This window comes from Leopardus geoffroyi, chromosome B4 (assembly GCF_018350155.1).
Source record: "Leopardus geoffroyi isolate Oge1 chromosome B4, O.geoffroyi_Oge1_pat1.0, whole genome shotgun sequence".
Classification (NCBI taxonomy): Eukaryota; Metazoa; Chordata; class Mammalia; order Carnivora; family Felidae; genus Leopardus; species Leopardus geoffroyi.
This window is the reverse complement of record NC_059341.1, coordinates 119,408,348-119,480,436: the sequence shown is the minus strand read 5'-3', so window position 1 is coordinate 119,480,436 and position 72,089 is coordinate 119,408,348. Positions and strand designations below refer to the sequence as shown.

The 72,089-nt window shown below is 41.2% G+C and overlaps 1 long non-coding RNA gene across 2 annotated transcripts; it reads left to right on the top strand.

Annotated features, from left to right (window-relative positions):
* The first annotated feature begins 16,043 nt into the window (after positions 1-16,043).
* Positions 16,044-58,316, top strand: LOC123590965. Of its 2 annotated transcripts, none has more exons than XR_006709058.1 (3): positions 16,044-16,347; positions 18,949-18,992; positions 20,805-20,863. It is a non-coding gene; the product is annotated as an uncharacterized LOC123590965 (long non-coding RNA). The 2 variants fall into 2 exon arrangements; XR_006709057.1 differs by lacking the exon at positions 20,805-20,863 and adding an exon at positions 58,056-58,316 and having other exon boundaries at positions 16,047-16,347.
* Positions 58,317-72,089: the final 13,773 nt, after the last annotated feature.

Here is a 72,089-nt window from a genome sequence, read left to right as displayed (position 1 = left end):
CTCAAAGGATGATGGGAAGTGAAGAGAAGGCATTTCTCCGCCCCTAGGAGGCAGGGGGGTGGAACTAGCTGTTGGCTAGACAATTAAACAATCTCTACTCCAGAGATCACCTGACTAAAGGAATGTTTGGAGCAGATATTTCCATTCATCTTCAACATGTAGTACTGATCAGGTAACAGACAATCCTAGGAGAATATCTTTATGTAAATCTGAACAGTAAATTCTTAATGAGAGTTACCACTTCCTACTATGTACCAGACACTTTACAAACATAAACTTCTTTAAAGTTTTCCTGCAACATCTGATAAAGTAGGTGATGTTATTTCTCTATTACAGAGATCTGGAAATGTATAGCAGGTTGCCTAAGACCCATTTACTAGTAAGTGGCTGAGCTAGGAGTTGAAGATAGATTTTTCCGACTCCTGTATTTATTTACTCCTTTGTCTCTACCAAACTCTTCCCCAAATGCCCACCTTCTCCAGTCTTTCACAGGTAATAAGATGGCTAAATTACTGCCTCTGAGGCCCTTTCTAACATAGTCATCTATGAAGTGAGCCTTTTTTTTTTTTTTTTTTGGATGGTTTTTAAGAGATCTTTCAGTTATTTTTATTTTTCTCCTATTGACCTAACACCATTTTTTTTTTTTTAAGTGTGCTTAGGTATGATTCAGTGATTCTGAATACTTTTTTTTCTTCCATGTTTAGTTTTTCTTTCTGACCGCTCCACTCTTGTTTGCAGCTCCCGTGGCTGGATCAAGCCAGGGCAACTCTTTGGATGTCAATCATTTTGAAAGGCGACTTTCTTGCATGACTTGGTAAGATCTGAAAGGAGGATAACCACAATGGAGAGGCTATGGTGAGGCGTCCCCAGGCAGCTGGCAGTCTTGAGCATCCAAATGTAATTGCTCTATTTTATTCACCACAGCCTGCCCGCTGTGTTCATCAGACTGCCCAGTGGAACAGAAGGCAATCAGGGCTGAGATGGCCTCAGAAAGTCAGGCACACACGACCGAAGTTAAAAATATGTAAAAAATTACTTGAATGTGATTCGCCCTCATAGAACTCAATTCCTGGATACGAACAAGAGGAAACAGTGCAAAACTGGGGCACTAAAATTCATCTTCACTGAAGAAAATGTAGGGAGAGCTGTGAACATTTAATAACTTCAGTATCCAACGGCCCATAGTAAGTGCTTGCTTAATGCATAGACAAGACAGGGAGATTCAGAAAGCAGGCAACTCAAGGCATTTCCAATTTATTTAAGGAACTCTTTGATCTGTTTTGAAATTTAGGATTCTGCCTTTGACTTTGTTAGATAAAGTTGGAGTAGAAATGAATTATTCATATGAAATATTGCCTCAATAACACTGCATCAAATAAACATAATGAAAAGCTGCCCATGTTATATAAGGGAAGCTAAGTCACAACTCTTTTGAATTGCAAAGTTAAACACTCGGGGCTAGACTCTTCTCCAACATTACTCTATGGAAGACTACGCTTAGGAGGATGTAACGTTCAGATCCTTTTTATTTCCGGTCAGACATGCATTTGTGGTTTATGGGTTTAAACTACAGTTGTAACCATGCTGTTATTAAATCTCACAGTCCTTGTCCCGATTCCATCCAAGTCATTGGAGGCCAGAGAGCAATTTCCATGACAATATATCCCACACCATGCCAGCATTTTAAGTTCGCCATAGAAATATGGTAACCAGGATTTAGCCCCCACACTCCACAAATTGTGCATAGTATATTTCCAGCAACCGCTGAAAGCATACCTATATCCATGCCTTGAAGGGAAAATTTTAAGGCAAATAGAACCCTCAGTTATCAGTGATGTTTCTTTTTGGCTAAAAATTAAAAGAGAGAGAAGGATAAAGTAAGCCTAAATAAACAGTGCACGTCTGGGGAATTGAGCTTTGCTGAAATTCAATAGATAACACTTGAATTCTTGCTGACAAGCCAACTTTAAAGAATGTAGTTCAATAAATGTATGGGAAGTGGCCAGAGTCAGCCGTGGGCAAATGGTGAGGAAGGCAGTTTGTCTTCAGAATTGCTCTTCCCCTTCCCGTCCTCTGTCCTTTGGACACTCCGGACTCCACAGGAGCAGGCCCACCATGTAAGTGGGTGCTCTGTGATTCCTAATTACTGGCTCAGGGCTGTGAAAGGGCTTTGTGAAAGTGGGTTCCTGAATTGCACTCTCGGCCTGAACTGGAGCTTCTGAGTTGGGGAGCATCCTGTAAATGGATGTCCCCTCCCTCCACCACCCCCCGCCCCCCACCAGGGCGGGGTGTTGCCCTTACCTTCAGGGCTGAGAGCACAAGCTCTACTGTTGGCCTGCAGGTGAGCCTTGGGCAAGGTCATGAGCTGCTCTGCCTTAATTCCTACATCTGTGAAGTGGTGATGGCCCTGCCATATCTTGGGGTGTTTACGAGAATTCAGTGAGAGATTTTCACACCCACGTGAGTCCAGGGTCTTGAGGGGGTATCACATCTTCAAGTGGAAAGAGGAGAGCATGGATTTGGAGTCACTTATTGGTCAAGCTTGAGTGGAGGTTTCTTCATTCTTAAAATGAGAAAGATAATTGCTGCTGATTCTGTCATAGACAATTGTTCTGAGGAATAAATGAGACAGTAATCATGATTTAACTTATGTTTTACATTAAGTAAGTATATGTAGAAATATAATATTATATTAAAAATAAAGTTAATATAAAATTTGTAATATAAATTATAAGTATATGCACATAGAAAGGAATTTATAAATGTAACACATAAATAAAATAATAATTATGGTAGGTATAATTTATTGAGAACAGGTGCTGTATTTGATATTTTAAGTTGGTGTTACTACTTCTCAAAGGAAAACACTTCTTGTTTACTGAGGACTCTTACTGGCTCAGCCCTGGGTGAGGCGATCTCTAACATTCAAAACAAGCACCTGTAAAACGCTTATCAGGAGCCGGGCATCATTCCAAGTGCTTTACACACGTGCGTCAGTTAAGTCCTCACAACTGCTAGGAAGCCCCTGTTAGCGTTGCCATTTTACAGATGACAAAAGTGAGGCCAGGAAGGTTCAGTAACAGGCCCAATATCACATAGTAAGTGCTGTTACTGTGATTAGAACTAGACATCCTGGCTCTGAAATTGGCTCTAGGCCACAATTCTAAACTGTATTTATGATATGAAATATTTTTTGTAATATAATACCTAACAAATATTTGTCAAATGACTAACCAAATCTTCCTCAGAACTTTGTGTCTTCTATGAAGGGCAACGTGAGACCCTGAGAGAGAACTGCCTAGCCTCCTTTTCTCACTTTTCCTGGAAGATCCCCTCTAGTCAACTGTGCTTAGCTCTGGATGATGAGTTTTTTTTTTTAAATATGAAATGTATTTCAAATTGGTTTCCATACAACACTCAGGGCTCATCCCAACAGGTGCCCTGCTCAATGCCCTGGATGATGTATTTTACACGGCATATGACATGTCCCTCTCCCTTCCTGCCTTCCCTTCTCCCTTCTTCCTTCTCCCTTGAAAAATATTTATGAGGCATGCACTATGCTCCAGGTACCACACTAAGCTCTGAGAGTTCAACAGCAAACAAGATCGCATGGGCTTCGCCCTTAGAGAGGACTAATGTTCTAGTGAGGGAGAAAAGCAACATAATAAGTACTTACCAGCATGTGTGATGAGCATGAGGCCTGGAAAAGTGCAAGAGGCCATGGGAGTGGATGGCTGGGTGTCCGAGGCAGAGAGAGGGTGTCCTTGCGGAAGGTCGCTGGAAGCACACACTGGCCTGGTGATGAGGTTGTTGGTGTAGACCTAGAAGAGAGTGTTTAAGCAACAGAAAATAGCATGGACAAAGGCCTGCACGCGAGATAGAGTGTAGCTTGTTGCAGACACTGAAAGAAGTTTATTTTTTTTTTAATTTTTAAAAAATGTTTATTTATTTATTTTGAGAGAGAAAAAGAAAAAGAGAAAGAGAAAGAGAGAGAACATGAGCAAAGGAGGGGCAGAGAGAGAGAGAGAGAGGGAGAGAGAGAACCCCAAGTGCAGAGCCTGATGTGGTGCTTGAACTCATGAACCATGAAATCATGACCTGAGCCAAAACAAAGAGCCCGATGCTTTACCGACTGAGCCACTCAGGTGCCCCTTTGCTGAAAGAAGTTTTCTATGCCTGGGGCTCATATTTCCAAAGGGAAGATTGGACGGAGATGAGAAGAGAGAAGTCAAGGAGAAATCATATTTGGAAGAGTTTATGTTAGAGAAGACAAAGGCTTTGAACCTCATGTCAGAGCCATTGGTAACTATTGAGGCTTTTCAGCAGGCTGCGGCACGGCGAGAGTAGTGTTTCGGAAGCGTCCCTGACAGGTGTCTAAAGCCAGGACTGGAAGGCAGCAGCAAGGAGGGAAGTCTAGAGATGTGTGAGGAGGCTGCTGCAGTAGCCAGGGGAGGGACTGTGGGCTCAGGAGAGAGCTAGGAGGTACGTACAACTGGTAGGACTTGGCCACTGGTTGTATATGAGAGTGACCAGATACCTCCAGGAAACTCTCTTTTGGAGAAATGAGAATAAATTCATTCCAAGAATTGTGTGTTCGGTCAGGAGAGGTAGACTGAAGAGGAGACATGTGAGGTATTTTCAAATATTTGGTATCGAATCACTTTAAAAATGTTTTGATTAAATTTATTGTCTCCCGAAAGAGCGATCAACTGAGTGCATCTATCAAAATATTATGTTGGCACAACAAAACAAGGCGTTCTATGAACTTACGCATGGCATCCTAGACCTGTGTGAACTGTGAGTAGTTCTCAGCCCTAAGATTCCCCACTATGAACTCACGGATGAGGAAGAAGTGTTGGGGGTGCTGAAGAAAAGGGCAGCTGTGCTCCAGTCCTCTGATGCATCTGTCAGGCACCCATAGGTACAGAGTAAGTCCTTCCTGAACTGAGCTGTGGGGCTTCCGGGGTGGGACTAAAGTGTCAAAGAGGCAGATATCAGCAAGGCTTAAGGAAGAGCTCTCTGGCAATTGTTTCAGAGAGGTGAACTCCTCATTCTCAGATACGTTCAGGCAGATCTGTTATAGATCTCTCAGGCAGGGGCGTCCTACTGAGGGCCACATCACCTGATCTCCAGTATTCCTTATTACCATCTGTAAATAAATACTTGTAAGGAATTACACTTCCCTCCACTGACGGGAAGCCGTCCATCTCTCATTCATGGCTGTACCATCACAAGCCAGTATAAGGAGCAAGATTATTATTACAGGAGCTGTGAGTCTCCAGAGTATCATTGTTCTGTCATCCCAGACATTTGCCATCTTACAGCTTTATTACACTGGCCTCTAGATATCGTCTTTGCTTTTCTAAACAAAATTGGAAAGAGAAGTCACATTTTATCAAGTGAAAGCTACCTCGCCAAGTTCTCTTACAGAGAAGTTTGTCTTGTAATTCAATGCATGCTTTCAATTTGGGGATAAAAATTAAGAAAGATCCAGAGGAAAATGTTGTATCAACTCTATCTCTAGCTTGACCACCTTACAATGAAGATTCAGAGAGTCAATCTGATGTTAGGGCTCAAAGTGAACATGAGTTATATGTGTTGTTTACAATTCCTTTTGAGAGCACTTGCATGCTCTTTATAATATGAACAAATGGCTGCTGAGGACTTCCTAATGCTGTCAAGTTCACTTTACTTATGTCCATGTTTTTTTCACCTGGGTTTGCTAAGTAAATAGAAGCCTATCACCCCATGCCACCTTGCTTCCTCAGGGTTACGCTTTTAAAAGCATTCTCAACAGGAAATAGGTTTCATTAGGGCTTGGAAAACAAATTGGTGAGGTGACAGATTCTGTGGTTTGATGGAAGCTCAATTATAATTGTGTAACATAATATAGCAAGTGCAGATGAAATCCTATTAAGGTCTAGAAAGCCAATATCTCATCTCTATGACTTTTAATTGATCTTTACACATATTGTCATTGCAGTCAAATATCTGAGCTGATTCTGGTACACATAAACAAATGTAAGCACATTAACTCTGTTAATAATTTTAACAAGTAATCTGTATTTCCCATTAGACCATCTCCAGTTTTGCCTTGGCATAATTAAAGATATCATCAGTGATAAGCCTAATTCGTTATTTAAAGTATGCGTGTATTGAAGTCTTGCTTTTATCGTTAACTGTATGGTGAGGCAATCTATGTAGCCATCATTCAAAAATTAGACCTTTTCTTTCTCTGAAGTATATATGGATAGTGGGGGGGGGGGTGAAGGAGACCCTGTGGGGTGGTGTAGAAACCACAGATGAAGAATAGAAAGTCTAAGTTTTAATCTTAACTTTACCACTAAAATATCCAGGTGGTAGGTATCTTTAACCTTTTTGATCCTGTTTCATAACTTTGGTAACAAAGATGCTGTCCTAATTTTTTTCTCTCAGTGCTAACATTCTGGTTTATGTGAAGCAGACCTTGACTCCCTACTTTGCTAATTGGACATATTGGATATTGGATATAAAAACTGTGGGCTTTATGTTTATTTTCGCTCAAGTTTCATAGAGCTGGACAATGTAAGCTCCCGTGTAGAGGAAGGTGCTCCGGGAATGCATCTTTCTTGCTGATTGTTATGTCTGTAACATCAGGTTCAGGCCTGGCACTTGGTCAATGAATACCTGTTGAATGAATGAATAGGTGAATGAGTGAATGAGTAAATGAATGAATGCATTGTAGTCATCCTGCTTTCCCGTGAAGATGGATTGGAGAGATGGGCTGGATATCCTCATTCAGTACCCTTTGTGTTATTATCCTTGGGCTAGATGAAAATATCGTGGTTACCTCTGAAAGTACACCTTCAATGACATGACGTGACATCAAATGCCTTCTCCTGGTCTTAAGGGAATGGAAGAACCAGAACAAACCACTGCCTCCAGGACCGTTCCCCACTCTTGCCCATTAGTCAGAGCACAGTGTGGAGATGCTCTCCTGTTAGTCAAAGGCAGGCAGAGACTCAATTTGTTAGTTTCCAGCTCACTCAAAGTGGGAACTATTTGCATGTGCTACAAATATGACATTTGAGGATGTTCTTTGAGTGCTCAGAGAATGTTAAAGTCTAAATCATGCTGTAAACAAAAACAACTTTTAATACCAGCTATGACTAATCCAGTGCTTTTGTTCATTAGGTAGAACAAACATTCTGATTTGCAATCAAATATCTACAATTACCTTGAAAGCCTGAGAAAAATCCTCCCTGGCATGAGATCTTATCTCAGCACACAGAACAGATAAGATTCATTCCTTGATAAACAATTTCCATGCACAGGTGATTCCAGTAAACAGTCTTTTCAGAGTGATTTTTAGCAAATGAGTAGCTGTATTGTGTGTGTGGGGGGGAGGGTTATCTGTTTAAGTTCACCACTTCCTGAAATCGTCTTTGCATATATTAGCATACATTCATTTCACTGATTCTTTGTTTCTTTTGATGGGGGATACTTCCTCTGTTTCTTATTTCATTTGATTTGCTTTTGAAGTGAAGAACCCTTTTCTTCTTTAGGTGTCCTTTGAAAATAAATAGAATTTCCTGTACCTTAAAAAAAAAAGCAGAGTTCTAATAGCAAGCCTTCATTAAGGCCAAAAGCCCCATGGAAAAATTATTAGCGTACTTCCTCCTGCATTAAAAAGAAACACAACAAACTTCATTCAAGGCAGAAGCTCCACAGAAAAGTTATTAGTGCACTTCCTCCTGTATTAACGACTTCTAGGAAGAAGATGGAGAGAGGCTGTTGGAGAATATTAGGGATTCCTGAAGTGAATGAGATCAACTCCAGGGTGACACCAGCCTCTCTCAGATTAGTGACCTTTTGCTTGGTTTTTCTTGTTTGCACAAGCAAAGACTTTTGACATATTCCCCAAGACCCTTAATTCCCCTCTGCTTGGCACATTACCAGTGACATAAAAAAGAGAGAAAGCAAGAAGCTCTCATTTTATCTTTGAGCTGCTTAAATATTTATGTTCTAATTTGTTATTGACTTCATGTGAAGTTTTATCAAAATATAGATGGAAAAGTTTAAAGATCGCTCCTGGGAGAGCACTTAATCCATTTAAAAATAAATTTCTAATGGCCAGATTTTCTGGGCTTAAAACATGAAGCTATGGAAGAAAGCAAAACCAAAGAGGCCCAGTTTATGTGCTGACATTTGTAGACGAGGATAAAGAAACTTGGTAATGAAAATGCTAATCAAATATCATTGTGAATGCTCATTTTTTTTTCATTTTTTCTAATATTTGATGGAAGCCTTTACTAGATTTCTATTTTAATTACTTTTCATTTGCAAAAATGGAAACCTAATTAAAAAACACCCTAGGGTAAACCCTTGGGGATGAGTCTTTGTTGCATTTCACCTCCCATTTCTATCTCACTTTTAGCCTACTCATGCTTCCTTAGACACTTAATATGTTAATTCTTTCAGAAATAGTTAGATGTTAAATGTGGGGACTGGCAACATCTATGAAAATGGCTGAATTTCTAATAGTGAAATATTGGAGAGTAAAAAACGAGGTAAACTTAAACAGATCATATACACATATATTCTTTCAAATCTAGCCATACAGATCGATGCTTGAAGATGTATCCCCTATCACTGCTACCTTTATGATATAACTAACATTATGTACCTTTCTATTCTGAGACCTTGTTGACTTGTTTTTGACCAAAGTTCTTACAGTAGTGAGTTCCATATTACAAAGAAGAACAGCTTTATCTGAGGAGATTGTTGAATAGCTATTTCAAAATTCTAGCCCACTGAGATTTATTTTACTGGCAAAAGTCGTATATATTTTGATTATTTTATAAAGGCTAAACACTACTTTGTTTATTTTGATGGATCAAAGATTTCCTCATTTGCTGGGATCAGAGTTTCCCATATTTTAGGCCTCAGATTAGGTCTAGTTCACAGAAAACTGTTATGGATTCTCAAAGCAAACTTAAATTTGAAAGGAGAAAGAAGGGAAGGAAGGAAGGAAGGAAGGAAGGAAGGAAGGAAGGAAGGAGAGAGAGAAAGAGAAAGAGAAAGAGAAAGAGAAAGAGAAAGAGAGAAAGAAAGAGAGCTCTGTGTAGCTCTAGATTTTTGTCTGACCTCCCAGAAGTGGGATCCAGCTTCCTGGGGAATGAGCAAGCTCCCTGCTAAAGAGACAGAAGCAGGAAACAAACCCTTATGACATCTCATAGAAGCAATGTTTACTCCTTCCAGATCCAGCAGGCCCAGGCTTAGAGCTTAGAGCTGTTTTCAGTCAAAAAGACAAGCACAGCCCCTGTCCTGAAATTGGCCCACACTCCGACATATATTTTCTACATCTTTTTGAGCTACGCACAAATGGTAGAGTTTTTAACACAGTGCATGAGATGGCTTCCAGCTTGGAAGTTTCTAGATGAGCAGTTGGATGTTGGATGAGCAGTTTCTAGATTTTGCCAATTCCCTTGTGAGAGATTTCATGATGTGGTGGTGATGATTGTTTCCCATCAAGAATGGAAACCACCAATTATTGGAAGCCCTGAGAGGCTTTTATATAATTTGTGTGTCACCCTGATCTAACACCCAAATTCTGGCCTAATTTCTGACTACTGTAACAAGGCTGCTATTCATCAGAAGCATCACATACACACAGTGTATAGTCAGGAAATGGAACCAATAGAAGGTCTAGAGCTATATCTATACATCTACATATCTATATCTATATCTGTATTTATTATAAGGATTGGATCATGTGGTACTGGAGGCCCACAGTCTGCTGTCTGCAAGCTGGAGGCCCAGGAGAGCCGGGGTATTGTTTGGAGCCTGCTTCCTGGAGAGCTGATGTCATCGATTCCGAGTCTGAAGGCCTAAGAACCAAGAGCGTTGAAGGAAGATCTGTCGACAAGCTCATTGATATAGTTGGGCAGAGAGAGAGACTACACAACCTTCTTCAGCTTTCTTGTTCTATTCAGGCCCTCAGCAGATTGGATGATGCCCATTCACCCTGGGGAGAGCCATCTGCTTTACTCAGGTCAGCGCCAATTCAAATGCTCATCTCTTCTGGAAACACCCTCTCAGACACACCTGTACATAATGTTTAATCCGGTGTCTGGATATCCATGGCCTAGTCAAGCTGACATGGAAAAATTAGTGGTCACATGCCCTCACCCTTATTGTGGTTGTGGCTGCCTTGTTGTGGCCCAGGAGAGACTGAGTTAGGTGAGCCTGGCCCAGGCCTCCTGCAGCTCTTGGAGACTTGCAATCTAGAAAGAAGATAGGCTGCCATGTTGCCTGTCTCCAGGAAGTACCAGAGTGAAGGACATCTATGGATGACCCACAGTGCTCAGCTTCCACAGCCATATGTGGTGACAGAGAGCCATGATCAGATTTGTGCCTTAGTGGTGGTGAATTGATACATCAACAAAAAACATCAGAACCAGGTTACTTAGCAATATGGAGGCAGCTACCTAAAGAAATGGCTAAAGGTCTGAAGCAGTTGCTTTTAGGAATTGGGTCTAGAAGTGGGAGGTGTATGGAGGGGGGCAGAGAAGCTTGCTTGTCATTTTATTATTTTTTATTTTTTTATTTTTTTATTTTTTTCAACGTTTATTTATTTTTGGGACAGAGAGAGACAGAGCATGACCAGGGGAGGGGCAGAGAGAGAGGGAGACACAGAATCGGAAACAGGCTCCAGGCTCTGAGCCATCAGCCCAGAGCCCGACGCAGGGCTCGAACTCGCGGACCGCGAGATCGTGACCTGGCTGAAGTCGGACGCTTAACCGACTGCGCCACCCAGGCGCCCCTTGCTTGTCATTTTAAACCTTTGATTTCTGTTTGATTTTTTTTTAATTTCTTAAAATTTATTTACTTATTTTGAGAGAGACAGAGACAGCACAAGTGGGGGAGGGGCAGAGAGAGAGGGAGAGAGAAACCCAAGCAGGCTCCACGCTGTCAGCTGAGAGATCAATGTGGGGCTCAAACTCACGAAACACGAGATCATGACCTGAGCTGAAACTGAGAGTTGGCCACTCAACCGACTGAGCCACCCAGGTGCCCCATGATTTCTGTTTGATTTTTAAAAATCAGGTATGTGTATATATAAAGCAATATCATAGGCACACATATGCATAAATGTATGTGTGTGTGTGTGTGTGTGTGTGTGTGCGTATGTCTGTGTGCAGGTATATATCAATGCACACATACATGCATATGTGTATGTATGTGTGTACATACATCTATATATGTATGTACACATTCTTTGAGATTAAGGAGGGAGATATCCCTGGGGACAGTGTGGATCAAGTATTGGAGCAGGGAGACCAGTTAACAGGTGACTCCTGCACAGACTGGGGCCAGAGAATGCTCAGACCTGAACCCAGGCTGTTCACAGAAATGGAATCAGTTGATCTGGGAGATGCTAAGGAGATGGAAGGAACAGGACCCAGTGCTCATAAACACAGGCTTTCTGCCTCATGTCCTCGTTTCCTCCCCCTGCCTGACCTCCTGCTAGCCTCGCTCACCTTCATTGGGAATTGATGTGTGGAAGCAGGGAGAAAAGGGAGGCAGAGTAGATAGGAGAAGCCATGGGAAGGAAAAAAAGGGACCCATAGACTTCCTGCTGGGACATGGTGTTTCTTTCTCTTCTGTCTATGGATGCAGAGTATCTCCCACATTCAAGAACAGAGAGGTAAATAGATACAATTCATAATGATCTTCCCCATGTCTATTTTGTACCCCATCCCCAAATACACACATGTACAAGGTTTGGGGTACACTGGCTGTCTTTAACGTTCCCACACTTTTCTTTACACTTTCAATGTGCCATATATTTGATGTGTATGTGTATGTTTTGGGGGGTTGGGTGAGTGGGAGAGGATAGCAGTTTAGGGGGCCTGAGCTGGATAACAAAAAAGGTTTTATTTTGTTTAATAAAGAATATATGCTTTTTATTATATATAGGTACACACGTCATCATCCATCCCTCTCATTCCCTCTCACATCTTTTTATCTATTTATCTGATTTTTGTGTCAGGGTATTATCTGTATTACTGACTCTCCCCCAATTATAGTTGTATTTGGGGAACACTAATTTGGATCTGACAAAAATATTTCTAGAAGTTACAAAATTTTGACTCTCCACCAGTTACTGGTGAGGCAGGAATCAGTTCTGATGATCTCATTCATCTACCAAATGTTAATTTAGAGCTTATAAGACAGCTGCTGTGTTAGCTCTCTTAGTACCCATTTCAAACTCTTTTCCCTTGCCTCCTTCCATAGAAGTTGCAAAGCTAAACACTCACATTTTTAGGCAAACTTGAAGCTATGGGTGGCCATGTAACGCTGTTCTGGCCAATGAAACATAAGAAGGAAATGTTGCTTGAGATTTCAGAGAAGGCCTTCATTTTCTTGCTAACATGGATAGTACCATCTGCCTGTATTCTACACCCTATCTTCCTTTATCTTGCCTGGGATAAAGATGGGATGTCTGGAGCTCTAGCAGCTATCTCATGAGCATAAAGTAAGACCAAGAGAATTAGCAACTATGGCCTTAATATCCTCCATCTAATGAATCCACGCAAGCAATTACCCTCAGATTTCCTGTATAAGCTCAGACAATTGGGTTTTCTAAGACTCACAACCAAATGCCATTTCTGACTGATATAGATAGGCATTGGGAAAATAGTGGAAAGAGGACAGGATAGAGTCTCTGACCTATAATTTTGTGGGCAAGACAAGTCTATAGAATTTGAAGTCTTTAGGCAGTGTCCTCCACAGACATGTCTTGGAAGCTCAGGGCTCATTTCCTGCCTGAGAAACTTGGAGCACAGAGACCAATAAAACACATTTCTAGCTATTAATGCAGAATCAGTGGCAACTCCAGTGTTAATCCTGCAGCCTGGAAAAAAATTATGCTCTGACTCCACTGGACTGAATCTTTACTAAAACAGCATTAAATACCTATTTATATTTTTCTATCAATATTTCATAAATTTGAAGAGAAACAACTTGAAAGAATTCAGATGATTTTTTTCTCTGTGTGTGCTTTCAGAGCATCAATTATTGCTGTGGGGCACCTTCAGCATTGCCTAAAGCTGCAATAAATTCCAGAGTTCTAACTTTGAAGATTTTAGAAATGCTAATAGTGAAATGCATATGAATTATTACTCTTGCTTTAACACAGTGATACTCTCCTGAAGAGTAAACAAAATCTTCATTCAATTTAAGAATGAATGATAATTTTTTTGGCTTGAGTTAGAGGAGGGGTGAGTGGAGGGTGGAAGGGACTTGTGAACTTCTTCATTGTTTTAAATTCAGTGTCTCACTGAGTAAAGAATATAGATAAGTCAAAGAAGATTGTTAGTGTAATAACTTTACATTTTTTCCCTAAAAATTTCACATTTTCTAACTCATCTGCTTCTTATGAAAATATTGTTGGCAGGCAGGTGAGATATAACTATTTCCATTTTGCAGATGGGAGATTAAGGCATAGAATATTTTTTCATCATGGGCTTCTCAGTGTTCCAGGAAGACAAAACTCATTATTCACAATTGGTATCAAAATGGTGATCTATTGGTCATGTCTGTCACTTTGTTGTCCTTCAAGCCTAGTAATAAATAAATAAATAAATAAATAAATAAAAACAGAACAAAATAAAACAAAAAACCAAAACAAAATAAAACAAAAATAAAAGAAAAAACAAAACAAAACAAAAAAACCTGACCAACTTCCCTCATTCCATTCTTGAAAACAACAACAATCAAAGAAAGGAAATATTTGTGAATCCATTTACATTTGATCCAAAGTGAACCAGGAGAGGTAAAGAGGGAATGAAAAAGGGAGAAAGGAGGATCAGAAGTAGCATTAAAAAGATAAATATACCTTCATCTGCCCCCTTAATCCCTCTCCCAGATCTAGAAAAAGAAATGGGAGGAATAACGAAAAAGCAGATTCCATATTTTTTCCCACTTCAGATATTTTAAGTTCTAGTTAAATCTGAAAAGAAAGGTGTATGGAAAGGGTGGTGAGAAGAAGGAGATGAGATTAAAATCAAGTTTGAGGAGAACTTCTACAATAGTGGTGTGAGAATCTCCATGGATCATCTCCCCAACAAAACCATAACTGGTGAAGTTTATTTTTTAAATAAAGTCTCTGTAAATTGTCTTAATAGTATATAAGAAATGGAAAAAGATTTATTCAAGGAAATCTAATTAATCTTGATAAGAACAGCAAGAATCTGAGCCATGACCCACTCCATTACCTCACACACTCCAGCTCATTTCAGTGGAAGTGTTATCATGAAAGGAATAACCATAAGAGAGCTAGAACGACTTGTACTAATACCAGACAAAATGGACTTTAAAACAAAAATATGTTACTAGAGAGAATCACTTTATAATAACAAATGGATTTATTCATCAGTTAGATGTAACACTTATAAACATATATGCACCTAACAAGAGAGGTTTCAAAATTCAGAAGCAAAGTTGACTATTTGAAGGGAGAGGTAGACAATTGAACTATACTAGTTGTAACTTCAATATTGTACTAACAATAGTATATACAACAACCAGGCAGAAGATCAACAAATACATAGAAAAATTCATGACATTATAAGTCAACTAGATCTAGCAACAATAGAACATTCTACCCAACAAAAGCACAATACACATTCTTTTCAAGCACTCATGGATCATTTACAGGTATAGATCATATGCCAGGTCATTAAAAAAAAAAAACTCGGGGCGCCTGGGTGGCGCAGTCGGTTGAGCGTCCGACTTCAGCCAGGTCACGATCTCGCGGTCCGTGAGTTCGAGCCCCGCCTTGGGCTCTGGGCTGATGGCTCGGAGCCTGGAGCCTGTTTCCGATTCTGTGTCTCCCTCTCTCTCTGCCCCTCCCCCATTCATGCTCTGTCTCTCTCTGTCCCAAAAAATAAATAAACGTTGAAAAAAAAAAAACAAAAAACAAAAACTCAATAACAATTAAAAGGTTGAAAGTATACAAGGAATGTTTTCAAACCACAATTGAATGAAGTTAGAGCTCAACAACAACAAATTTGAGAAATTCACAAATATGTGGGAAAAAATATGACACTTCTAAATTACCAATAGGTCAAATAAGAAATTACAAGCAAAATTAGAAAATACTTTGAAGTGATAAAAACAAAGCAAAAAAGGAAGATATCAATTTTATAGGACACAATTAAAAAGCAATACTTGGGGAAAAATACATACTACAACAGTATTTGGAAGGAAATTATAATAAATGTCTATATTTTAAAAAGAAAGATCTAAAATCAATAATCTAACCATCTACCTTAGGACACTGAAAAAAAGAAGAGCAAACTAAATCTGAAGCAAGTAGAAGGAAGGAAATAATAAATATAAATATATGTAAATATAGAACAGAAATAAAAGAAACGGAGAATAGAAAAAAACAAGTAGTGAAAACCAAAAACCAAAACCTGATTCTTCAAAAAGATCAACAAAATTGACAAATTTTTAACCAGAGTGGTCAAGAAAAAGAGAGAAGACTCAAATTACTGGACTCAGAAATGAAAGAAGGGGCATTACTACCAACTCTGAAATTCACTATGCTATATACACTGCTTTATCTTTCCTTACTGGGGGACAGGTCAGCCTTTTTGTTCTATTCAAGCTTTCAACTGATTGGATGAAGCCTACTCATATCAGGGAGGGAAATCTGCTTTGCTCATTCTACTGATTTAAATGTTAATCTCATCCAAAAACACCACTCAGAGACACTCAGAATAATGTTTGATCAAATAGCTAGGCATCTTGTGGCCCAGTCAAGTTGACACATGAAAATAACCATCACACTCCCTTCCTTCCTCTCTTCCTCCCTTCCTGTCCCATCTTGGCTGTAGGGACCCAGAGTTGAGCTTCTGTTGCACTGAGATTGATGTAGAGTGAATGAGCAGGTTGTAGGTCAAATGCCATGGATTCTTGATTCTTATCAAGATTTATTAAATTTCTCTTGAATAAATGTTTCTCAATTTGCTATAAGCCATAGGAAAACTTTCAGGCTTTAAAATTTTAAACCCATTGGATAAAATGGAATTCATTCTCCCTCCCTCCTTCCTTTACTTCCTCCCTTCTTGCCAGAATTCCTTCTTTTCCCACTAACTTCCTTTCTTCTTTCTTTCCTTTTTTTCTTTCTTCCTCCAACATGTGTTTGTTAGGGCCTCTAGCTCTACATAGCCATATTAAACTCTTTGGAGAAATAACTTGCAAAGACTGGAGATCTAAGAACTCTGAATGTGGGAACTGAATGCCAGATCTTGAATTCTCAGTGGGAAGTGTGGCCTGGAGAAGAAGTTTACAATGGTAAGGGTCAGACAAGGTCTTTTTATAATAGAATGCTTACATCAAAAATCATCTGTATTCTGTGACTTAGAGGAGAATACTTATTGGGAATTATGCATTTATTGGTTTCAGTGTTGCACATTCTGGATTTGGTCTCGATTTCAAGATCTTAATTATTTTTAATTAGTATACATGACTTATACTATTGCCTTTTCTTTTAATGAATTTAAATATTGGTCTAAACCAATAACCAAAAATCTAGTAATATAGTTATTGTCTCCTGCAAAGAGTAGGGTTTTGTTTTTGATCATAACTTTATTGAATATTTTTATGCTTAGATATAAATAAAATTTCATTTTATGGATATCATACATTGTATATATTGAAGTAGTGTTTTGTTTAGATTTTCCATAAATTATTTGTGCTGCTACATCAAAAAATTGAATAATGATTTTGTAATTTTCTTTATTAAAAATAACTGAAGCAATTGTTTTGAAACTAGTGGGATATGAACCATCTCTAATTCAACATGTTAATCATGGATGCTTAGGGGGAATATTTTGGAATCAGAGTATTAAGAATAATTATTATCCCCAAACAATAGGCATTCATTTTGTGTATGCGTGCACATGCTTTTTTGTTCAATTTAAAAAAATGGAGATTTAATGCCCCTTATTGTCCAAGAACCTGTATCAGATACACAAGTCTTCCATCATTTTTTAGTCTACTTTGAGGGTGGGAGACATATAACTGAGGTAGTAGAAAGTCTAAGAAAATTCCTTCAGAGGTTAGAATTAAATACTACAGAGCTTTGGAGAAGAGAGTAAGTGCGATTTGTTTCAGGGTCCAGGAAATGCACAGAGGAAGTGATATTGAAATTAGAAATACAGGGGCGCCTGGGTGGCTCAGTCAGTTAAGCGTCAGACCTTGGCTCAGGTCATGATCTCGCGGTCCGTGAGTCCGAGCCCCGCATCGGGCTCTGTGCTGACACAGAACATGGAGCCTGCTTCTGATTCTGTGTCTTCCTCTCTCTCTGACCCTCCCCCTGTTCATGCTCTGTCTCTCTCTGTCTCAAAAATAAATAAACTTAAAAAAAAATTTTTTTAAAAAATAAATAAATGTTAAAAAAAATAAAAATAAAAGAAATTAGAAATATATACCCTTTAGGTTGGAATTAATTGTTTCTGCTTCCTTGTTCTTTGCATCTTCATTATGGTATTTGTTTCATTCAGTTTTAGCATACTTCATTATTTTTATTTGCTTATCTGACTAGTTTTAAAGCTTCTAGAGGACAGGGACCTTGTCATAATCATATTTGCCCCAAATACTCACTATTCTTCTGTATCCTTTCATCTAATCCCCATAGTAGTGGCTAAACAAATGTTTGTTTCATTAAACTTGGCACTACTACGAAGAGAAAATTATGCAGAAGCTCAGAGTTCTAGTCTATGAGTCTAGATGAGTCTCCCAAATACCTTTGGTAAGAGGTTTAAGATTAACGGAAAATTCCTATGGAAGTAATTAACACTTTCCTCTGAGAAGAAGTCAGGGTCCACATAGACATGAGTTCAGAAACTGAAAATATTTTTGAGAAGCAAGGGGGGATATGGTAGGACATACTTGTTTACAGACACCAGGAGAAAAAAATGTAAGTGGGTCTTGTTACGATTAGTGACTGGAGGTCTTAATTTGTACCTATGAATAAAGGTGTATTGTAAATTTTGCTAAGGATTAATTACAGTTAATCCTACCTACCTATGCAAACCTGTGTTATAAGATATGAACAGATAAAGAAGACCTGGTTCCTGCCCTCAAGCAGCTTTTCAAAATACATTTTTAACAGAAACATATCATCAGCATCGTTTCTCTTGCTTCTGCCTTCCCTATTTCTTATAACTAGGGCTGTTGATTCACCATATCCAGCACCAACTATTTCCTGATTCTGAAGCTAATCTTGAGTGAGGCAGACATATTAGCCTCATGTGCACTATTTAGGAGGACGTGAAAATGAGTCTCATTTCTGGACCTGGAATCCAGGACTCAGCCCAGCCATGGGTGCTAGGCTCCATTGCTTCCTTGAATCTTCTGAACACTTAGACTTGGGATGGCCACTGCTCTGTCATCACATGGGTAGAGTTATAGTATTTGCTACTCTCTCTTTTACCTGGTCTGGCACCTTCGTCCTCTCAAGTTTTTGCCTTAGCCCATACCTTGTCAGCCATGTATTTCTCTGCCTATTTCCTCTGACCTTCTGGCCCCCAATACCAGACTGTTCCTTCCAGTCTCTTTCTTTGAGAGCTGGGCGCTGTCCTGGTATATCAGACTGCAGGCCCCAACTCTGCAGGGAATGGGAAAATCTCCCAGGACTGTCTTCTTCCATTTCCTGAGCTTCTCTGCTCTCTTCCTTTTTGAATCTTCCATTCCTGTGCACTCTATTTCTAAGACCAGACCATGCAGTTGTAAGGGTTTCCTGAATAGTGCCATGTTTTCTATACCCCTTGGATTCTAGGCCTTAGACTATCCAGCTTCCTTTCCCCGGGCCAGTCTTTGTAGCTGGACCAGATTCTGTGCTACCCTCACATCCATTTTTACTTTACTTAGTTTCTCTCCTCTTTCTTCCAGTTACATGTTTCTGAGGACCTTTCATACTTCAAGCTCAAGTCCAGGTAGGTACTGCCACATTGATCTTCTTGTATTAGATGATGCTTCTAATCTAGTTAGAATAATTTTCTTAGCAGATATGGACACACACACACACACACACACATACACTCATCCATAATCCATCCTATTTAAGTATTAACTTTGTGTCCAAGTATTTTTCTTCATCCGTCCATCCATCCATTTATCCATCCAACAGATATTTAGTAAGAATCTACTGAATTTAAGCCATCTGGCTCAAATGATGATTGGTAAATTCAAACCATACAGATACTCTGAAGGTAAAACTCTGCTAGCTTTAAAATTTCTAAGCTAACATGAAACTTTTGTGCCATATAATCATTAGTGATTAATGATCATGGTAAATTTTAGACCATGAATATAACTTTAAGACAAAGTGTATTTTAAGTTCAAGTAAAAAAATATGATCTCAAGTCTATTATATGGGATTTTAAAGCTAACTGTTATATATCAGGTACTTTACATATTTTATAAGATAGGTTTTTACCAGTATCCACAATTTAAGATGTGAAAATAAGAAATGGAAGCTCAGAGAAAATTAAGTAACTTGCCCAAGTCAATTGTCAGAAAGCAGTGGAGAGAGATTGTATAGTTAGTTATTTCTAGGTCTAAAGTCCAGGTTCTTACCATATCACCTCTCTTATATTTAATAAAGAATAAAAATACCATTTGAAATTTTACAATCTGATCCTATTAGAATTCTGTATTGTTATTATTTTTAAATGGTTGCTTTTTTATTCTTCCTGATAAGTCTGTCGTTACACAGAAATGTTATATGTGTGTATCCAACTCCCACCAAGCCCCCAGCATTTGTCTAGATTTAAATAATCAGGATACAGTTAAAGAAAAGGGTTTGACATGGCTTCCCTTCTGCTCAGGAACTTCACTTGAGGTACAGTATCTCAGCACCTGAGTTAATTTCTAAAGCTCTAAAGTTTTACTCAATTCTAACAATACTTTAGGTGGTTTCCCAACCCAAGGCAGAAAGAAGAGGGGGTGATGAAGGCATATAACTGCAAGAAATAATAGTTGCTGTGTTTTGATGAGAGGAAAGATGGGAAAACTACAAAAGTAGGCACAGGGACTAAGAAAACTAAGAAATTTAAAGACCCTTTAAAATGGTGAGACATTAGACATACCTGCCTGAAAAATGCATTGTATGATAATTGCTTCCTTACAACCATTTAGAAGGGAGCTGGTACACAGGGACACACAAAATGATGATTTGGGGAACTAAGTGAAAGATTAAAATATATTCCAATTCTCTCCCTTGGAAGGCAAGAAAGTGTGTACGACATATGAGAGTATTGAAATCCAAAATGGTTTTAGGACTTCAAGGAATAAACTTCTATTTTCTGAAAAATTACACTCATTCGGAATATGCATCCCAGTGCTACTTCTTACCCTCTCTGTGACCTTTGGAAAGTCATTCAGTTTCTCAGAGACTGTTCCCTTCTCTGTAAAATGAGGCTAATAATAATAATAATGATGATGATGATGGGTTGGCTGTGAGGATGAAATTAGATCAAGTGCTAGCACAGCTCCCAACATATGGTAAGCACCTAGAAAAGAGTTTGCTATTGTTTTCTAGGTTCTGTCCATTTGCATTTTGCATTTCCTTGGATCCATGGATTTAGGTTTTTGCATTTTAGAGCTTAAGAAAATTCATCAGCAGAGATGTGTTTATTAGAGAGTTTGTTGTATCTTGAGATCCATCTTTGCCTGAGTTTCTCATTACTTTTTACAATTACATGAGACTCAATTATATTTCACATCTCTTTTTTTTTGTTGCCCAGACACTCCATAGGAACCACATGGCAGCCATGATCTAGTTTAAAGAACACCAGGCCAGCCTCTGGAGACCTAGATTTCATTTTGTCTCTCTCGGTACCTCACTGTGTGAACTCAGGTAAGCAGCTTAACTTCTCTGGGCTTTCTTGGTCTGAATTTCTCCCTAATATTCCTATCACCTTCTTTTATAGCATTTTCTATCAGTCTTTGGAACTATTTAAATGGTTTCTTTGAATAAATTTAAATATATGCATAGTATAGTGTTTAAGTGTGGACTCTCTAGGGTAAGTTTGACTGGCTTCAACACTTACTGGCTCCTGGAGGGTAGGCAAATAACCTAACTTGCCTGTACCTAGTTCTACTAATTTGTGAAATGGGGATAAAAGTATCTACTTTGTATGGTTATTAGGAGGATTAAAAAATGACTAACACACCTGCAGCATTTGAAATCATGCCTAGCACATGGTGTAAGCCCCATAAGGGATATGGAGATGAATGCATTTTTAAAGAGCTGGCAACTTACTGGGGGGAGATTAAGGCATATACCAAATAACAAAGAAAAGTATGATGCATATTCAGTAGAAAGAAATTGCAGGACCTGATGGAACACTAGGGAAGGAGCAATTGATTCCTACTGAAAGGACCAAGGAAGGTCTCATGAATTAGCTCAATGTTGTCTGGGCCAGGAGGAGTAAACTGGCTCTCAAGGGAAGGTCAAAGGTATTTCTTCTTGGTAGAAGAAATAAAAGGAGGCAGGGTGAAAAAAGTCAGAAAGTACCTGATGTGTAGCTCTTTTTAGCTGCAGTGTTGGTGCTGAGTGAGGGTGTGTACTGAGAGATGAAGTTGGGAGAGTGACCTGGGATTAGATCAGTAAGAGGTTTGTTTAGTGCTTCAGCAAGGAGTATGGGGTTGACTCCACCAGCAACAGGAAGCATTGAAGATTGTTGAAGTGATAGCATCCCATTTGTGAGCCTGGGAAAAGTCTCAGGTGATTCTATCAAAGAGAAATTAGAGGAAAGAGAAAATGCAGTCAGGGAGAACATTCAAGGACCACTGGGATAGTTGAGTAAGAGATTTTAAGGGTCTAAATTGGAGAAGTGGCGGTTGGGATAAAGAGAAGGGCTAAGATTGAGAACTGGGAAGATAGGTGTTGTCTTAGAAACTCTCCTACCTGCCCACTGTTCCCCTCCCCCCCCCACCCCCCTGCTTGGTTCTCTTTGTCCACCTTTTGAGCTCCTGTGGAGTTCTCTCTATGGTGATCTACCTGTACCCAGTGGCCCACATGGGCCACTATCTAGTCATGGAAGCATTAAATGGCAAGCCCTCAGTGAGCTAGCAAGCCATCAGCTTTTATTCCTGTGTTTAAGGGGAGGATATTTTAGAAGCAGAAGATAATCACACAACAAATAGCTTTTGTTTAATGGGGGAGAGGCTTCCAAGCAATAATTAATCTGAAAGCCTTCCTTTACTTGCAGGAACCCAACTATTGAAAGGTGCATTTAAACCTCTTCATTATATATCTGCAATAGATACTGTGTAGCAGGAATTTTGTGGGGGGCATTTTATACTGCAGAATCTGTGGTATGGAGAGCACTGTGGTTCATCACTGCCTGGGTTTGTGTAATAGCAAATAGGAAAGGGACCATGTAGGTCAAAAGAAATAACTATTATAGGCAGCACCTATGTATTGCAGGGCAGATATTCTCTTTACTTGAAAGAGTGCATCGTAAGAAACTGAAGGTCATGCTGATTCTCTTTAATTAGTGGTACCTGGTTTGACAAAAGAAGGTGAAATTCATGAATCTGTGTAAAATACAAACCAGAAACCAATCAGTGAACACTGCAACAGAATAACAAAAGGGGATCAGAACCAGGTAGAAACATAAAGTTAACAATTACAGAGTGACAGTGATGCCCTGTGACGAGATGGTTAATGAATCCCAGAACCACACTGTAGCAATTATCCTGCATTGACATATGTAAGTATGCATATATACATCTGTGTATATATGCATAGGTATATACACATAATATAATACATAATATATGCAAATAGAAGATAATTCATTCAACAAATGTTTACTGAACGCTCAATGTATGCCAGACACTCTCCTAGGTACTAAGGATAAAACAGCCAACAAAAACAGATCATAGCTTGAAGAGCTCCTATTTAGTAGGAGAGACAGACAATAAATATACATGAAGTCAGGTGATGATAAGTACTAAGAATAAAATAGAGGACACATTAAGTGGAGAATGAGAGGTAGAGGGAAGGCTGTGTTTTATATATGTTTAGGAAGGGCCTCCTTAGTAAGGCGAAGATTTGAGGAAAGGCTTCCAGAGATCTGGGAAGGAAAAGTGGTCCAGCCAGAGGGGACAGGAAGTGAAAGCTCTGAGGTGAATGTCTTGTGGTTTTTTTTGGTTTTTTTTTTTTTCCCAATGAATTTCTTTTATTATTATTTTTTTAATGTGAAATTTATTGTCAAATTGGTTTCCATATGACACCCAGTGCTCCTCCCAACAGGTGCCCTCCTCAATGCCCATCACCCCCTCCCCTCCTTTCCGCCCCCCATCAACCCTCAGTTTATTCTCAGTTTTTAAGAGTCTCTTATGGTTTGGCTCTCTCCCTCTCTAACTTTTTTTTTTTTTTGAGGAAAGCGATGAAGCAGGGTGGTGGGAGCAGAGAGAGGGAGAAGGAGATGGTAGATGGGGTTAGAAGAATAGGTAGGTCTTTCAGGCCCTCATAGGGCACAGTAAGGACTTTGGGTTTTACTCTGAGTGAGATGGTAAGCTTCTAGAAGCATATTATTAGTATTTATTTATTTTTTATTTTAGAGAAAGACAGAGCATGAGTAGGGGAGGGGGCAGAGGGAGAAAGAGGGAATCCTCAGCAGGTTCCATGCTCAGTGCAGAGCCCTATGTGGTGCTTGCTTCCACGACCCTGGAATATGGCCTGAGCTGAAATCAAGAGTCAGACTCTCACCCAACTGAGCCAACCAGGTGCCCCTAGAAGCATATTATTACACTAACCTCATAGGGTTAATTTTACTACTTCCACATATTACTTTATGATCCCACTTTGCATGCATAAATTTCTAAAATAAGACATGTCGCCCTCTTCTGTCCTGCTTGCCTTCTTCCCACCTACATTCCCAAGCACAATGTAAAGACAGCTCTGGGTTCTGTCCTGGCTCCTGCCACTGCATCCTTGGATAGTTTCAGTAAGTTACACTTCCTATTTGATTCTCTGATCAAAAAAATGGAAATACTTTCACAAAACTCATGTTATTAATGATTTAGCAAGAAAAAAAATTAAAAAATGTGCAAACTCATAATATTACAAGATTCTTTGTCTTTACACAGTTGCCACAGGGCATAGTATGCAGTAGGCACACAATAAAGGCCTATGGAATTGAATTAGAAAATTAAATGAGGAGAGATGTAAAATGTTCTATTAGGTAGCTAAAAAGTTTTATTAGGGCTAGTATAATTTTATTCACTGAGCTCAAAAGATACTCTCCCTAGGGAGTATCATTCTCTACCCAGAATGTTGTGCCAATTTTGTTTTCATAATGTTTCTCTAATACTCTTTTTAAAGAGCTAATTTTTTTTGTTTATTTATTTATTTTGAGAGAGAAAGAGAAAGAGAGGGAGAGAGAGATAGAAGGAGAGGGAGAATCCCAAAAAGTTTCCATACCATCAGCGCAGAGCCTGATGTAAGGTTCAAACTCATGAACCATGACCCGAAAAACAAATAATCCAGTGAAGAAATGGGCAGAAAACATGAATAGATACTTCTCTAAAGAAGACATCCAGATGGCCAACAGGCACATGAAAAGATGCTCAACATCGCTCCTCATCAGGGAAATACAAATCAAAACCACACTCAGATATCACCTCATGCCAGTCAGAGTGGCCAAAATGAACAAATCAGGAGACTATAGATGCTGGAGAGGAGGTGGAGAAACGGGAACACTCTTGCACTGTTGGTGGGAATGCAAATTGGTGCAGCCACTCTGGAATACAGTGTGGAGGTTCCTCAAAAAATTAAAAATAGACCTACCCTATGACCCAGCAATAGCACTGCTAGGAATTTACCCAAGGGATACAGGAGTACTGATGCATAGGGGCACTTGTACCCCAATGTTTCTAGCAGCACTCTCAACAATAGGCAAATTATGGAAAGAACCTAAATGTCCATCAACTGATGAATGGATAAAGAAATTGTGGTTTATATACACAATGGAGTACTATGTGGCAATGAGAAAGAATGAAATATGGCCCTTTGTAGCAACCTGGATGGAACTGGAGAGTGTTATGCTAAGTGAAATAAGCCATACAGAGAAAGACAGATACCATATGGTTTCACTCTTATGTGGATCCTGAGAAACTTAACAGAAACCCATGGGGGAGGGGAAGAAAATAAAAAGAGGTTAGAGTGGGAGAGAACCAAAGCATAAGAGACTCTTAAAAACTGAGAACAAACTGAGGGTTGATGGGGGGTGGGAGGGAGGGGAGGGTGGGTGATGGTATTGAGGAGGGCACCTTTTGGGATGAGTACTGGGTGTTGTATGGAAACCAATTTGACAATAAACTTCATATATTGAAAAAAATTAAAAAAAAAAAAACAAACAAACTCACGAACCATGAGATCATGACCTGAGCTGAAACCAAGAGTTGGATGCTTAACCTACTGAGCCACCCAGGCACCCCTAAAGAGCTTATTTTATTTCTTAAAGTGAAAATGGTTAATTATACTTAGATTTGTACTTTTCATGATGCTACAGATAATACATAATTATTCCCTTTATGAATTTTTGCCAACAATGTTAGAACAATTTTGAAGCTTTGCAGAATGTTCTGTGTGATACTTTTGTGTGTATATACCTTGAGTCTAGCTTTTATAGTAGATGTTTGCAAAAAATGGTCAGAAACTCTTTTTCTTCCTATATACATGTCCCTTTGATGTGACTTTGCAACCCATTAAGAGCTGATATCTATTTCTTTATGTTTTGACTCTGGACTTGGCCATGTGACTTGCTTTGCCAATAGAACATTAGCACATGTGATACAACTAGACCCTTGAAAAGTACCATGCACAGGACCCTCCCTTGCTACTCTTGGTAACCCTGTGGCCAATAGCATGTAAACAAGGTTAAATTTACCTGCTGGATGATGAGTAACATATGGCCAATTACCTTCTTTGCTTCTGCCAAGAGCCAGACAACTACAAGATATGCCAATGATGCTATTGTCAGCCAGCTGACACATGATTGAGCCTGACCAACAACACATAGACCAGAAATGAACCATCCTAGCTGAGCCTAACCCAGCTAATCCACTGAATTCTGAGCAAATACATGTTTTAAGCTCTAAGTTTGGGATAGAAAAATCTAACAGATACAGCTAGTATCCCTATTAATTGTTTATATTTTGTGAAATGTGTTTTCTTTTTGCTCCTTTTCCCTCCAAAACACACTGTGGTAGGGACAAGTGTCTCTACCCCAACATCCATTTTCTCTTTTTTGTTTTATTAATAGACCTCTTCCCTTTCTTCCAACTTTCCACATTTGAGTTTTATCCAGGCCCATGGCTGCCCAACTTAAGACTAAATTCCCTGCCTTTCCTTGCAGCTAAAGTGTGGTCATGTGACAAAATTGTGGCCAATGTGACATGAATGGACAAAATGTGTGCTAAGAAAGCTTCTTGCTGTCCACTCGTCTGCTCTGTCATTTTTCCCTCCCCATTTCCTCAGGCTGGGAAATGGAGCAGCCTCAGACCAGGAGATGGAAGCCACAGGTTAAAGATGGCAGATGTAACCCACTAGCTTGGGGCCCAGAGCACACCTACTTTGCACATCATACCTACTTACCCGTCCTGGACCACTGTCTACCACTGGTCTGTTATGCGGTAACCATCTTAAGTGTGCCACTATATTTTCGTGTCTCTTTGTTACAGCAACTTGACTTTTACCCTAACTTGTACATAACAAATAATCAACAGATAAAAATAGCAAATACACACTGCCTACAACTTAGAACTCAGGAGCTCAATTAATGTTAGATTCATGCACTTATTCAATAACAGTTACTGATTTCCTATTGTGTATTATATTGTGTATTAAGCCTAGAGTTGCCTAGGTAATAGCTTCTTTGGGGGGAGGTGGGCAGGACAAATGAGCAGGGATAGAAAAACATAACAAACAAACAAGAAAGGAATTAAAGGTGAAGAATACTGTAACATAGGACTCTGTCAGGGGTGGTATCCAGAGAAAATGAAAGGATTTGGAGATCTTTTAAAAGTTTGCTGTAGTAGGATGAAACACAAATCATGAAACGAAGCAGCCATTCAACGCACCTGTACAATTACTTTTACAGAATTTGGAAGCCTCCTCTCGCTTGTTTCTGGGTCACTGACCTTGAGCTGGCGCAGGGGTAGGGGCTGGCCACTGGCTTACTGCTTTCTCACTTCAGACTTCCAACACTATCTTTTCAAAGGGTTTTGTGTGTTGGGCATAGGGGTGGCAATGGGGACGGAGGTTAGGTTTAGAGGATTACTGACAATCCTGTAATAACTTTCGAAATAGCTTTTCAGATCAATTCCCATTCATTTCCCACTTTACAGAGAAGAGAGGACCAAGGAAGGATCAACAGTTATGAGAAAAACTTAGAGGAAAAAACTCCACTAACCACACCTGGAAATGGAAGATATCTCTTTGTTCCTGTGTCCCATTCCCCGCCCTCCCCACCCCCAACCATATCCTGTGGCTTATTTTGTGTTTTCCTTCTATCATCCACAGTAGCTTTTATTTTATATTGAGAATGTCCTGGGAAGAAGGCACTAAGTGAGAAATCATTGCGAAAGTTCAAGAAGAGAATACACATAGTATCTTGGGTGTTAACTAAGAGATACTAAGCATGAGAAAGAATCTTGCCAAATTAGGTAGTCATGTCTACTTCATCTAATTGCACCAAATCTCCTGTCACGATCATTTGCAATAGTGGTATTTTTTATCTTGAGTCATAATAACCTTGCTCTTTATGAATGCCTTGCCTCTATGTGCCTTATGTTTTCAGAATTCCATTCATTTCCAAGTTGTAGGGTATATGCCTTTACAGAAATCATTTATCCTCTGTCAGCCCCAGTTTTTTTTATTTGTAAAATGACCACATAATCTATGAGATCTGCTTTGGGTCCCAAATTCGACAATTTGAGTTCCCTTGTAAACATATTGATTAAAGTCTGGTGACAACTGTAGCTACAATGGCAACAGAATGACGAAGCATATTAACGTTAGTGTTAATGCAATAATCAGCTGTGTTTTATCCCATATGGCAATTTATTTCAACAATTAAGCCAAACTCCATCTGTTTTGGCATACACATTTTTTTTCAAATGGGTTCCTGAACTACATCTTTGGAAATAATTTTATGTTTTGCAAATATTGCTACCATCAATAAATGATGATTGTGTGGAATCTTTCTGATTAAAAAAAAAAATCATGGGTGCCAAAGCCCATCTTATGTGACAAAGGGCTCGTTTTGCTGTTTGACCTTATGGATATGTTGCATTGTCTAATTGATAGTCCCAGAAAAGGAAGATAAATCTCAGTGTCTGCATAGAGGGAACGTACATGGGGTGCTAGTTCCTAGAAGAGACAGAGAAAGCCTCAATGCCATCAACAGCAGATTTCTATTTTTCTGACCTGAGGATCCTGTTGGGACAGGATGTGCCTCAATCTGTGATGGAGACAAGACAAATGGTAACTTCCATACATCCGGCTTGGGTTGAGCTGCATTGACAGAATAGCAATAGGGAACATTTGTCTTTATCTTTATAACGCTTGACAAGAGGCATGATTACTGCTGTAAGGGTATCAAAATAAAGAAAAAAATGGGCTGTCCTACAGCCCTGTTATTTATCACATTCAGAAACGCTAACCCAGACTAGCAGGAGAGAAATTCCTTGTCAAATTGCCTCTAAAAATCATTTCCCTCCCTGAGATAATATGTGAGTCCCATGGATCCACCCATGCTGTCCCCCCACCCCTCCAGGTTTGTGGTTGGGGACAGTCTTCCCCTGAGCCAGGCTGTCCCTCCATAGACTGGAAGTTGCTTCCATGTGGCTCATTGCATGTGCCAGTCTGCCAATAAACACACCGTTCCTTGCATGTGCAGGAAATACAGAAAAAATGCTAGCTGGCAGCTTATTAACAAATATTGAATGTACACAGCAAAAATTCGATTTATTTTGTAGCAAGTGTTAGGATGTCTCCAGGCAAATTAGTGCTGGAGCCGACTTTGTTCAACCCCTTTATTTATTTTCTTATTCCTCATTTTCTAATTAGGCAGGCTTTCTTCTGCTTTACAAACACCCTCTCTGCCTAAATCATTGCAGGTCTATTGCATCCTGAATACAACAGGCTTACACATTCATAGTAATACCATGATAGGGAGGTATAATCCACCCTGCTGCATATAGGCTCCAAATTGTTTCAAGAGTGATACTAAATGCCTTTATGACACAGTATGCATTTTCCCGCTCTGACTTATAGGAGGCCTGCATGTGTTAAAGCCAATGATTTTTTCTGAAGAAATTGCAAACAGTAGATGGGTCTAAATAGTGTTTTTGTTTTTGTTTTTGTTTTTTTGAAAGGCCACCTTCTTCAGTGTGTGGTACAAAGTAGTGTTTTCCCCTCAAAATGTTCTTTTTCAACAGGTATTTGCAATAGAGGGTATTTGCTCCCAGTTCCTCATGGAGAGAGCAACTCAGGAATTAAATCAATGGCTATGTCCTGAAGCTTGTTTGAAATTCAACATAATTTTATTTGGATTCACATTCTTTTGTAGGGTATAGAGCAATGGTTCTCAACCTTAGCTGTCCATTAGAATCATATGTGAACCTTTAAAAAATATTGATGCCCAAGCCCCTTCCCAGACCAATTAAATCAGAATATCAGAGGGTGGGGCCATATGGTACTAGCATTTCTAAAGTTCTCCAGGTGATTCTATTAGGCAGAAAGCCATTGGTTTTCAGGGTTTTTATCATGAGAATACATCCAAAGAACTCTTGTTTATTTATTCAATAAATATTTGAATAACTACTATTAGGAAAAAGACTATGTACCATAGGGGAAGCAATGACCTACCAAAGAATGTCTATGTTCTGAAAGTAGCTGGTAAGTTAATAGAGGACATGAAGTTTTCATTCATTCCACACATATTTATTGAGTCTTATTATGTGTTATAAGCATTGGGGAGTGAGCAGGGAACAAGACAGACAAAGCCCCTGCGGTCGTTGAGCTTACATTCTAGCCAAACATTCTTTTAAATAGGTACTGATTAATCATATAAAGAAATGAATACAGAGATAACATGATAGAGAGTGGCTGAAATGGGGGAAGAGTTCTGGGATGCTTATCTGAGCAGCAGATGTGAATGATGTGAAGGAAGCAGTTAAGTGAAGACCTGGAGGGATCCAGTTTTGGGTAGAAAGAACACCAGTGTCAAGGTCTTGAGGTGGGAGTGAGCAACTGCAGAAGCAGAAAGAGGCCAAAGTCTTTTTTTTTTTTAATTTTTTTTTTTAACATTTATTTATTTTTGAGACAGAGAGAGACAGAGCATGAACAGGGGAGGGGCAGAGAGAGAGGGAGACACAGAATCGGAAGCAGGCTCTAGGCTCTGGGCCATCAGCCCAGAGCCTGACGCGGGGCTTGAACTCACAGACCACAAGATCGTGACCTGAGCTGAAGTCGGACGCTCAACCGACTGAGCCACCCAGGTGCCCCGAAAGAGGCCAAAGTCTTTAGAGGAGGTAGATGGTCAGAGAGGAGATCAGAGAGGTGAACAGAGAGTCAACAGTCTTCATAAAGGTAATCTTAACAGAGAGAAGAAAGCAGGTAAGAGTTGGGAGATGCAGATTAATGGTTCTGAGTATTCAGAAAGAAATGACATTGCTTTGGTATGGACATTCAGTGTTCATAGAGAAAGTGGTTTTGAATTGTACCTTGAAGGAGAATACCTGAGAACTGGAGGGGAAGAACATTTTAAGTAGTAGTATTTCTCTGCAAAGACAAAAAAAGCACAGCAATCTAGACCTAGACTGTGAACTGAGAGTAGCACATTGTTCAACTTGACTGGAATGAGGGATATAGGAAGGAGTAATGGGGACTCAGACGTTGGGGTAATAAAGGACCATATATGTAGAAAGCTTGGACGTCATCCTAGAGAGCTGCTTACTTCTTTAGTCTTATGTGTGGCCAATTCCTGCCTCACTCCCTGTGTCCCAGAAACTCCAAAACACTCCTTACTGTCCCACCTCCACACACATACCACCGTGCTGGTCCTAGCCTTTAGGTTACAATTGTCTTTTCCTCTGTTTGAAATATCTTACCCATATTCTTGGGCTTCTCTTTGTCAGGTAGTCAAACTCCTCCTACTCAGGAGTTAGCCACAGTTACTTCAGGAAGGTGTTTCTGACACTCCTTCGTGACTCCATAAAATGAGAGGCATATTTCAAGGGCACTTGCCATGTTGAGTGGATCGTTCATGAGTGCTAGGTACTTGCTCTTTATTGAGTGCTAGGTACAACTCTGTGTGCTTGCATTATGGCTTAATTGATAGGCAATAAATACTGAACATAACAAATAAACAAATTGTATAGTATGCTATAGATGGTAAGTGTGATAGGAAAAAGTAGCCTAGGCTATGGAAGATCAGGAGTGGTGCAGGAAGGCAGTTACACTTACAGTAGTAAGTCAGAGTGGGCCTAACTGAGAAAGCAAAATTTGAGCAGACTTTGACCAACTGTTCTAATTTACTTGAGACTAAGTATTTCCTGGGATGTGGGATGTTCAGTACTAGAGCTGGATCAGTCCTGGGCAAATCAGAATGGTTGGTCACCCTAGAACTGTCTGTTAATATTTGTCTTCACTACTAGTTCTAAACAATTTGAGGACAGGAACTAGAGAGTCAGAGTAGCATGGTGGCTAAGATCATAGGCTTTGGAGTCAGAGTAGCAGGGTTCTAATCATAGCTTAGCTCAGCCATTTGTTAACATTGTGACCTAGGACTAGTAAGATTTTTAATTTTCCTGAACCTCTGTCTCTTAATCTATAAAACTGAAGTGGCTGGCACAGAATAAGCACTCAATAAATGTTGCTGTTATTATTATTCACAGTGCCCAGCACAGACCCTGGGGGAATAGTAGCTCCTTGGTAGACGTTTGTAGAAGGAACAAATGAATCAATGATAATGTACCATGTGCCAGGCACCAGGCTAAGCCCTGGATATATAAAAATGAATCAGGCATGATTTCTGCCTTTAAGAAAATCGCAATCTAGCAGGAGAGACATACATGAAACACCATATTTGATTTTAACAACCGCTCTGTTGTTCTACCATGCCATTCTTCATTCTCCTTTCTTGGTGTACTTTTATAGAGTGTTCTTATATGTCAGTTATTCTCATCAGAATGCAACTGCTTAAAAGCAGGGACCTTGGTTTTTTTCACCGAGATATCCTGAGTGCCTGGAACAGTACCTGGCACCAAGAAGATGCTCAATAATGTTTTGTGGATTCATGAATAGAAGGTCCATTTGGTGTGATAAGAGCTTTTAAAGAGAATGTGCAAGGTGTGGATGACTATTTTTGGAGTCAGGAAAGGTTTCGTAGATGACTCAGGTTCCACAGATGTGGCATTTTAGGTTGATCTTGAAGGATATACAGTGTTTCTTCTAGAAGGCTTCTGGAAGGCTTCTAGAGCCTTCAAGGCTCAGAGCTCATCAAGAGGACCTGATAGAAGCAGGAGAACCGGAAGAATGCAGGGTCAATGAAGGTGGAAAGAGGGATTGATGGGTTGAAGGGAACCTGAAGCAGTTTAGTATGGGTGAAATTTTTTTTTTTTAATTTTTTTAACGTTTATTTATTTTTGGGACAGAGAGAGACAGAGCATGAACGGGGGAGGGGCAGAGAGAGAGGGAGACACAGAATCTGAAACAGGCTCCAGGCTCTGAGCTGTCAGCACAGAGCCCGACGCGGGGCTCGAACCCACGGACCATGAGATCATGACCTGAGCTGAAGTCGGACGCTTAACCGACCAAGCCACCCAGGCGCCCCTGTATGGGTGAAATTTAAGAGACATTTCAGTGTGTTGGTGTTGATGGAAAATGGATCAAAGGTTGAAGCAGCGTGTGGCGTGACAGCATGGAGACCTGTGTGTACTTGCTTAAGAATCTGGATGGAGATGAGTTGGTAATTTGATGGAGGATGGTTTTAATTTTTAATGAATTAAGATCACTTGAGGATTAGAACACTAAGGGGAAATAGCCAACAGAGGAGGCTAGAATAAACACCGGAAGAGGGCACAACTGATACAACGAAGTTCTGGAAGAGACAGGAAGAGATAAAGTTGAGAGGACAGAGACAGAGAGGGAGGGATTCCTCTGAAAGGAAAAGAAAACCTTAATCTTCTTCAGAGACTAGACTTAAGCTTCTCTCACTTGTGTGGAACCCAATATTCATGAAGTCATAGGAGACAGAACTATTATAGAAGCCGAGTCCCTATTGGCACGTCAGTCGAATCCTGTTACCTCCCTTTATGCTGGATAGCAGTTAAGAAAGGTGGAAACTGGGAGACTTTCTTCAGCAGGAATGTTTAGAAGAAAAAAAAACTTAACCACTCAATTATTAGAAAACACAGGGTGCTGTAATGGAATTTTCTGGCCAACTCAGAATTCACCAAAACCAAAACCAAACCAAACAAAAAAAAAAACCCAACCCTTTCTGTTTCCAACATTGTTAAAAGCGATGGCATTTTTTTCTTTGATGGAGAATGACAACTGAAAAAAAAACACAAAACCAAAACATTTGGTTTTTAACAAATTCGAAATGCCTCAGAAGTTTCCTCCTCATTTTCATTTAATTATACTGAGTTGCAGAGGTAGATGGTACGAGGGATTAGTATTAACGGGTATGGAATTTAGGATGTACCCAGAGACAGCCTTTTTTAAAAAAAAATGACTTAATTCCAGTTGTAGCACAACTACTTAGTGAATGGAGGATCCTGGTTCTTTCTTTTACTTATTTTTGACTTTTGTTTTATATCTGAAAATTAACATCTAAGAATTAGGAAATGAAAGGTGATGAGTAGCCTGGCTTTTGCAGATCAAACTTTAGCTTATAAATTTTGTAGTGGGTGGGTAATCTTTATATTCTGCCATCAGCCAAAGAAGTGGGTTGTCTCTGAATATAACTATTATATTATCAGCCATAATAGTCTTTTCCTCAAGGGCAGTTTCTCAAACAAATGATTTCAAAATCAATAAACACCCTGTAGCCTCCTATTTCAGAATTTACTTATTCATGAGATGCTTATCTCTCTGTAAATTCCCAGGAAGAATTCTTATTGCTTAATCCCACCATATTGGATTGAATGCTTATCAGTTCAAAATTAGTTCTTATTAAATTTTCTTGGCAACTTTGTAACCATCTCAGGGGGTTCTCCCCCAGAGAGTTATTCTTACTTTTAAATCTTACATGAATAGAAACACACTTTAACATCCTAAAAATCATTAAACATTGGCTTGCCCATTTGCAGTGTGTTCCACGTCAGTGTTAGTTAGGCAAAGGCCATATGCCCTCAAACAGGGCTTCCTAAACAGACTGTTTTGTACATCTGCATCTTTTCATTATTAGACACCAACAATCTCCATCACTGACAGGTAGAGACACATTGGAAGCTAAAGCACAATGGAGGCTAGTATAGGCATGTCCTCATTTTTAACCTTGAAGGCTGTTCTGCCATCCTTTGGTTTGGTCCCAGGGTCATTAGCAGCTTCTCTCCCAATCTAGGGATGTGATGTACACATACATGGCCAGGTAACTAAAGAGGAATGGTCTGCTCAGACTGCCTGACTCTGAGAGAAGATGCCTGCTCAAGATGGCGAGAGCTTCCGAAATAATGCTTTGCTGTGGGCTCATTTGAATAATCTCTCCACTCATTAAACACAGCTGCAAGGCAAGAGGCAGCAGAGTTCAAAAGGCAAGCCAAGGGAATATATTAGTAATAGAATTATAGTTTAAGCCTTTAGGCATGTTTCCCCAATATTTTTGTACTCCATTAATTACAACAAGAACACTTTTGTCACTTACTGAAAAAAAAGGTTAGAGGAATATTTTGACTAGGAAACATAAGTAAAATGTATATGTTTTATAAAAGTGTTAGGTATGCTGCAATTAAATTTTAAGACAAACTCTGGAAGTCATCCAACAAGTCATTTCCCTGTTGTACAATTTAAATCCCTGGTGAGCTGGGATTAGAAACCATCAGCATGATTTAGCTTCATGAGTCACTTTACCCTCGGCCCAGTACTTTGGTGTCCTCACGCAGTCTTCTCACAGCTGTGTGTGTGTGTGTGTGTGTGTGTGTGTGTGTGTGTTCTGCTGGGTGATTTCTGGTTTAAATCCTAGAAGGCCTCTTATACCCACTCAGAATAGCAAATTTACTATAAGACTAGAAAATATTTAATAGAAGACAGACAACAGTGGAAGTAAAAGGTGGAAATAAAAAAAACAAAAGTTTCTTTTTGAAGACCTCACTGGCAGCATTTTTCCTCTTCTCTGTCTTTGAGTTTCAGGGTCACTTGGGCACTTCTGGAGTTGCAGGCTCTAGGGTCATGTTTTTGCTCTCGATTTACCCCCACCCCTAATCTCATCCACCACACCATCTTGCCTGGATGACTCACCAACATGACATTTTAAGATATTGGGAAGTTGATGTATTTAAATTCTGAATGGTTTAACTCTGAATTCAATTCTGTAACCTCCCTTGGGCTGTGGATTGGATTGAGCTGAGGTTTATTACCCCAGGGACTCATGTCCTCTTCCAATACAGAAGCAAATGGCTTTCATTTTGTCACAGTTTCTGTAGGGATTTGAAGGATATATTGGTGTCCAAGGGTGGACAACTCCATCCTTCTCCTTTCCTCGTATACCTGTCTAAATTGACAGAAAGTGATGTAAATAAATGTAGCACTATTAGAGATTGTAGGGACATTCTAGTTCTCCATTTTCATTAGCATTTCCATGTTAAGGTGTTCCTAAGGCATGAGGCAGAAAACTACTGAAGAGTTTTTCTTTTTAAGGCACCTTATTTCACCCAGCGTTGGAGGAATAAAATATTCCTTTCTGGTGAATTTTTTAGATAACTGAATTTATCTAAAAGTTTGAAGAAGAGTTAACTGATAGTTTATCACTTGGTTTTGGCTTTGATCTCTCCCTCTATTTGATTTTGTATGTGGTAAGCGCTTGGCAAGCAGTGAGTATAGTATACCGAAAAATGGTTCCTCGAAAGATTTCCACATCCTAATACCTAGAACCTGTGAATGTTAACTTATGTGGAAAAAAAGAGTCTTTGTGGATATTATTCAGAATCTTGAGAAGGGGAGATTATGGTGGGTTATCTAGTTGGGCCCTAAATGCAATCACATGTATGCTTACATGAGGAAGGCAGTGGGAGACTTGATACACAGAGGAAAGGTGATGTGGAGATGGAACAAAGTCAAGTTTTGAGATACTGGCCTTGAAGATTGAAGCAATATGGCCACAAGCCAAAGAATGTCAGCAGCCACCAGAAGCTGGAAGAAGTATGACTTTACCTGGAGAGACTGTGGCCCTTAAGATACATTGATTTTTGCCCAGTGATACTCATTTTGAATTTCTGACTTCCAGAGCTGTGAGGAAATAAATTTATGTTGTTTTAAGCCACCAAAAATCTAGTAATTTGTTACAGTTGCAATAGGAAACTGACAGAGGAAGGCATTTTCATAACATTCAAACACTGGGGCCACTAGCCAGGCAAATGAATCCCCACGTATCTGATAGTTCCATGTTTGCAAATGATCTTCTAGACTAGTTGCAATAGCACAAAATATTTAACAAAAAGGAAAAAAAAACAAACAAACAAACTAGTGACTTAGGGCTATAGACCAAAAGAAAAATATAAATTTGGTACCCATGGGTTTATCCCTCCCTCTTATTTTCAGCCTAAAGGTACCAGTTCTTATAATCTAGATGTTCTTTCTCAGGAAGGAAGTAGATGGCATTGGATATTATATAAATAAGTCCTATAAGATGAGGATCTGGCTGCTGCTGTGTCCATAATTTTAGTTCTTGCCATGTTATTGTAGGGGAAGCCATAAATTGTCACCTTAGGTCTCAGAGTAACAGGTGGTCCAGCAAGATGCACGGTATAGCATTCCTGTGCCTTACTGTGCCCTTGACCTTTGATCTTTGGTTTTCCCCTCCTCCCCAAATAAAAGAAGCCCTGACTTTTAATGTCTTTTCCATCAAGTTAAATCAGAAGCACCTTCTCATTGGCCAATTTCCTCCTAAGACATCCTACTTTTGGCCTTACCGGGTCCATTTCAGTTAGGGAGACGAGTTCGGTAAGAGAACACATCAAAACATCTCTTTGCCTAGATTTATGAAACATATATCTTCTAAAAAAGTCTGAAATATCAGACTATAAACATATCCGTATGACTTTTTATTTCTCTACGGAGAGGAAGAACTAGGCTTTTTTGGTGGATAGCCCCTGTAGCTGGGACAATGCCCATTTTCCATTTTATTCTTCTTTAAATTTAGAAAAAATAAACAGAACTTTGAGAATGATTCCACATATCTCTAAACACCATCATTACATCGGCAGCAAGATTTCACTAGTTTAGAATAATGATGTGAGGGTGGAGAAGGGCAGAGACAGCTGAAATTCTGGTTGTGGGAATTTTTTTTTTTATTTTTTTTTTTAACGTTTATTTATTTTTGAGACAGAGAGAGACAGAGCATGAAGGGGGGAGGGGCAGAGAGAGAAGGAGACACAGAATCGGAAACAGGCTCCAGGCTCTGAGCCATCAGCCCAGAGCCCGAGGCGGGGCTCGAACTCACAGACTGCGAGATCATGACCTGAGCTGAAGTCGGACGCCCAACCGACTGCGCTACCCAGGCGCCCCAGTGGTTGTGGGAAATTTTTAAAGAGCACTTTGGTGTCAACTAGAATGCATACTAGACAGTAAGGTATAAATGTATGTTAGTTATTGGAATAAAGCAATCTGAACTAATTTTAACATTCTTTTGCACTGGACTAAAGAGACAGAAGTCATTTAATATGCAAGAATTTATTATGTCTCCTCAGTGGTCTAACTGAACACATCTGGAGGCGTGTTTATAAAGAAACCCTTCGTTTCAAGAGCTTTTGGTTAGATATAGCTACTGATTTCATACTGGGTTCCCTCCCCTGTGAAACCCCAGAAAGGTTTTCCAGGAATGTGTTATTTTGACCTTCAATAATAGATAAAATGGACTGATATCATCTTTGAGAATTAAAATCTCTGTCCTGCCTATCAGGACTGAGTTTATGATAAGCATTGTTTCCATGGACTGCCTGTTTATTCACCTTCTTCCCAACTTCAACCCAATGCAATGTTTCTTCTTTCTTCCCATCTCCATCAAAATTGTTCTTGGAGAGGAGCAGTGATATAGTTGCTAAACTCATTGGATTCTTTTAGTACTTATTTAACTGAGTTCTTGGAAGAAGGTTGATCCAGTCCCGGCAGTAGTCTGGTAAAACATCTTGGCATCTGCCCTGAGAATTCCACTGGACTGGAATAGTTATGGCCTGAAGCCTCTGTCACCCTGATCATTGATCCAAGCCATCAACTCTGTGTTCTCCTTTCAGTACCTCTTCTGGGCAGGCCCCATGCTGTTGAATGAGAGTAAGAGTGTAAGAATAACTAAGCTCTGATCTCAGGGTAACCATCTAAATTCTGATCTAGAGTCAACCTCTTGGGTCACCAGATGAAGTCCACGTGTCCTTTCAGGCAAGCTCCTAGAAATATGAATTAATTGTATTATTCCATTGAGTTTAGGGCACATTCCCCTCCCCTCTCCCCAACATTTTTAGCCTTTTTTACTGTTCATGGCATTTAGAATCACTGTTAGCCTGGATTGACATTGACTTCTTCCCTGGAGGATTTGAGTTTCCTTTACCAGTCACTTGGTCTACTATCAACTTGAAACCACTTTAAAATAAGTTCTCAGGTTGAGGTTTCTTTTGACCACACTGATGGTGTAAATTCAGATAAAAATCTGTGTGTTGGCTCATATTTTTATGGGAGAGGTTTTGATTTCCTTCCCAATTAGTGCCAAAATTGAGATACCCATTCTTTACTGTCCCCTTCTGTGTGGTGGGTTTATTTCTCATTTACTCTTCTACAGAGAGTGTAGCCCTTTGTCTTCTAGCTCTAGGCAGAGGTGTTTTTCTCTCTTAATAATATACAAAATTATGGTGCATGTTTTTTTTTTCAGAGACAATAAGAGGACAAAAGGTCAGTGTTGTACCTAGAAACTTTCCAGCAGGCAGGCTGAATTTACCTCCTAACTAGAGAAATTGCCTTCTTTCCCTCAAGACCACACTTTTTGTCTGTAGCATACAACACTCACCTCTCTCCCCTAAAATGCACTCAGATCTTCCCCTAGTTTGTTTTTCATAATAATACTATTGGTATGGGATATAGTTCACTCATGACTAGGTCAACCAGGGGTGGGTTTGGTCTTTATTTAACTTCATTAAAATGTGAAGTGTAGTCTTTATTGAAACTAACCTTAACCCGACCTGGTCATGTTCCCATTGCATTCTTGACTCATTTCATTCCTGGGCTGTCAAGAATGCACAGCAGTTCACATTTTGACCATCCTCTTCCACCTATTTTATCTGGTTTTCCTTTTGTACTAGTATGCTTTACCCCTAAATTTGCTAATTTAATTCTTTTTTATTTCAACTAGCTAGCTTTGAAGATTTTCTCTTCTGCTATGTACAACAGGTTGACCCTCTGAACTTCCTCTCTCACTGGTATATTTTGTATAACTCCTATCACAATGCTGACACTTCCTTCATTTTAGAATGCTCTCTTTTCTTGTCTTCTTTTACACCATGCTCTTCTGGTCTTTCTCCTACTGCTGTGTCCATTCCTGCCCCTTGAATGTTGGTGTTTTTCAGACTTCTTCCCTATGCTCCTTTCTGGTCTCACTTGGTATACCTTCTCCAGGCCATCTTATCTATACTCTCATGGTTTCAATTTTAAATGCTACTCTGACCACTTCCCAATCACAATTTCTGGTTCAGTCCCTTTGCTGAGCTCTAGGCCCATCTATTCAGTTGCCCTCAGACATCATCCACAGGCACCTGAGATCAACCAAGTCTAAAAAGGAGTCAGCACCTTTTCTGCAAATGTTTGCCCCTTTTATATTTCAATGGCACCTGTATTTCAATGACACCATCATTCAGCTCTTAGCCCTGCCTCCAAAACTGGATGTCATCCTTACCACACTACTTATTAGGTTTACAGGCTAATCACGTATTTGTCTCTAAGTCTTATTTCCTTCATTTCCAAAACAGGAATAGTAGTGCCTGTTTCATAGACTTGGGAGAACATTATAAATATGTTTGTAGCACTTTGTATAGTGATCTATGATAAATGCTCTATTATTGTTTTTAATTATACTTGAGTCTTTCCTTTCAGACAACCCTTATTCAGTTGATCACCAAATATTCCTGAACCCCCCTCCTAATCCATCTCTCCTGTGTCTTTCTCATTTGTCCTTTTCTTATATCCACATTGCCAGAATTTTAGTTCAAGCCGCTAGTGTCCCTTAGGCTAATTATTTCAACTGATTTCTTTGCCTCCCATCTTGCCAACTGTTTATCCATTTTCCACCATTGACCCAGAACAGTCTTCTTAAATCAAACGCCCAATTGTATAACACTGCTGCCTGGAAACCTTTACAACTTTCCATTGTCCTAAAGATGTCCAAATGTCTTTATGGGATCTCCATGGTCGGGCATCTGCAATCTCTCCTGCCTTATCACCCCATGCCCAGTTATTTTGTATGACAGTGATAGGCATAAGCCAGTCTCTTTCTCTGCATGTGAACTTTGCGCTTGCATTCCTTCTTGAAACCTCTTAACTTTTCCTTTTTCTTGGTTAGCTCCTATTCATCTTTCAGATCCTGGTTCCCCAGTCTGGGTTACTCGTACATCCTTAACCACTTCTTTAGCATTCAGATCATACTTACCACTTCACACTGTTGCAATTGCCCATTTACTTTCTCCTAGGCTTACCAGATTTAATAGATAAAAATACAGGACACCTGGTTAAACTTGAATTTCAGATAAACAGTGAATAATTCTTTAGAACAAGTATGTCCCATGCAAGCCTTTCTTCTATTAGACTGCTCTCACTTGAGGGCAGGGACCATCATTGCTTCCCAATACCTCACATTTTGCTTAATCCACTGCACCCACTTTATTCACTGTTGACTGAGTAAACTACCTAATGAAGTCCAAATATATATTCATTAGTTGTATGTTAGCTGACATGTTCCAGATCTTTCATTTTGATGCTATGTTAATCATGAGACACATTCTTCTAGTTGATTATCTATCTTTCAACTGGGCTCTAAAGCAAGCAGAGAGCTTAGGAATTGACCGCCTTCACCACAATTAGCCTTTACGTAAATGATTCGAAATGCTCATGTTTGGAATTTTCACTGTGTCAGAACGAAGTTAAAATTTCAACCATAGTTTTCAATAAAACAGAAGCAAAAACATAACTTCCACAACTCAACTGCCTTTTCCTTTTTGATCAGTTGAAGGGCTTTTGTTCTTTCTAATACAAGTGTTTTCTGTTCATGCATAGCAAAGACATAATCTAATCTCCAAGGTTTATTTGCCTAAAGAATCACTAGATGTGAAAAGGAGCAAAGGTTTGAATTTTTATTAATTTGAAATGCTAGTTCACCTGAGAATTAATGTGCAGATCTCTCATAGGAACCTTTTCAAAATAAGAGTACAACTAAGGAAAAGTTCATAGATATTTTCCAACCTATGAACTTAAAAGTTTAGTTAACCAAATGAAAGGGTTTCATTGTAAGACTGTGAATGGAATAGAAGCAACCCAGTTTCAAGGTAAAATCTTCATGCTCTGAATCACTGAATGCCTTCTTTCTAGAGAACAATAGAAGCCCTCAGCTATTTTATAAAATTTGAGAAAATACCATGGGGTCTGAGATTGGCTTTATTCTCTGCTGTGATTGGCCAACTCCTCTTTCCTTTAATTGTGCTTGTTCAGTGGTCTAGTTTAGAAAAAAAAATGCTGGACTGCTTTCAAAGTATGGAAAAAACACCTTACTGTATTTTCCAATATACGATTCTCAAGGCTAGTAACCATAGGGATCACACTCTAGAATGTTATGCCAGTGAGATAAAACGAAACCTTCCACACTCATTAAACAAATCTTTTGCAACAGCTTTTAGTCATTTTGGTGACTGTGTGACTCACACAAGTCTGAGACCCACCCCCCCAAAAAAAAACCTACAAGAAAAGGGCACACACCAAATATGCTTCCTAGGGGATTAAACACATTAAAACCAAGAGGCACTCTCATTGTAGAATTTAATTGAACTATTTTTCAGTAGCTGATATTTAGTTTGCTTTATTTATATTTAATGTAGCTGTAAGTAGGAAGACTGTGAATTGGGTCTCTGGGCTAATCATGCTGACATGTTCAGGGATGAAACTCAGGGGTTTTGCATAGCGGAGTTCTGTGATCAGGTCAGCACTGGGTTATTGAGTTTCTAAGGTTGAGGATGGGCTGTGTCAGTTTATGCTTTTCCAGATAAGGAAAAGAAAATTGCACCTGGAGGCAACAAGAAGAGTCAAGAGTAATTTGCAGGGAGTGAGCAAAATGAAATCCTGCAGGAGGTCAAGTTTGTTTTCGCCAGGAGGTGTCACTATTGTCAACATACATTACTGGAGATGGAGGAAAGCTAAGAGGCAGTGGCTAGCATCACTGGACAACAGGAGACAATTTTTCTGAATTTCTTCTTCTTTCTTCCTTCCTTCCCTCCCTCCCCTTTTTCCTTCCTTCCTTTGATGCCGCAATTTACGTACTCTATGTTACATGTAACGGGTGTGTTAAAATGCTTTTATTAACATCAGGAGGAAAAATCAGTGGTGGAAAGAATGGAGAAGAATTCATGTAGTTTAGAGGCCACCAACTCAGATACATTGTAGCTTTTCTCCCCTCTTAGTCATGACTTAATGGCCTGAACTAATGAAAATTTGAGGCCATCGAGTTGTGAGAACTGACCCCTTTGCGTCTTTCTATTCCTGCACGACTCACTCTCGTGAGTATTTTATAAAATTCCTCTCATAAGGAATGTATAGAATTCCTCAAGATTATCCATCAGAGATAGTATGGACAGTCTTCTGAGTTCATGCTCTGTGATATTATTTAGGTTTTTTAAAACAGAGTTGGGGACTTCTGAGTTTTTTTATTTTTGTTCACGCTCCAAAGTCAGAGAATTTGGCTTGACTGGCTCTATGTAATCCAGCTATGCAATCTTGTTTGGCAGCTTATTTACTCTGACAAAAACCTCAGCTTCCACATGGAAGCTGACAATAATAATACTACCTACTGTCACTGGAATGCTAGGAGGATTAGGTATGAATAAATGAGATAACATATCAAAGCACCTAACACAATGCATGGCACCTAGTTAGAGGCATTAAGAGTTAACGTTACTATTATCTGTTAATGTTGGCATCTGGGCAGTAGGGAGGCCCTTGTAGGGTTTGAGAGTCATACTGGCTTTCAAGTTGCCCTAACTTCTCTGTCACCAGTCCCTGGGGGATCTAGAAAAGACTATATGCCCTTACTTTCTTCAAAGTCTCCTATCTGGCACTACTCTCCGTTTGAGTTGATAGTTTACAAAATTTATTAATGACACTTCCTTGTTGGAATATGGTGACTGCAATTGCTTTTTCTCTCTCTTCTCTGCAAGCCCAAGTGCTTCCCTTCCTTTATGCTTCAGGTCAACTTCTACCTTTCATGTGTAGTCTTCCTCATCTTTTCAGCTCAATTTCTATAGCACTCAGAGCCCATATTCCACAAACTAGATTACTGTCATTACCACTTTTTATTTTTTCGCTAGTAGTGTTGGCTGTGCAAACTCTTCTTCTTCAAATAGCTTTTTTGTTTCTTAAGGGTCAGAAGGACATTTGTGTCTTCCTTTTATTTCCTGTAGCACCCAACTTAGTCTTAAACATACAGGACAGATTGAATACTTGTGTGTGTGTGTGTGTGTGTGTGCGACTGGTTGGCTTATTGAGAGTCCAGAATGCCAGGGAAGCATATTGAAACAAACAAACATGAGCAAGTAATTTTGCAGCTCTAAGTAGGATGAAGGAATTTAATGGGAACTTGGGATTGGAGATGGAAAAGGAGGACTTTGAGAGAAGTTGGAGGGAGAAGCTCTGGCAGTTTAAATCTGGGAGAAAAACAAGAATTTGGCTAGAGCTACCATTGCTGGATAAAGGCAGGGCTGTTTGAAAGAGACAGTGTGCCCTAAAGGAGGGAGCACTAGAGTCACGGATTTGAGTCCTGAGTCTATCACCACCTGTGGCCTTGAGAGAACTACACAACCTCTCTGGGCCCATGCTTCTTTGATTTGAAAGTGAGAAGCTTGGATTAGCAACATCTAATGTCCAAAGTCGTTCTAAAACTGTATGCTTCTGAGATAGGAGAGAAATAGACAATTCTAGACTGTGATTCCTGAGATTCCAGATGTTTCTTTCTTTTCCCCCAAAGTGTAAAAGAAATAGTGTTGGATAAAGAACGAACACTGCTCTGTCATAGACTCACTGTGTACCACTCTTTCATTCACCCAACAAGTGTTAGCGGAACCCTGCCATGTGGCAGGCTCCAGGCTAGTGCTGGTGACCAAATGGTGAATGAAACTGGCATGTCCCCTTCTCTTCAGATTTACAACCTAGTGGGGGAAAATAGGCCCACCAATGTAAAGCTATGAATTGGATGAGGTCTAGGAAGGACATGTAGATGGTGGGTGAGAGAGCCAATTTGGACTTAATCTGGGAAGGCTCTTTAGTGGAAATAATCTAGGTAGATGGTAGGTAGAGGAAAAGGACATGTGTGAAGATCTCTTGGTGGGAGGGAGAATGGAAAGTTTGGAAAATAGAACAGCACAGCTAGAGGTGAGAGAACTAAAGAGGACAATTTAGATAATGAAGGAGGGATAGGGGTCAGATTATGGGGGACTTGTCAAACACTGTAAGAATACGGGACGCCTGGGTGACTCAGTCAGTTCATGATCTGACTTTGGCTCAGGTCATGATCTCATGGTTCATGAGTTCAAGCCCCACGTCGGGCTCTATACTGACAGCTCAGAGCCTAGAGCCTGCTTCGGATTCTGTGTCTCCTCTCTCTGCCCCTTCCCTGCTCACACTCTCTCTCTCTCTTCCTCCTCTCCCCCCACCCCACCCCAAACATAAATAAATATTAAAAAAAAACAATGAACATTGTTCTTTATTTTAGGAAATAGAAGGCACCCGTGGGAGAGGGGGGGTGATCGGCATTGTGGTAACTGGATTTGAGAGTGGCTGGAGGGGGTATGGGTCAGATCAGTCAGGAGGAATCCAGGCGAGTCATAGCCATAGATTGGTTTAGGGAGGTAATGCTAGAGACAAACTGATCACAGACTTTCAGGACCTCAGTTTCCTCATCTGCAAAGAGAAAAGCTAAGTTCAACACTAGGATCCTTTCTGGAAATTTCTGTGGTTTGATGGGATGGAAATACTCTGGGGAAGAGTGTATTGCTGTGTGGCCACATGACTGGTGTGTAGACATGTATTCTCACATCCCGCCTTTTGGGGTGGCCTTTTCCTGGATTTGGGGATTCTCTTAGACCTCCTCACATGAGACATGCATTACATCAGAGCTTCAAAACTTACAGGATTTCTGACAACTGTATTTTAAAAATTTTACTGTGAATCAAATTACAGCATGGGATGAGGGATTGTTGAAATTTTCCTCTGACTTAAACCCCTCCCTTCTCCTTCTTCTTCTTCTTCTTCTTTTTTTTAAAATCCATATTGGATGGACTAGACACAACAAAACAAACAGCTGCGTCTACTAGTTTTCGTTCTGGCTCCACTGGAAGAAATAATGAGAACGCTTTGGAAACATTCCCCCCAGGGACATAAATCCCATGAAAAACTCAAGAATTTTATACCATGACTTAAGGCTTCTTGGTATAACAAGAAGAGGGACAATCTATTGTAAATTTTACAGCCTCTGCCCTGACTATAAAAATATATGCTAAATGCAGACAAATTTTGAAAAATACAGAAAACTGTAAAAGAGAAAATTAAGATTCCTCAAAATCCCACTACTTAGAGATAAACACTGTTTAACATGTTTATTTATTTTTGATTCATTCTTTCCTATCAATGTACATATGTGAGCATATTTAGACATACAAACACACGCACCCTTCTTTTATTCCTACAGGATGGTGTAATGTTTAGGAGTAGGCGCTCTGCAGTCAGACTGCTTGGATTCAATTTCCAGGCAGCTCTTGGATAAATTTAACAATTTCCCTCGTTCCTAAGCCTCAGTTTTCTCACCTGTAAATGGGCACAATAATAACACCAGCCTCTAGGACACTGAAAGAGCTAAAGGAGATAAGGTATGTAAAGTCCTTGCTATGGCTCTGGGCACCAGCACTTTAATTTGCATAAATACATATAGGTTATTTTTGTTATGCCATTTTGTTATATAGTTTCTGTCATCTTAGATTTTCTTCCCTTGTTTTCTGTCACTTTCAGTCTCTCCTGTGATTTGGAAGTTACACATTCTATTTTTATTTCTAGTGGCTATTTTTGAGTTGTATTTTAAAACTTTGCTCAGTCTATATTTCTCTAAATATTAAAGTCAATCACTCATATGAGGGCTTTAAGATACAAAACAGATGAACATAAGGGAAGGGAAGCAAAAATAATATAAAAACAGGGAGGGGGACAAAACATAAGAGACTCTTAAATATGGAGAACAAACTGAAGGTTACTGGAGGGGTTGTGGAAGGGGGATAGGCTAAATTGGTAAGGGGCATTAAGGAATCTACTCCTGAAATCATTGTTGCTCTATATGCTAGCTAACTTAGATGTAAATTAAAATACATTAGTAATTAAAAAATTTAAAAACATAAAAATAAATAAGAAACAAAGTCAAGAATGAAATGGTATTTTTTGACCTTCCCCCACCATGAAAGAAAGGACCACTGAATATCTGTGGCCCCCCAGGACATTACACGATAGGTTTCCTGATTTTTTCTAGACTATTTTTTTTTAACGTTTTTATTTATTTTTGAGACAGAGAGAGACAGAGCATGAACAGGGGAGGGGCAGAGAGAGAGGGAGACACAGAATCCGAAACAGGCTCCAGGCTCTGAGCTGTCAGCACAGAGCCCCACGCGGGGCTCGAACTCACGGACTGTGAGATCATGACCTGAGCCAAAGTCGGACGCTTAACCGACTGAGCCACCCAGGCGCCCCTAATTTTTTCTAGACTATTAACCCCATTGCAAGATGAGGACACTGAGACTTAGGGAGATTAAGTCACTTGCCCAAGGCCACATATTTTAGGATACGGAGCTAGTTGTCAAACTCAATTCTTTCTGACTCCAAACCTATTTTTTCTTGGCTTATGTCAAGAATTACTCTGGTCACTGAGTTTCTGTTTGAACACTACTGGGAAAAAAGGATTCATCACTTTCTAAATCAACCTAATCCACCTTGAGTGGTTATAAGTTTTCCTTGTATCCAGCTGGAATTTTGTCCTTCCAGTTTCCTCCCCTAGCATCGACTCCAATTTCCTATTATGCTAATATATTTTGAACAGTCAACCAAACATTCCTTGATTTTTATGTGCTTGGATTCAAAGCAAGTGCCATGTGGGCTTAAGACATGGTCTTTGTCCTTAAGTAGCCCTTCGGTGAAGTTAGACCAAAGTATATAAAGTGATTACAGGATAAAATGAAACTGTGAAGAATTAAGTAAAAATGTCCTGAATGAATTATCAGCTCACGAAAGTTCAACAAAAGGAGAAGAGAGCACAGGGGTACAATTTCCATGGAAACTTTATCTTTACCTTATCTCTTACTCCATCTGAAATGATATAATTATAATCAAGAATTGGGGATTCAAAGTGCATTATTAGAACTAAATGGTAATGCAATAGCAGAAGAAACTTCTGCAGGGGTCCTTGGATGTTTGATGTAAACGTAAAACAGATTCCACTAAAATAATAAATGTCAAATATAAAATCCATTGTTTCCAATTACTGCCACTTCACAGACTTTAACTACCTAATTTAGCCAAAGCATGAGGGGAAAATATTTTGCACTTGAAAATGTAAATTAAAACATTTTCCAGTGCAGCAACAATGCTGTATTATTGAGCTTGGCAGACCCCTGCTCCATCTCCTATGGTCCATTACCCTGGCCCAGCGCCTTGGAGCTTATCTGGGCTGCAAGACATTCTTTGCTTCAGACTCTGCCTCTTGATAAGGGTTATCACTTTGCTAGATGTAGAGAGCTCGTATGTGCCAGCTTAGGGTTTTTACCAGAAATTCATGGCAAGGTAAGGGGCATGCTGATGGGGTTTTTCCAGAGCCTCATTCTTTTCTCTTTTACTGAAAAAAATTGGGATGTGTCATTTCCATCAAGCCTTTGCAAACCTCTTAGCAGAAAGACACAATGTTTCTGCTTATTCAGGATCCTTCTTGTACCAAATTTTAGGTTCTTTTTGTGGCTTAGCTCAGAGAACAGACAGGTGACCCATGCTTCAGGGAGTTTATTTTAAGGAAATTAGAGCAGGATCAGCTTGAAGACAAGTTATGCTCTGTGTATCTCTCTCTTGGGCTAGGGGGGTCTTTGTGATTCATGGCTTCTGTCTGCACATGCTCTCGGTATTGACTAGCTTCCTATGTTCCCTCACAGTTTCTGCTTTCTTATAATGGCCTGCAGATGGCGTGGGCTTGCCTTGGTCTTGGAGTCAACCTGATAATGCTAACCATCACTTACATGGTGCTAACTGTATGTTAGCCATCATCCCAAGTGCTTCCCACGTTCATTTACTCTTTGAACTTTACACTAGGGCCACAGTGCAGGTTCTATTATCATTTCCATTTTTACAGATGAAGACACTGAGTGCAGAGAGATAACGTACCTTGGCCAAGATCACACAGAACTGCCAACTGGTACAAGGATCCAGGCTGACTAGATCCAATCTTCATTCCCTACTGTAATATGCCTACTAATGGTATTCTTTCAGTTTTAACTCCCATTCTTTCATTTTCTCAGTATTTCTAAATACACATTCTGCTATAGACTGAATATTCCTGTCCCCCCAAATTCATATTCTGAAATCTTACCACCCCAGGGTGATGGTGTTATGAGGTGAAGCCTTTGGGAGGTGATTAGGTCATGAAGGTAGAGATCTCATGATGGGATTAACACCCTTATTAGAGACCCCAGATAAATTTTTCCTCTTACACCATGTGAGGTTATAGTGAGAAGACAGTTGTCAATGAGGAAATGGGTCCTCACTAGAATCTGAGCAGTACCATGACCTTGGACTTCCCAGTCTCTGGAGTTGTGAGAAATAAATGTGTGTGGTTTTTTTTTAATAGCCACTCAATCTATGCTATTTTGTTACAGCAGTCTGAACAGACTAAGACAAATTCCCAAGGGAAAGAATCTAATTGGTCAGTTCTTCATTCTGTGCCTGGTTGCATCATAATTTTCTGTCTCTGGTCCAATGAACGATAGACATCTCACTAGAGCTAGGGGGATCATGTATCTTACAATGTGGCCACATTGGGTTTCCTGGTCAAAGGGGTTCGAGAGAGGGCATCATTGCCCAGATCAGGCATGGAGGGGTAGGTCCTGTTAACTGAACTTTCATACCCATGAACACTATTTTTGACATGTAGGATTAAAATATTTACATGTATCCATAGGCTTCCCTCCTATAGTCACTGAGTCTGCTAACTTGGAGATCTGTCTGTCCAAATTTTGAAGTGTTCATCCACATTATTGTTATCTGGTTGAGATGAAGGCATATTGCAGCATGCCAGAAAGCATGCTACCTGCTGGTTTAATTTGCTCCCTGTGGAGCCTACTGCATTAGCACATCAAACACTACCTGCTCATAGGTGATGTGTAGGGTACAGAACAGCAATGAGAGTGTCTCTGCCATAAGGAATTTATAATCTTGAGGAGAAAAGTCTCGTGCACCGGCACACAGAACGAAACAAAGCCCTGTTGATGAAAGAAAAATTCCACCAATATTTATCAAGTACCATGCTGGGTGTTTTCACAGATGGTACCTTACTTGGTTTTCACCATCACTCTACGTGATATGTGACTTATGCCCATTTTTCAGATGAAGAAACCATGTGATGGTGATGTCGACTGTCCCAAGACACAGATGGCATGCAATAGGCATGGTCTTCAACTACAGATTGCCCTGACCATTGCAAAATGCTCAACATTTTTGTTCTGAGTGGCCCACTTCTAACTGGAATAAGTCACATGGGTTTTCAATTTATGTAACTGCCTCTGAGAACCTCCCGAAGATGGAACTGGTTTAGCAATATTTATTTCTGAAGACAATGAAAAGCAGAGATTTTGCTATGACAAAATTCTGAAAACCTTTGCCTTGGGTCTTGCTTTGCTTCCTAGACAAAAGCAGCAGTACTGGGCTAGAATTCGGTTCTCCCAGCTGGAGCCCAGGGGAGTGATGAGGTGAGGTCTAGCTAGATACAGAATCTATAGGAGAATGAATCTTGAGCTGAGCCCGCCTTGCTCTCCCTCTCTTTAACTTAGGTGCTAAACATGAGCTTGAGTAAGTCTTGGGCTTGTATGATCCTTTCTCTGGTGTTTTGTGTAGTGATTAAGAGCTTGGACTTTGGTGAGAAACAGATCTAGGTGTGGTCTTAACTTTGGCATTTATCACCTGTGTGACATGAGGCAAATTAAGTGCTATCCAGGAACCTCATGTGCCTAACATGTGCTTGCTAGACTATATCTATTATTTATTTCCTCATTCCATCATCTAACCCTAGTTTCTAGGAAAAGCATTTTTTCTTCAATATATGAAATTTATTGTCAAATTGGTTTCCATACAACACCCAGTGCTCATCCCAAAAGGTGCCCTCCTCAATACCCATCACCCACCCTCCTCTCCTTCCCACCCCCCATCAACCCTCAGTTTGTTCTCAGTTTTTTTTTTTTTTAATTTTTTTTTTCAACATTTATTTATTTTTGGGACAGAGAGAGACAGAGCATGAATGGGGGAGGGGCAGAGAGAGAGGGAGACACAGAATCGGAAACAGGCTCCAGGCTCTGAGCCATCAGCCCAGAGCCCGACGCGGGGCTCGAACTCACGGACCGCGAGATCGTGACCTGGCTGAAGTCGGACGCTTAACCGACTGCGCCACCCAGGCGCCCCTGTTCTCAGTTTTTAAGAGTCTCTTATGCTTTGGCTGTCTCCCACTCTAACCTCTTTTTTTTTTCCTTCCCCTCCTTCATGGGTTTCTGTTAAGTTTCTCAGGATCCACATAAGAGTGAAAACATATGGTATCTGTCTTTCTCTGTATGGCTTATTTCACTTAGCATCACACTCTCCAGTTCCATCCACGTTGCTACAAAGGGCGATATTTTGTTCTTTCTCATTGCCATGTAGTACTCCATTGTGTATATAAACCACAATTTCTTTATCCATTCGTCAGTTGATGGACATTTATGCTCTTTCCACAATTTGGCTATTGTTGAGAGTGCTGCTATAAACATTGGGGTACAAGTGCCCCTATGCATCAGCACTCCTGTATCCCTTGGGTAAATTCCTAGCAGTGCTATTGCTGGGTCATAGGGTAGGTCTATTTTTAATTTTCTGAGGAACCTCCACACTGCTTTCCAGAAAAGCTTTTTTTAAAGTATTTTGTAATACTGGGCTTCTTTGGGATACTTTTTTCTTTTTTTTTCTCCATTTCTCTCTTTGAAAATGTTTATTTATTTTGAGAGAGACAGAACATGAGTGGAGGAGAGGCAGAGAGAGAGGGAGAAAGAGTATCCCAAGTAGGCTCTACACTGTTAGCACAGAGCCCAATGAGGAGCTTAATCTCATGAACTGTGAGATCATGACCTGAGCCAAAATCAAGAGTCAGACATTTAACCAACTGAGCCACCCAGGTGCCCCCAAGATTTATTTCTCTTTGGAAATTTGGCTCATGTGATTTCCTGGCAGGAGAGAAGCTTGTCCTTATGGCCAGGTGATAAAGAGACATGTGAAAACAATGATGTCAAGTGTCACCAGAGGATTAGAATTAGTTGCCCATGGACATGTCCTCATGCTCCTATGCAAACATACAATGAGTAGTGAGTAGGCCTCTTGTTCTCCTCCAAGGAAAACTGTACTTATCCCATTCTGCTTCTAAGAAATGTCCCCCCTGCCCCATCCTAATCATGTGGTTTGGATAGAAATGGACAAATTCTTTTTTTTTTTTAATGTTTATTTTTGAAAGAGAGAGAGAGAGAGAGGCAGAGAGAGAGGGGGACAGGGGGACAGAGGATCCAAAGTGGGTTTTGTGATGACAGCAGAGAGCCCGATGTGGGGCTTGAACCCATGAACCATGAGATCATGACCTGAGCCAAAGTCAGACATTCAACTGACTGAGCCAGCCAGGTGCCCTGGAAATGGCCATATTCTTATGGATCTCATCAACTTGGCCTCTATTCTTTGATTTAGGATAAACATATGATTTGTGCTTGGCCATTTGGAGCACTTTCCAGCTTTTAGAACTTGGGATGAGAGAAAGTGAGATGTACTGCCTGATCATGTTGGTGGTCATGTTTTCTGTTACATCAAAGAAGACTGAGAGAATGAAAAATATGTGCAGAGAGAAGCAGAGATGAGAGATAAAGAAAAAGTGTTTTGGCATCTCTTGGGGCCCTGGTTCCATTGTCCTTGAAACCACATGCCCTCAAACCTTCCTGTAGGAACATAGGTTAAAAGTTTACACTGTTTAAAACTAGTTGAAATTAAGGTTCTGTCACTTGCAGCCTTTATTGTTAACTATTGCCGAATGATAGACTACTACAAAAATTGGTGACTGAAGACAACAAAGCTCATTTATTATCTTATTACCCAGTTTCTGTGGGTCAGGAATTCAGGAGCAGCTTTTCTGGGTGATTTTGGCTTGGGATTGATTTGTTCATTCAGATGTTGGTGGGCACCACAGTCACCCGAAGCCTGGAATGGGGCCGGAGGATCTGTGTCTCATGGTGGCACATTGGTACTGGTTGTTGGTGGGAGGTTTCACTTACTCTTCACACAGACCTCTCCACAGAGCTGCTTGTGCTCACATGACATGACAGATGGCTTCCCCAAGAACAAGTAATCCAGGAGGCCAAGGTGGGAGAAGCAAATGTCTGTTATGACCTAGCCTTGGAAGTCACACATTGTCACTTCTCCAGTATTGTATTGTTCATATAGGTTAGCTCTGATTCAGTATGGGAGGGGACTATACAAGGACATGAATACTAAGAGGTGAAGATTATTGGAGGCTGTCTTGGAGGCTGGTTACGATGGAACCAAAAGAGTCCTGACTGGTATTGTGGTGACAGATGTCTCTACCTCAAGGATAGATTTTATACCATATAGGTATTCTGATCACTATGATAATCAATATTTGTTCATAAGGTAATTGCCATTATTTATCACCTATCATCTCTTTGGAGGTTAAATTCATATAATATAATTCTCTCTTTTCACCTCATATATAATATGCAAACGATTCATGAATATAGTTCCCTTTTTGTCCAAATAGATTTTTCATTGGTTAAGTTCCTTGGTTGTGCGTAGGCATGGAGGTGTGAGATGATGACATGAAGAAGTTAAGAACAAATTGCTAACCTCCAAGTTCTGCCATCTTCCCAGTTCAGAGGTCGTAGAATTAGGGTAAGAGGAATGGGTTTAAAACATCTGGTTTCTAGTTCTGAATTTGCCACATACTAACTGTGTGACCTTAGTCCCTTAAGCTCAATGAGTCTCTTTCCTCATGTTTAAAAAAGGGATTCATATTTTTATCTTATAGTGGACTTAGGAGGATTCTGTGATATGGTGCTTTATAAACTATGAGATGCTACTTGTCGCTGCAGAAACGTACCGTGGTACTGGCTTGGGAATCAGAAATCAGACTTGGGTCCTAGTTTAGCCACTTGTGGGCCACATAATTTTATGAGGAATTATTTATCCCCCCTGAGTTTGGATCTCCTCCTCTGTAACACCAATTTAATAATAATAATCATAGTTTCATGCAGATATGGAGTTCAGATGAAATGCTGTCTGTAAAAGTTTGGAACACAACTTTGCTATGATTATGTCTATTAGAGAAGGGTTGGAACCAAATTTACTGTATCTTTTATATCAAAGTAAACATGACCAAGTAATTTTATTTGATGAATAAATATGTATTGAAGATAAGTATATGGCAGATGTGAGCTAAGTGCTATGGATACAACAACAAACAGGACAGACGCTATCCCTGTCTTCTCAGAGCTTAGAGTTGATGAAGGAATGATAAACAGGCCAGATATTACAAAGCCCTGCGATAAATGGTATGGATGGGCTTGTGGGTGCTATGGGAGCATGTAGGAGTGTTGCCTCACACAGGCTTGCAGGGTCATGGAAGGCTTTCATGAGGAAATAAGGTCTAAAGTAAGATCTGAAAGTTGAGTTGGAATTAGGTTAAAGGAAGTGGGTGAGAGTTAAAGGGAGGAGCGTCCCAGATGGAGGAAAGAGCCTACCCAAAGAATGAGAGGTAAGAGAACACAGGATGGTCAAAAATTATTCACTGTGGCCGGAGTCGTGAGACAGAGGCGGAGCCCTTTGTGAACTAGGATTGAAGAGATGGCCGATCGTAGAGAACTCTCTGGTAGGCATGCTAAAGCTTTGTCCTGGATTTTGTCTTGAGGGCAATGAGGATTCCCTGAAGGAGTTCAAAGCAAGAAAGAGACATATTAGATTTGCATTTTAGGAAAATCACCCACTCCATATTTTTCAAAGAGGCTGCTAGTGGCATTTGGCATGGAACAATTCTCTACTATGGAGATCATTCCAGCTGTGGTTGCAGATTACTGGCTTCCCAAAGATACCCATGTGCTAATTCCCAGAACTTATGAACAGGTTATATTACATGGCAAAAGGGACTTTGTGGATAGGATTAAAGTTATGGGTTTTAAAATAAGGAGGCTATCCTGGGTTACCTAGATTGGGCGGGCCCCATCTGATCACATGGGCCCTTAGAAGGGAAGAGGAAGACAGAAGAATCAGGGAAAGATGTGGTAGGAGACGCGAGGCATGAAAAGTATTCAATCCACCATTACTTTCTTTGAAGATGAAGGGAGAAATGAACCAAGAAGTATGGGAGACCCTAAAAGCTTGAATGATCTCTGCTGATAGCCAGCAAGGAAACTGCCACTTCAGTTCTACAATCCCACGGAACTGAATCCTGCCAACAACTTTACTGAGCTTGGAAGAGGAGCTCGCTGCCATTAAGGAGTGCAGCCCTTCCGAAACCTTGATTTGAGCCCAGTTAGACCTCTGTCAGACTTCTGACCTACATAACTTTTGCAGTAATAAATGGATGTTGCTTTAAGCTGCTAAATCTGTGGTACTTCACTACCCGAGCAGTAGGAAATGAGAACACTAGATAATGCAGCCTCCCTGGCTCCTATTCCTTTAATGACAGCATGGCCCCCCACCCCCTGCCCCCAGTTATGTGACAATCCCAATGGCTCTCACACATTTCCAAACGTCTGCTGCTGCTGGGGGCAAGGGTTGGGGTAGAGCAGTTTGCCCCTGGTTGAGAATCACTGCACTGGAGAACTGTGGATAGGAAGAAGGCTGTGTGGAAGGCAGAGGAACCAGTTAAGAGGTTGTTGTGAAATTTAAGCTGAGCAATGAAATGGCCTGAAGGAACATAGTGGGAACATTCATGGGAATAGGGAAGGGGATGACTTTAAGAGATAATTAGGAAGCAGAACCAACAGCGGTGGTTTGATTAGCATTGTGGGTGAGCGATCTCCTCTGTCCCCAGCCTCCCCCCACCACCACCCTTCCACCCCACCAGCACCACACACATCTAAAAGCAAAGAGCATTTTTGTAGGAACCTGACTTCCCCTCCAGTGAGCAAGAGGACACACTCTTGGAGCCATCAGCAATTTGTACCAGGATCAGCCAAGGAAGGGAAATGACAGCGGAGCTATTGCAAACCCAAAAGGCCCCTTATGGCCAGAGGCACCCAGTTGGTGAAGCCCAGTAATTGCTTGAACACTTTTCAGCTATTCCATGCTGCAATTGACGACAGGAAATGAGGAGAGATTTTATACTTCCCAACAGAAGCAAGTCGGGCGATCCAAATGGCTGGAATGTAGTTCGAACCAGGGTGTTTGGCTGAGCTGACCGAACTCCTGTGTGCAGTTTGAAAGCATTTTGCCCTGGAGATTTTTATTTATACGTTGTCCATAAGAACCTGTGCCCCTTACTTACAGCCATGGACCCAAGTGCTTGTACTAAATCCCTTTTGTGTGAAATACTTAGTGCGGTTTCTGCCTTCCTGACTGGACCCTGAGGCAGGGCACATACCACACCACACACACAAGCCTATTTCAACAGTGAGTTTGTTCTCACTCTGAGATGTCACAGCCCACTGGCTTCCCAGCCCTCCTCTGGTTTGTGCTGAGTTCCCCAGCCTAGTGACTGGGAGGGCCAACACTGCATCATTAACCCCTAATCCTGGGAAGATGAACACAACAGAGCATGTAACCAGTTACCCAAAACAAATGCAAGTGTCATAGGAACCTTTTAAAGTTGGTTCTCAGTGGGAAACGAAAATTCTCCCTGCGTTTGCATTTTCCTTACGTTCTTGAAAACAGCCACGGTGACATGAATGAAACATCAAGTCAAAAAATAATGATTCAACATAATTCATAGGTCATAGCAGAGAAGCTGAGTTTTTTTGTGCTCTTTTATGCATAGGGATTGATGAATCCCGCAGGTATTCCTGACGTCGGCACTTTAGGTAAAGTGTTCAGCCTGTAATATTAAGACTAATTGGCCAATATGTAATTCACACATGAAGGTTTTGCCTTTCAAAGTCCAATGAAAGTTGACCATACACTCTTATCCCCAGTGGAACTGAAGTGGGTCATGTCACGGGGTAGGTCGGCTCTGTGTCTGCTTAAGCAAAGCATTTCCCCCTTTCTGCCTCTTGATGAAAGTCCATTTAAGTGGAATCAGTTCTGTTTCTTAAAGACAAAGTTATCTCATTTTCAAATAATAATAACAATGTTAAGTTTCAGCCCCAAAGCAGGAAAACCCAGGGCTGATGCTTCTCATTGCTCTACACTTACCTTGCTTCTGAGTCGTTTTCAGTTCCAAGAGATCCTCTTTGTTCTCTGCCCAGGCACTGAGAAAAAGCCAAGGACAGAAAGCAGGCCTCGCTGTCAAACGTTTTCGGTGTCATTTTCCTAATGCTGACTACGTATCAGTATGTGTGATTTTATAATTATAGCTGTTTATTTGATTTGGATAGGCAAATTGGCTTGGGAGTGAAAGGGATGTTTTATGTCAAGATGCTCTAACTTTGGTTGGCAATTATCTTCTGAATATTTAGGAATGGTGACAGCCGTCTCTCCATTCTTGAATATATTTCTGGCATTGTCGGGGCTTCAGTCCCAGGAAGGGAGGAAGAAGGCTCCTATACAAGAGGAGGTAGCTAATAAAACTATAGTGGTGGGATTTTTTTTTCTATAAAAGAAAATCCATAAGTGACAAAATATCTCACCAAGTCATTTTTCCTCCCCAGTGTCTTGGCATTGTGCGCGTGCTTGGCACATGCACAAATTAAGTTTACAGATTCTGTAAAGCAATTCATCCTGCTCTGAATCTAATGCCAGTAATTTTTCAAGGAAGTCAGCAAAATGTAGCCCAAGAAGGAAAACACTGCCATTATTTTTTAAGAACTCCATTGTTTTTATTCAATCTGCTACTGAACTATGACTAAATCATTTACTCTTCATATTTAATTTTTAATTTTGCGATATTCTCACCCCAAATGAGGTCAAGTCCTAAATCCTCGTATCCTAACATCCCAGCTGTACAGTCATATAAGAGGTTTGTTTCAGTAAAAATGATTACTGGTGTCTATAATAGAATTGTAATAACTCAATACTGTTTTATAAATTTTTGATTCACTCTGCATTTTTTATTTGACAGCTTGCCAAGTTCCAGTTTTTATCTGATCATCTTTGCATCAATAATACATGAAGCTGAGATCTTCTGAAAAGAGGATACTATTCTCCCCCCTCACTGAATGCTTTGCTTTTGCCAGCGCCAACATTGATTTGGATTTAATAATCTGTAGTCCTTTTGGTTTGATCACACTTCTCAGGAAACCCCAAAAAGAGCCATGGCCACATATCCACCAACATGGAATCAATTGCTCCTTCTTAATAAATGCGGTCATTGAACACCTGATCCATACGTTGCTTGTTACGTGTAATTGATTAAAGTTTCGACATAGTTAAGATTTGAGTGGCCCCAGGTTTTCCATATTCAGATCCTCTCAACCAAAAAAATGACAATCAACAAAACCTATGCCATAGAAGGATGATGTTTCTGATTGTAATTCTTTGTCACCTCCATCATCACACATTTCGTCACACACTGCTCTTAAACGGTGGTAGCAGTTCTGCTGCTCTCAGGCTGCTCTCGCTCCAGCCGTTCACGTTAAAGACCACTGTGTGAGTAACAGGTCTACCCATCACCCACCTCCAAGATTGTTATAAATAATCAGTATCAGGAAAAGGAACTGACTAGGACTGAGAGCACCACATCTTCATCTATTGTCTTATTTTCCACCTCTAAGGAATGCAGCCAAGGGCCTTTTACAATTCATCATTCCCATCTCAAATAAACAATAAAATGCTGGTGAGTAAGAGAATTGCTCACCCAATGGTTGTCAAGCGATTAAATCAGAATCTCTGGGGGGTGCATTGTGGGCATTTGGTATTTTTAAAAGCTCCTCAGGTCATTTCGATGCGTAGCCAAGGTCGAGGCTCAGTGTGCCCCAACCTGAAACCTTGCCACTCTGTGTAGCTGGGTGCCAGCCTCATGGGCTTGTTAGAAATTCAGAAATGTACTGAATCAGCTAGATCTGTTGCACCCGGTCTACTGAACAGAATCTGTGTATTAGCAAAATCTTCAGGTGATTTGCAGGCATGCTGAAGTTGGAGAAAAACTGACCTAAACTGCTATTGTCGTAAGAGACATCCCTAAATCAGGTAAGCCGATTGCTGAACAGATTGGCCTCTCTCGGTGTCTCTGGAGGAAGTGGGGTGTAACCGTGGGGTCTATTGTCAGGCAGTTCTGGGTTTGTACCCTGGTTACGTCAGTCAGTAGCTGTGTGACTTCGGGAAAGTCTCTCTAAGCTTAAGTGTGCTCACCTGTGTAATGATACTAATAATAGTACCCACCTCTCTCGGGTTATTGGGAAAATGAATTGACAGATTTCATGTAAAGTGCTTGAGACAATGCCAGGTGCGCTGTAAACAAGCAATATTTTTTAGTAGTTAATACTAACATTGATAAAGTTATACTCTTCAGAGACTCTGCAATTTCTCAGATGTTTAAACGCCGATAATAATTCTTGTTTATTTATCTGTTTACCCTCAAAGCCAAGTGAGGCTTTTATGAAGGTCAGCCCTAATGTCCACCCTTGCATTTTCAGCTCACACTTGATCCCATTCATCATTTACAGGAGGGACAACAGGAAGGTTAATGGATGCCTGGAACAACAGTGCAGTGGTGAGCTCAACCAGAATGCCTTTCCTAATGCCTGAGTCTGGGTGACTTCAGCTTAATTTTCTTTGGAAGCCATTGCCATTGTATGTAAAAGGACTCACAAAGCAGGCTTCCATGTGGGGCTAACTCTGTTCACCTACATTTGGCCTGATTTGGAAAGCTTTCTTGGCTTTTTCCCATCCAATCCAAACAGGGATGGGAGATTTTATTAAAATGACTTGGGCCCAGCCTGCTCTGTGTTCTGAACCATTGAAGAGAGCCAAAAATGTCCCCTGGTGTCCATAGAAACATTGTTCTTATTTTTCAAAATTAATCCTGCTGAATTTGCGAGGCTGCCTCACCTCCATCAGCGCTGCAGACGGCCAGGACAAAGAGCTGTTTTGATGTTCCCAGCTGGGAACCCTGCCCTCAGCAAATACAGTTGATATAAATAAATGGTCTCTTGCCTGCCTACATTCATGCCCATCTGTTTGGAGGGCGTGGTGCCCAATCAAAAGTTGCCTAGACACTCACCATGGGCACCAGTGCCAAGGAAGGACGATTTCATGGCAGTCTGCCTAATGCTGTGAGTGCCATCTTTCCAGTAGTGGGTTCTCATGCTGGACCAGAATGGGAGCACTGGCACCGCATGTTTCCTTACTGTTGATCGCACCTGTTGACAAGGTGGTGCCAACCTAAAAAAAGAGGGAGAGAAAGAAAACTGCTGTGTAGGAACATCGTTGGGCTCCCAGGGCCTGGCACATCCACTAAGACAGATTCTAATTAAGTAGAGAAAGTATCTGCCCATGGATGTTCTGATGAGGCACGAGATTGGCAAGTCAAACTTTACTTGACTCTATCACAGGGGCAGAGGGCTAGCTGCTCCCAGCTGGCAGTCTGCCCCTGTCTAATATAGGAAATATAATAGAATGCTGGTCTTTGTGATGACATCAGGAGCCAGACAAACCGGGGGAATGAATCATGCTGAGCCCAGCCCACCATCCCCTTGCTCCCAATTTTCACCCACCCACAGGCAATGATAGACCTGATGAACACAACTTACACACCGTAAAAACCTAGGAGCTGATTTTATTTTGCATTGGCTGAGCTTGAGAAAGGAAACGAAGCCAGTCAGGAGAATGCAGGATGTGGGGACATTTTCATGCTCATAAAGGTCAATAAATTCCCTCAGAGTTTGTTAAGCGCGATTGCTAATAAATGCACGTACTCAGGTCAACAGGGGACCACAAAGGGGACCAGGAGAGAATCCTCACAGCAAAAGTTAGGAAATTACTAATCCCAGCATTCTCTGTGGACCTCTAAAGGGCTAAAAACAGTGGTTCTCAGCCACAGAATATTGTGGAGATGCGGAGTGAGTAATCTTTATTGATGAGAAATTCAGGCACACTACCTTGTCCTGTGGAAGAAAAATAGGTCGAGAAACTGCTGGCTGAGAGAATCAAAGCAACATGCCTTATTTACACTTAAAAGGGCATTTGTTAGTTCAATATTTGGTTTTGATCCGAAATTTGCATCGTCTTACTTCAACAGGAAGTCTATCAGTTAGACTTGTGGATAAACCTTGAGGTAAGTTGACAACGGTCCTCCAAGATGTCCATGTGCTAATCCCCAGAACCTGGAAATATGTTACCCGATAGGACAAAAAGGACCTAGCAGGTGTGATTAATTTAAATATCTTGAAATGTGGGAGATTATTTTGGATTATCTGAATGGGTCTGATGTAATCACAAGGGTCCTTATTAGAGCAGAAGGCAGTGTGAAGAGGGCAGCAGAGACTGGGTGATGTGTTTTGAAGATGAAAGAAGGGGCCCAACGCCAAGGAATACACACAGCCATCAGATGCTGAAAAAGGCAGGGAAACCAGTTCTCTCCTCAGAAATTCCAGAAGGAACCAGCTTTGTATATACCTCTATTTTAGCCCAGTGAGACTGATTTTGGAGTGCTTACAATTCCTTCAGAATTGTAAGAGAATAAATGTGTTTTGTTTTAAGCCAGTAAGTTGTGTAACTTGTTACAGCAGCATTAGGAAACTAATGCAATCCTTAGCCCTGTGTAGCCGACTCAGGGTGGCCCAAACTGGAGGGCCCCAGGCAACACAGAGCTTGGAGTAACACAGTCTTATCAGCTTCTCTGATAGAACCAACTAATTCAGTTCATTGTTTTTCTCCCCAACTCACTGGCCTTTTCTTCCCCCATCATGAATACAAAAGACTGCAATCAAATCCAATGTTTTTGTTTATCCTTATTGGCATTGCACAAGCCTAAGGTTAAAAGAAACAGTTCTCCATCAGGTCTTGGGTCCCACCCTTAAATTCACAACATTTGGCCTACCAGGCGAGAATATCACTCAAATTAACAGAAGCACAGGCAATGCCAGCTCTAATTGCAAGCATTCAGATCCCAAAGGCTGGGAACAGTTTTAGAGCCTCAGTTTAGATTTATGTTTGACTGATGTTGTATCCCTACTATGTGCCAGGTACTAACCATTGTATGTTGACATTTGGAATAGATCCCCAAGCAACACGATGGGTTAACTTTGCAATTACTGGATATACATGCAGTGTGAAATAGCCATTATTATTAGAAGTTAATAGGTGACTTATTCCTCTCAGCAACTGACCTAACACTGTAGGGCGCCTGCTGTCACTGAATGTTAGCAGCAGGTGTCTGTCCATATACCGGTCCATCATTCCATCTCAGTGTAGCAGTGTGTCAAACACAGGGAGTTGGGACATTGAGGCTTTTCTTTCCAGGAAGCAACTTTATTCGTGCCAGCACGGGCTCAGTGGGCTAAGACCCCAAACGGCTGAGCCCCGAGCATAGTGGGGGGGCTGCCTTTTGTACAATTTTGCTCCTTTGTCTCCCATATATGGTAACATACATCTGAATGAGTGGTCTATGTTGCAGAGTTGTGAGGAAGGTTGCGCACTTGCACATAGTCAGTTTGCCTTCCCTTGTCTTGAGGTTTTTACCACATTCCTTAGGGAGAAGCTCTACCACATTCCCCCCTTTGATGCTTGGACCCCCTATTTCGGGTCAAAGAGCATCATCTTGGTTTAGAGGTTTATACTTCCATAACATCATCACGTGTGGCCATTTCCCTTTTGACTATCGCCTCAGTGAGGTTGGAGACAGACTGTATAAGGCAGGGACCTAAGCAAGGTAGGATTAAGCAAGCTCCCAAAATCAAGAAGATAATACTTAGGTGGGTTTTGAATCCCCCAGAGAGTTGAAAACCCTCCTCCAAATAACTCCCCAGGGTCTCAACCTTTCCGGGTCTGGACTGGCACAAGCAACATTTCTCTTTCGATCTATGATCTCCTCTATGACTTTTCCTTCATCATCTATCTGTAGGCAGCAGTTGCTCAGGTTAAACTTTCCACAAACTCCTCCCCCAGAAGGAAGCAAGTAATCTAAGGCCAAGCGATTTTGATAGATAGCATCATGCATTTTGGTTTGCTGCTTGGCTAGTAAGTTAAGAGCTCTGGCACTTTCATTGGTTATAATTTCTACAACTGCTTGCAGTCTGATTATGTGGTTTAACATGTAAATGGGATGGTGGTAGCAATCCTACCCCAACCTCTAACCCCTCCTAACCCATCCTCTGCTAGGTGGCAGGGCCATAATATTGGATTATACACTTGGGAGGCCATTTATCATCTTTCCAATTGCCAATTTGTAGGGCACGTCATTTCCTTTGAGTCTCCCTGTCCCCATACACTTGGACTCCCAAATCCTCCCCTCTGGCAAGGGGGAGCAGGAAGAAAGGTGGATGAAAGGTTCCCAGCACACATGACCCTGACCAGCCTGAGGGAAGTACTATATAGTCTATCCTTCCACATATCCAGTATAGTCAACCTGGTGCCCGCCATTCAATGGCTGCATTGACATTGTCCCAGGCCTCTTGGAGATGAGAGAAGTTAGACAAGGGGCGGGGATCTGTCTGACTCAAGGTGATCTGGGGATCCCCACCATTGTGTTTCCCGGGGGGGTTGAGTTATAAAATCTTTGGCCTAGACACGTGAAGCTTCCAACAGTGATGGTGAACTTTCTTCCCCACCAGGCAAGGCAGTTTGTCTCAATAATTGAGGTTTTGAAGAGCCAAACCCTGGTAGGACTGGATTATTCTGTTCCATTATAAGGTTTGCGGGGACCTAATTCTCTAGCCTCCCATGGTCATTGATCTCCCACGTTGGTTCCCACGCATACATGGCAATAGGAGATCTTCAGAGTCTGGGCTATAGTCTCTGCTAGGGCTAGTAACAAGTTCATTGCTGTGACTGAAATGGGAGCGGGGCTACTTCTTATTTCTTCAGAGAAGGAGTGGAAGACTTGATGGGACATGGTTGGATGGGCGGTAGTGACTCTCTTTTTTTTTTTTTTTTTTTTTTTTAATTTTTTTTTTTTTTTCAACGTTTATTTATTTTTGGGACAGAGAGAGACAGAGCATGAACGGGGGAGGGGCAGAGAGAGAGGGAGACACAGAATCGGAAACAGGCTCCAGGCTCTGAGCCATCAGCCCAGAGCCTGACGCGGGGCTCGAACTCACTGACTGCGAGATCGTGACCTGGCTGAAGCCGGACGCTTAACCGACTGCGCCACCCAGGCGCCCCGTGACTCTCTTGAAATATAGCTCAGTCCCTGGGTCTCTGCCTCGGCCAGGGATCCGGATGCCAATTCAGGTGCCCCATTGCCATTTGGAATCTCCTGGGTTAATGATGGTAAAATTAACAGGATTACAGACCTTTGATTGACAACCTGATGTAGCAGCCCCCTTCTGAAGGAGCACTGTTGTGCTTTCTTTTTTCCAAGTAGCCCATGAAACACAGCTCCAGCTGGGGCATAAAAACTCAGGTGTATAGGCACATAAACCATTTTCCTCACACATGCATTTGTCATTGAGTCAGTAAACCCACTCCCAGTCTAAGCCTCCACATGGTATATAAAGAGTCTTTGGGCCCTCTGTGACAAGTGCCCACCTTTTTCTTATGACAGACGCCTCTGCACCAATACCTATAACCACACATACGTCAAACAACATTGACACTAGTCCTTTTGGATTAGTAATTTGTGTCCAGCTGACCAAGGCCTCCCCTCCCCCTCTGGAACCTTGGTAGGATCAGACTTCTAACCAATCTTCACTGGGGGAGTACTGTGGGGTGAAGCAAGTGTTATTGACTCTCCCATTGGCAGATAGAATAGGTGGTCTTATGTCTGCAGGTCCCCAGGCCTTTTCCCTGGCATGAGAAGTGGGTATGGTAAAGTCCAAGAGACTCTCTGGCCTGACCTGGTTATACGAATACACGGGTCACATGATGAGGGATCTAGGTCTACAGAAGGGGTCCAGATTAGAAGCAACCAATACCAATGAAGCACTCTCTCCACAAAGGGAAGGTGGTGCTAACAGAAACCTCTCACCACACATGCAGCCAGCCGGGCAGCCACTGCCAGTCCTATGGCAAAAAGTAAAGCAAGAATCACAATAATAGCAAGAAACAAGGGTGACAGTGCATGCCAGTAAGGAAACAGATATAGAAAATAAGGACAGTCGATTTGTCCCACCAGACCATCGATTCCTCAGGGTTCTGCCATGCATAGATTAGTCAGCTTCTGGAGTGACTAAAGCAGGGCTGTAGTGTCCCAGAGCCTCTGGAGTTGCAGATTGCTCCCTCCATATGGTCAGCTTGCATGGTGTTGATGGATCAGGAATGTACTCCCAGTTTTGAGATGTTGCCTTCACTGTGCTGTGGTGAATCCAGGGACCCACCTCGGCTACCTTTACCGCACTAGGCGACAGTAAATGGGCCCTTCAGGGGGGGTTTTAGGGGTTGGACATTCCATTCCTTCACCCATACAGCATCTCCTGGTTTAAAGGGGTGAGCATCTGTGGCCAGACTCACAGGTAATCCCTCCCCAACCCAGTGGTGTAAGGTGGTTAGGGTAGAGCCAAGGGCCCACATCTGTTGCCTCAGGGTTAAACTGCCTATCTAATTTAGATCCCCACTTATGCCCTTGATAATGGAGGGAGGGCACCCATAATAGATTTCTTAATGGGAGAATGCCATCTGCTTAGTGGGGCTACACCTGATTCTTAACAAGGTGATGGCAACACCTTGTTTCCTGACATAGTTTACTTAATTGCAGCTTCAGGGTTTGGTTCATTCGTTCCATCTTCCCAGAGCTCAGGGGTTGGTATTCTGTATGTAATTTCTAGGTAATCTTTAACCCCTTTGCCACTAGCCACATCACCTCAGCCATGAATGCTGGCCCATTATCTGATCCCATAGTGATAGGGATTCCAAATAGAGGAATGATATTTTTAGAAGAAGTTGGGCCACTTTCTGTGCCTTTTCTATGTGAGCAAGGAAGGATTCCACCCAGCCTGAGAAAGTACACACAAAGACCAACAGATATTTATAGCCTCAGACCCAGGGAAGGTCAGTAAAGTCTACCATCATATTTTCAAATGGGGCTCCCCCAACACTCTGCACCCCAGGGGCAGGCTTGAGTCCCTGATGTGGGTTATTCTGGGCACACATTTCACATTGCTCGCATACTGCTCAGGCTATGCTGGACAGTCGAGGGATATAGAAATGTTGGCTCAATGTAGTCTTGAGAGCTGTCTGGCCAGCATGGTGTCCTGATGGAACTTCTTGACAAAAGCTTGGGCCAGGGCCTCAGGAATTGCCAACTTGTCCGTCTTCAAATTTCCACCATCCACCTGGGAGGTGGCTTCCATTTTCAGTCTTACACCAGGTATTCTCATGTTGTGTCATTAGGGTCCCATTTTGCCAGTGGACTAGGGAACAGTGTGGCCATTAAAGTCGCAGATTCCGCTGTCCTTTGGAAACTGCAAGCTTTGCCTCTCGGTCTGCTTTACGGTTTCCCTGTGCAGCCATGATGTCCCCAACAATGCATGACTGCCACTCTTCAGGGGCCCACACAGCATGTAAGAGTTCAAGGATTTCCTTACCATACTTTATGTCTTTTCCTCCTGAGTTTATTAGACCCTTCTCTTTATATAAAGCCCCATGTACGTGGAGGGTGGTGAAGGCATACTTAGAGTCTGTATATATATTAACACCTATCCCTGCCACCAGTTGGAGAGCTCGGGTTAATGTGATGAGCTCTGCCTTCTATGCCAAAGGCCTCTTTGGCAGGGATTTGGCCTCAATGATAGAATTCAGGGTCACCACAGAGTACCCCACAAGGCATTCTCCCTCTTTCACAAAACTGCTACTGTCAGTGAAATACTCAGTGTCGGGGTCCTTGAGGGGCTGGTCCCTCAAGTCTGGTCTGCTGGAGAACACCTCATTCATGATTTCAATGAAGTCATAATCTGGTTGATCTGGCCCAACAGGCAGTAGGGTTGCAGAGTTTAGGGTCCACACTACTTCTAGGTGAATGCATGGGTTCCCACATAGCATTCATTCCCTGATATCTGACCATCCTGGCATTGGTTAGTCAGCACTCCATTAACGTCAATACTGAATGTGGCACTCAGACAGTCAATTCTTATCCCATAGTTAACTTGTCAGCCTCAGACACTAAGGGGGCCATGGCTGCAAGTGCCTATAGCAGGGTGGCCAGCCTTGGGCAACAGACTCAAGCTGTTTGGAGAGATATGCCACCGGACAATGCCAGGACCTCAACATCTGGGTTAGGACTCTCACGTGATGCCAGTACATTCATGAATGTACAAGAAGAAGGGCTTGGACATGTCTGGGAGCCCCAGACCAGGCACGTTGGTGAGGGCCCATTTGATCTCTTCAAAGGCCTTTTGCTGTGCTTGCTCCCATAATTAGAGGTTCCCGCCCTCCCTGCTCTGTGGCCTCATAAAGGGGTTTTGCCAAGACTGAGAAGTTAGGTGTCTGGATTCTACAGAAACCTGCAGCCCTGAAAAACTCCCGAACCTAATGTCGGGTCAACAGGACCAGGATCAAACAAACAGCCTGTGTTTTCTCTGGGCCGAGTTGGCACTGCCCCTGGGAGAGGTGAAAGCTAAGGTACTTGACTTTTTTTTGACAGATTTGGGCCTTTGCCCCCCCCCCCCCCCTTCCTGCATGCCATTTAGAAGGGCTTCTTGATACTGGTTAGTACTCACGAGCCCTCCATCTACACATGAGTCATTTGGGTCCCATTTGGGGTCCTCTCCAGGGAAGTGAGCCCGAGCATAAGCGTCGCAGCCGGGCCATTCTCCTCTAACCATGCTAGGGCCGCCTGGGTAATTTGAGGGTCAGGAGGAGTTGGCAGCAGTCCATGCAGGTAGGTTTATGGGTTTGAATTATGGACTGCGTTAGTTCAGTCATAGCCTGGGGCTTCTCTGTCCAGGAGGGAGTGTGGTGCTTCTAATTTAGGAGGTCCATAGTGGTAAAGGGTTGGTACACAAAAACATGCTGGTGTCCTCGGATCTGGCCTTCCTGATCATCATAGATGGGTCCCCTAATTTCCCTCAGTGGCATCTGTAGGGGTCCCCAGTGTTGCTGCAGGGAGGGACTGTCTCCACTGGCCTGATCTTCTAATCGCCCTCTAGGAGGGATATATGGGGTTAGGACGGGTGGTCCAGTTGAGCTGGTCACATCCAGAGAAGCCGGTGGTGCTAGAGGTGGTGAGGTGTCAGGACTAGGGGCAGGCTCCTGTGGGGTTTCAGCAGCTGGGATGGCTGGAGGCACAGGTGGCAGTGAGGGGTATAGTAGGGGCATATGGCAGTGGGGTCCCCTCAGGCTCTCCCAACAGTATGGGTTTTTCAGTTTTTGGCCAGCATTTGGAGGATGCCATGATGCAAGCCATTGTAATTTTATAGTTCTCTTCAATACAGACTTTTAGCCAAGGCGACTGGGATAGGACTAGGTCTTGCCAACATTCAATGTGAAGAAGTTGGTTGGGGGTGGCCTGGATCCCCCACAATGACCTTGAATACTGGACCAACTAGTTCCCTATCAAGTGAGCCCTCAGAGGGCCAGCCCACCCCAAACGGTGGCTAATCAATTTCATAGAATGTCCAGAGCTTTCCGGGAGTTAATTTCACACTGTAATCTCCTGAATATCCCTTTTTGAAATTCCTCAGAATACACTCTACGGGAGTCGTTTACTCTGCTTTCCACCCATTTCCTCCCCATAATGGACAACTTTCATGCACAAGAGAGGAAAAAAGGGGAAAGAAGGGACTAATTTGGAGAGGACACACACTTGCTTCGTCCAGTTTCGGCTGCTCTCCTCTCAGAGATATTTCAGGCGCCACTTAGCATTGGTGGGTTCAGTATCAAGCACTGACCCAGATCAGACTCCTGAGGAAGTCTGATGCCGCCCTAAACCATATGAGGTTGCCACGGAACCACAGACTGGGACCCAGAATTCACTTTGACCCATTTAATGGGTCAGGGTCAGAAAATTTCCTGTCCGTCTCGTTTACACACAGTCACACAGTGACTCCAACCCGCTGCCCAGTGCCTGGTATCTTAGAGTTGTGGTTTCATTCCTTATGGAACTACCCGGGCAACTCTGGGAGGTGATCAGGCTCCCCTTCGGCCTCTTAGGGGCAGGTCTACCAAAATGAACCTGGGTTCTTACCAGTCTGATGGGCGATATTCTCTGAGCTGGTTCCTGGGCCTCACCAGCTTCCTTTGTGGATCTGGGGCCCTCGCCCCAGTGTGCTGGGAGGCGCTAATCTCCTATGGACCAAGCGGTCTGCCAGCGCCAGTCAAGGTTGCCTCTCCCAGTGCCCTGAGGTTCGTGCTTGGTGACAAGGGAGGTAAAACTCCGTCCCCGCCTCCCAGGCGATGTCCCCACAAAATGTAGTGATGTGTCACACAGAGAGAGCCAGGGACACTGAGTCTTTTCTTTCCAGGAGGCAGCTTTATTCATGCCAGCTCGGGCTCAGCGGGCTAAGACCCCAAAAGGCTGAGACTTGAGCACAGCGGTCAGGTTGCCTTTTGTACAATTTTTGCCCCTTTGTCTCCATATATGGTAACATACAGTCTGAATGTGCAGTCTGCGTTGCAGAGTCGTGAGGAATAGTGCACACGTGCACATAGCCAGGTTGCCTTCCCTTGTCTTGAGGTTTTCACCACATTTCTTAGGGAGGGACCCTACCACACCAGCAGCTGGATTGTCTATTTGCCTGCCTGCAGTGGCTGTGATGTGTAGAAAACAGACACCAGGAAAAATTCAGGCTCTACCTGTGGCTAAATTATGGTTGGACCAAATTTAATATATATTTATTTTAATGTTTATTTATTTGGAGAGAGAGAGCATGAGCAGGGGAGGGGCAGAGAGAGAGAGAGAATCCCAAGCAAGATCTGCCCTGTCAGAACAGAGCCCCACTCAGGGCTTAATCTCATGAGCCGTGAGACCATGACCCGAGCTGAAATCAAGAGTTGGATGCTTAACTGACTGACCCACCCAGGCGCCCCTACTATATTTATTTTTAAACCATAATGGACGGCTTTTGCTTTTGTTTCTTCTTGGACACAGCATGACACACACAGTACACAGTAAGTATGTACATAAGAATAAATGACTTGAGCTCCAAAGCAACAAGGATCCTCGAAAAAGAAGTGGTCATTTAACTGTTTTCCTTTTCCTTCAAGGCAATTAAATACTTCTACCTTGTTTTTTCGCAAAAATTTTGAAAGATTGAGAATCTACCAGCTCTTCTATTGTTAATAACTATTGAATGAAGTTAAATGACATCTTTTCCAAGTTGGTTGAGTTGTATCCATGTTTCCCATCAATTGGCCTATTTCAATATGCATTTCAAGCATTTGGCCAACTGGAAAAATTGCGCCTATCACTTCTTAATCTAATATTTGGACTTCATTCTGCCAAGGTTTTTCTTTTAGAAATAAAAGTAAATAAAAATATTTTTCCTCAGTGTATCATCTTTTTCTCTAAATGCTGTTTTCTGTTTTTATTTTGCTTGCAATCTAAGTTAGTGATAATTCAATATCTTCTGTTATGATAAAAGCCTCAGTTTTTGAGATGCCTTTAAGAGTGAAATGAAAGCATCTCTGTAGAGCTCTATAGACTTGAGAAGAAAATAATCAAAATACTGTTTATTTATTGAGAGTCTAGTTGCCCTGCTATCTTCCCTTTCTTTCTTTTTGTCTTCCCCCCACCCCATTTTCTGTCTTCCTCTCTCCTACAAAGTTGGCATTTTATCTCAGAAACTTGCAATTTAAAGATGAACAAAATGAAGGACTCTTAAGGACTTAGAGTTTAATAAACAGTAATAATGCAATGCCACTGTTCTGTTATGGAAGGGTGCAAGAGGTACAATGGAGGTATGAGGAGGGAGAGTCTATCCGTGCATGGGAGCATTGGGTTAGGCAGATAACACTTAGATAGAAGTTTGAGTAGGATTCTACAAGTGAACAGGATTGGGAGTATATTAGTTTTCTGTCTCCATGTAACAAATTACCACTTTGTAGTAGTTTAAAACAATAAACACTTATTATCTCATAGTTGCTGTAGGTCAGGCGTCTGGGTGTAGGTGAGCTTGGTTCTCTGTTCAAGGTCACACAAAGCTAAATTCAGGATATTGGGTGGGCTGCATTCTCATCTACAGGCTTGACTGGGGAATAATCTATTTTGAAGCTCATTCACGTTGTTGTCGGCTTTCATTGCCTCATGGTTGTCTGACTGAGGGCCCCATAGTTTTGCTGGCTATTAGACAGAGGCTGTCCTCAGGTCCTAGAAGACAGCTTTCATTTTTAGAGGCTGCCAGAAGTTCCTAGCTGTGTGGTCTTCTCCTACATGACTTCTTACTTCATTAAGCCAACAAGGATAGTCTCTAGTCTAGTCTGCTAAGAGAGTCTTATGTAATGTAACAAAATCATGAAAGGACATTCCATCACCTTTGACCTACTCTATTGTTAGAAGTAAATCACAGGTCTTACCTGCACCTAAGGAGAGGAGATTATACAAAGGCATGAACACAAGGAGCAACTCATTGGGGGTCACCCTAAGGTGTGTGCCCCACATGGGGTGATAAGAGGAATGGGAGAAGCAGGTAGATAAGAGATTGTGTAGGGAATGAACGATGGTTCTGTATAGCTGCAATGGGATGGAGGAGTGAAGGAAGAGTGACTCAAGGTAAGACTCAAGGCAGGAATGATCACTGCTAACATTTAGATAACGCTTAATCCATGTCAGAGTACTTTATATATGTTAAATCATAGAATCCTTACAAAAACCCCAAGAGATAGATATTATCACCATTAAGACAGGCAGGAACTCAGAGAAGTTAGATAACTTGACTGAGGTTGTATAGCTTGCAAGTGGTGGAACTGGATCCCAATTGTCTGGCCCCTGAGTCTGTGTCTTTAACCACTACACAACCTAGTCTTTGGGCAAGTATTGAGGTGTGCAAGGAGGAGATTATGAAAGGTCTCGTTGAGGAATTTGAATTCGTTCCAGGAATCAGTAGGGAAACACTGTAGAGTTTTC